The 51296-nt window shown below is 34.3% G+C and overlaps 4 protein-coding genes and 1 pseudogene across 4 annotated transcripts; 4 read left to right on the top strand and 1 right to left on the bottom strand.

Moving 5' to 3' along the window:
* The first annotated feature begins 10504 nt into the window (after positions 1-10504).
* LOC128206301 (tenascin-like) lies at positions 10505-14829 on the top strand. The gene is made up of 5 exons (XM_052908670.1): positions 10505-10685; positions 11203-12357; positions 13487-13561; positions 13904-13989; positions 14330-14829. Exons 1-5 carry the CDS (start codon positions 10613-10615, stop codon positions 14432-14434), a joined length of 1494 nt encoding a protein of 497 aa, XP_052764630.1. The 5' UTR covers positions 10505-10612; the 3' UTR covers positions 14435-14829.
* A 6253-nt stretch (positions 14830-21082) lies between these two features.
* On the top strand, positions 21083-23026 carry LOC128205998 (scavenger receptor class F member 1-like). Its single transcript, XM_052908117.1, has 3 exons — positions 21083-21401; positions 22315-22459; positions 22739-23026. Exons 1-3 carry the CDS (start codon positions 21083-21085, stop codon positions 22857-22859), a joined length of 585 nt encoding a protein of 194 aa, XP_052764077.1. The 3' UTR covers positions 22860-23026.
* Positions 23027-28444: 5418 nt separating this feature from the next.
* LOC128206298 (receptor-type tyrosine-protein phosphatase kappa-like) lies at positions 28445-43277 on the top strand (annotated as a pseudogene).
* LOC128205997 (uncharacterized) lies at positions 43059-46347 on the top strand. The gene is made up of 3 exons (XM_052908116.1): positions 43059-43150; positions 44765-44996; positions 45433-46347. The coding sequence occupies exons 1-3, from the start codon at positions 43059-43061 to the stop codon at positions 46345-46347; spliced, it is 1239 nt and encodes a 412-aa protein (XP_052764076.1).
* A 2739-nt stretch (positions 46348-49086) lies between these two features.
* Positions 49087-50055, bottom strand: LOC128205996 (uncharacterized). The gene is made up of 2 exons (XM_052908115.1): positions 50042-50055; positions 49087-49768 (listed from the first exon to the last, which is right to left on the bottom strand). The coding sequence occupies exons 1-2, from the start codon at positions 50053-50055 to the stop codon at positions 49087-49089; spliced, it is 696 nt and encodes a 231-aa protein (XP_052764075.1).
* Positions 50056-51296: the final 1241 nt, after the last annotated feature.

Genomic DNA, 51296 nt, shown 5'->3' with positions numbered 1-51296 from the left:
ATGCGATCTTTGCAGTGGCGCATTAGAGGCCTGTGGTTTCCTTCATTTCAGCGACAAGTTAAACTTCCTTTGGTTCCTTGTAATTGTATATAAAGGGCCATAGGTTTGATAACAGTGGCACGTCTGAGTACTTTGATTCAACTACAGTGTAGATTTAGAGGCATTTGGCATAACAGTGATTTGCTAGTAGCCTTTTTTCTGTTCCTATGATGCGTTAGTGGCCTATGCGTCCATTATTGTAGTGCGTTATTGGTATTTTGGTAACCATTCAGTGGCTAATTAAATCGAGTCCTTGAGAAACTAGAGGATCAAGTTTTCGCTTTGGATTAGAATAATGTATTTATTAATCAGTACGATTTTACATTAGTGTTTTAAATTATATTAATCGTACACCTCGGTTAAATATCAATATGCTTTAGCCTTTGCATGGCGAATCGAATATAGTCCCAATCCAGACGTATCCTACGGTAAAATGTTGAGTTAACATAAAGAAATGTATTATTTAAACAACTGTTTGCTTAAAGGCCCTACCATTACATTGACACTTCAACTTAAAAACTTCCTGTCCCGAACAAAAGAGCTTTAAATAAATAATTGATCATCTCGATACGGCTTGTCTATTTCAACAACCTCTATGCCTTTGCTTGTTAGCTTGTCAGTTTGTGCAATTGACTGTAACATTGTTATTTGATTCCCACGGTCTGTGGCATTCGGAGATAACACGTTTATGAAAAGTAAGACGAAAATTACTATCTTGTTTAAAGTTACACCATCACAGATTTACCGTTTAGTCATTTTTATCTCTTTTTTTGTCTTTGAATGAGCCAATTTTTGTGTAAATATCAGAAAATCAGTGATATAAGACTGCTGACAAAAGTTCAGATTAACGTTCGAAATGTAATGATTTAAGGCTTAAACCGTTACCAACGCTTTTAGAAAAATGCATTAAACATCATTTTTATCATAATATCAAAACCTGCGATCTGACTGTTGTCAGCAGTCTGAAAACACTTGTTTCGATCCATTTTCGCAACTATTCGCTCGTTACAAAACAAAAATTAAAAAAGTTGTCAAAACGTAAGATCTGTGAGAGTGCATTTTCTATACTGCGCTGAAGTGAAGGTGTTTATTCAGACGATTGTTTAGTAGATGTATCAGATTGTGATATCTACTTACTTTAACTGAAAACACTGCAAATATTTACAATTAGCTTTTCTTATAGGCAATCGCACAAATAACTCTTAAATCTAGAAAACGATTGTTACCAACATGTGTGCACGTATAAACATGTACTAGTGTATGCATACTGTAAATTTTGTGTCTACTTACGTTTTTTTACCATTTTCGTTCGAATCACATGTATTGTCTGTTTTCTCTTTAAATGTATTTTGTAATAATTAATGAATATTATTTGAAAAAAGATTTTATTATATATCTCAACGACCGTTTGATATAGAGGATATTTGTTGAATTTAGTGTAAGATCGTATTTTATTTCACTCGTGGTCACAGAAAAATAATATTTTCACTCGTGGTCACAGAAAAATGATGTTTTCTGTGACCACTCGTGAAATAAAATACGATCTTACACTGAATTCAACAAATTTTCTTTTTATTTCATGCATTTATCGTGTTGTCTCAATATATTTCCCCGCTGGAGTAAATTTTGTTTGACGACAGTCCCTTTCTGTGATCTCTTTGCGAAGGGAAGTAACTGCGGCCTAATCGCTATGCCAAGGTTACATCCTTTTCGCGCGAGCAGTCCGTCCACTTAAAAAAAAGTTTATGGAAATGGTTGTTGGAATTGAAATTATTTTTAGATAAAACCCTACTTCCATCAACGAAACCTGTCATTTTTAACATTTATTGAGGCACAAAACAAGTATTTGATCAAAAGTATTTCGGAAATAAAAAAAAAAATATCGCGTAGAAATACAATTAAAGGAAACTTGAGCATGTAGCATTTTTGCTACATTCAAGAACAATTTCAACAGATTTAATAAACAATGATGGACTTGTGTGTATTCGTAAAAGCAACGGAAGGCTGTGTTTAGTGTTTTTCGTGGTGAATATATTCACTGTCGCTCGCAGACTCTGGATCATACTGTATTTTTTCGGGGTGAATTCATGCTCAGTGCAGCCGAAGGATGTTTTGTTGTTGGGACAGAGCGTTAGTTTCATATCTAAGTTGAATGTCACGTGCCCGTTTTGTGTTTACGAAAACCCCAGAGGAAATGTCGAGAATGTGCACGAAGATAATTTTGAGAAGGATGGAGCGCAGACTTGGAACAAGATGTCGGAAAACACCATGGCCTAGTAAGGCTAGTTGTTTTTCAATCTGCTTTAATTGTTCAGGTTTATATGGCCGATGGCTATTTGATAAGGTTGGACTCCTTCATCGTTCAGCTTTAAGACAAGCATTTTCTAAGCATTATTTTTAAAAAGAAAAATGAATTGTTGAACTGATGAAGGAAATTAGTCAAATTCAAAATGCTTGTGCATACATGTACGCGCTTAGAGTTTGTAGGAATAAATTATCTATCAAATCTTTTACTAGCACATGTGTAGCAAAATATTCAACCGATACGTACCAAGCGGTTTAATTGCAACAGTATGTTCCATGAAATAGTTCATACATGAATTGGTAAGTTTTTTTTTAATAGTTATAACCAATCGCAAAAATGTTTGTTTATTAAAATTATTGCATAATATGATTTTGACAATTCTAGAAGATTCGGCCATTGTGTCGATTACTGCACTACAGACGACAACAAACATGTACTCAACTTGTTACATACATGTACAATTCCAAGTCAAGGGAAGCAAATCTTATAAAAGAGGGAATAAAATAGTCCCGAGTTGTTTGTACAGAGTGGAATGATCAAATGTTATCATTTCACTCGAGCCAGAGTGAAATTATTAAGTTATCATTCACCAATAGTTTTCATTCTTTCACCGATATGCATGAAATAAAATATTTTATATAAATATACGCACACATGTATATACAGAGAATAATAGGTTAGGGCATCGGTTGGGCAAAGATCAAATTGTCAAGGTGCTTATTAAGTTCAGAAAGATGATTCTTATTGCTGCTTGCCACTGTACATGTTGATGACCTAACGCTGATCGAATATAGGTAAAATTACTTTTATTATTAATTTGTCCTGAACGGGTTGCCTACCAACACGGGTAACGCTATAATGGATCATTTTAAATAAACACACAGAAAGAGGGGAACTGAAATCACTCTCAATTACATGAGCATTAAGTCAGACAATGAGCAAGATAACACAAATGCTGTGGTAGCCTTCTTCGTACGCATTAAAACAGAACCAGCAATAAACACAAATTAAGATGTATAATTGTGTGTCCCCTTAAAAAAAACATGTAACAGGGTGTGCGTGGCCTAGTGGTATAGGTCTTCGCCTGGCCTTCTGTACGTCTGGATTTGATTGCCACAAGGGAAACCTGTCCTTGGCCTCTAAAAGATGACACATTATGGTTTTCCGAACGGTCTTGAGCGTGATTAATATCAACTTTTAACACTCTTTACAATAGGTCTATAAATACATTTGTATAAATTAATAAAAAAACTCATGGCCTTTAACTACTTTTCACGATTGCTATAATTATATCTTAATGTATTTTAGTACGATAATCGGTCGAACAGGGACATAAATTGCGTTAAAAAGTGTAACAAAGGAAGGCAATTCGAACAAGGCCTTTGAGATTCCAGGATGCATCATCAATATGTGACAGAACAGGCCAAACATTTTCCGGACTGCAGTTGGTTGACTTTTAAACCAATGATTCACATAGAACGTACTGTTAATGAAAAGGTAATAGATAACAGCAAAAATAAATGTCGGATGGTAAAGGAACTATCGATACAAACGGTGTTCTTACTTTAAATCGTGCATTAGAAAGTGTGTTATATATTTTTAGTCCCTCAGTTATGCGCGTCTTGAATATATACCTATTGTTCTAAAGCTGGAAATCCAATGCCCCCCCAGCAGTCTTAATGGCTTTACAATTCTAGATTGATATATAGCAATTATTGTCTACGTTTGCATGTCTAAGGTAAATTTCACAAAGTTAATGATTGATTTTTGGTTGCGTTTATATAGAAACAATGAACACCGAAACGAACCATAAGGATATCAGTGTTTTTATTAATTTGATTTCAGGAAAAGTGCTAGTTCTACACCTTGCTCTGGTTCACAGCCTGACCTTTTACTATGAGCAGATACCAGGAAAACAGTTCCAGAAATACATGATCGAGACCAGCAATGGCGTTCTTATCAGGCATTTTAAGTCTATAAGTAGTGTTATTATAATGTTATTAATTAGTGATTTCATATTGGCCTAGTTATTTGTCCGAGATTAGCTGTATTTGCCTGAGCCCGAAAGGGCGAAAGCAAATACAGCTGACCGAGGACAAATAACTGGGCCAATATGAAATCACCTAATTAATAAGTATTTTATTAATAAACTATTACCGTTGTGGTTAAAAACATTCTTGTAACTTACCTTTAGTTCACATTGAAGCCGTATTTATCCCTTATTCATTTATGGTGTCTGCTTCTCTAGACTTGACTATGCTGATTTTGACATGCATCTTTATAGTGACATTGCGCATACTTATGAATAAAGCACTGTACATTGTAAGAAAGCATGTCTTTTCGTCTTAATTTTGTAAATCGTTTGCCAAAGTGTCAAATGTTTCACCTTCGTCGTCCATTTTGTCGGCGTAAAAAATCATAATAGTCGTAAAATCCACCCACGGGTTAAATACAATTGTTATATCAAACCGTACAAAGTGGTGCAATCATGCAATAGGTTCAAGTATTCCAAATAAAGTTATACGAAGCACAAAACTTTCAAAACAGTCGGAAAACGGAGAACAAAATGGCTACCTTTAAAAATAATTTCCAGCATATTTTTCATATTAGGCGAGTTTCAACAGCCAATGGAAATGGCCCATTTCTCAAATCCTATATTTGGCGAGTTTTGTAGCCAATCAAAATGGAGGAAACTCATATTAGGCGAGTTTTGTTGATATTGGGCGAGTTTGGTAGATATTGAGCGAATTCTGGCATATATTGTCTTCAATTGTCTGGTATTGATACCGCAATTGTCTCTGTATCTCGTGAAATACGTATTAGTTTATTAATAAAATGAAACTAACATGAGATAACATGTTGACTTGGTTTTTAAAGTGTACTATCCCATAAACAAACGCCCAAACGAAAGTAGTGTGCACAGCATATTCATCAATTAGGCTTATATGACAGGTAAATTCAAAATGTATTTGCGTCTTGTTTCTGTGTGCCTTAAACTAAATGTAAAATAAACAAGTAATGTTCAATGCTATCTCATTAACAATCAATATCTGCCCTATTTCTGTTCCCTCCTTTCTAAGACTTGTTTCGTTCTTTAGCGACGATTTCATCATCAGTGTGAACATAGGGAGTACCCGTTAAGGAGCGATACGTTCTGTGCTTTGTGTAACCTAAGTGTTTTGATATTTGTAGGCATTGTTCGACTTCTGCCATGATTGTCTTTTGGAGTAGGTCCGTTCGTTCAGAACATACTCTAATTTCGGCGGAGATATAAAAAGTGCCTCTGAAAACAACACTCAACCATCTTGACTTCTTACCCTGTCGTCACTATGATGTATGTTTTTGTTTATTTTATATTGCCTACCATTATGTTAAATATTAGGAACTTCAAGTTTAGCGGTTCCCGCGATAACATATTACCTAAAGTTCAATCAGTCAACACTTATTAGGGCGTTCTTCAGAATATAAAATTCAAAGTTATCTATGACTACCACTCTCAGTCCCCATTTATTCCTTATCTAAAATGATCAACTCGGTACAAACGGGGACAACTGACTTGAAATGTACTCAAAATACTTATGTGAAAATACTTTTTGCATGTCTAGTTATATCTACACGTATATTAGTTACATTTATAATGTACCGGGGTACTTATGAAAATCAAACAAATTGCTTCGTTTGTGCATAATATAAACGTTTCGTATTTGGATTTTGATAACCTGTAGTTATGCTTCTACCAGTACGACTTTATCTGTCCCCAGATATGTTATATTTATCCTGTCATTTGCATACAAATCGGTCCAATAACGAGGTGCCGTGTAAATTTTAGGGTTGTACAGCACGTGACCGCGAGAACGGACTATTTTCTATTCTGAAATGTCGGAGGAAATGCACAAATACTGTTTCAGTATCTTATCAATAGTCTGCCAACAACCGACCTCAACAATCACTCGCCCTTCAAGTTCCATTAATCTGCATAATAATGACACTGGCCAAAAAATAGGCCTGAAAATCTACATGTGCACTTACCCTACCCGCAAATGCTGAAAACTGTGAAAAAACTCACATGTGGCGTTTGTTTGTAATCTTGTGATCTTTGACTTGCGGAATAATTGTTATGATTAGATAATGTTTGGTCACTGATCCACGTTTATGCACTTTCAAAAGATTTTGATGTTTTGAATTGATATTGACATATTAAAATGCAATTACTTTGACTTTCAACGTATCAAATAAAATTGAATAGTTTTGGGGCGCATTTATACATGGATACCGAGTTTGCCGACGTCAACAGGGAAACACAGTTGTCCACCTTTTTTAAAAGGTGTTTTACTTGATAATTTTAAGGTTGGGTATTTTTTTAATAAACACAGTAACGGCTCACCCGATAAATTCCCCCGCCTTACCAGATAAACTTAATCTATGGCACTAGCCTATTCTCTTTTGACACACGTTCCTGCAATCATCTGATTCAGGCTAATTCTAGTTCCACAAATGGGAACAACAATAAGTAATGCCAGATCTGAAAGTCGATAAACTACCGCTTTGTTTCGCTTTTATCTACAAGTGACATATGATATTGTGGTAAACATGCGTTATTTAAGTGTTGTACTAAACAAAAAGCTACATAACTGTTGTGTAAAATATCTTAATACATCAAAATGCGGACTCTTGCTATATGGATCCTATGAAAACTAATCGAAGTTATAAAATGAGCAGGTTCAACCGAACAACATAATATCCCCTTAATACTGTAAGTATACCACAGACGAAATGGATAAGTTATAACTCATGGGCTCCAAACATAAAAACTTTAACAAATGAAGAATAAAATGATAACATTAGCTATAATTATAACAAATACAGTCCAATATATTGCAAAATTAATCTTAAATGTGATAGTCATATGATCGGTTGTTTGTACTATTGCAGGTCTAATATCTGTGGTATATATATGTGATACAAAGTCGTGTTTAATAACCCAAAAGTCCATTCTGCTTTTCTCAATGTCATTTTACGCCTATGTGTAAACTGTTTTTATCAACATTAAATTGTTGCCAAACATGACACATATCATGAGTTTTAATACGTTTTAAGCAATTCCGCTATATTACTTTTGAAACTTGCTGATACGGTCGATCATGGTTAACGTGTCATTATAATCATCTCCTATGATCGTGCTCCTGAACTGTTTCCATGTACAATAATTGATATTTTGAAATAAAAGTGTTTTCTTTCTTTTTTATTAGTTTGAGCATATCAATTCACTAAAGTGTACGTTTATAAAGATGGTCTCTATTTCGTAAAATATATCTGCCCTGTGTATCGCATACTTTGGCTTAAATATTGAATTGAAGCGCATTACCTACCAATGTTGAACAACCCTTACTATTCGATTCACCATAACTATTTATTAATAACCATTCACTCATTTTTGAGTATGTGTTCAATATTGTTAATAAAATGCTTTCCTTGTAAAAAAGAAATATCTGCTTTTTGATTGTTCAGCCATTGGAATACTAGAGCGCGCTTACCACTGTCTCTTAAACCTTGGGCGTTAAGCAATATCATATGAATAATGTTGTGTTATTGTATAACGCTAATTAAAATAGATTAAATAAATTTAGTCCGAAAACTAAATTGATAATAAATAGCATGAACCCGAGGAGCCAATATTATCAAGGTGATAATAAATACTGACATATCATCTTTATACAATAATGTATGTGGAAAAAGATACGACGTTATATGACTTAGTTATAAGTTGATACAAAAGGTGAGAAGTCGATATTCTAACGAATTTCTTATACATAATATGGCTGAATATTGTTAATCCTTAAAGAACATCCTTACATATAGAAAGCGAAATATGAGAAATGCTAAAGGAACCATACATGTATCACTTTCATATACACATGTGTTAACGGGCTTCAAGTGACGTGTATAGAAATGCTATATTTAGATAAATTAGTTACCCCAATGTCCGTCTCATTTCTAAAGAAATCAGTATTACCGACGCAATACTCCGGATCCGCATCAAAGAAATGACAGTCTTCATGTTTGTGTCCTGATTTGTTGCACTCTGAAAAGCATATTCATTGGGACATTCAAATCATTGGTGTCCCGTTGACAAGCATGTACTACATTTTATATCTTTCTCGGTACCAGACTTTGTTTGTCCTTGGTAAATGCGTGACGTAGACGTCAGATTGTCATAGTTCAAGGTAGAGGCTCTTTAAAACATGATGACTTTATGATCGCATGCTAATATTCCGTTTAACAATGTGCTTGTTTGTTGTAAATTCTCAGTTTTTTAGCGAACAGTTTCATAATTTCAACATATTTCAAAATCAGGCTTCTTGTTGCAACCACATCCTCTAGTGAGATGTGTTTTACACGGACCTTTGTTGTTTTTTCATTGCCAAACCAGTCTCGCTTTGGGCAATTTTCAACATTATTCATCATTTACAGACAGACTGACATTTAATTTTCGACTAGTACATTTAACAATGTCTAGAACACATACAATATAAACAGTACCTTCAAATGTTCACGGCTTATTCAATTAAACGGGCGTTTATTCAAAATGCTTCAAGTACGACTATGTTGACAAACGTTAGAACAAGTGCGAAGTGGGATCCATACACAAGCATAAACTCCAAGTGACCGCTTGTTTCGCTGACCGTTTCGATGTAGTAACCCCAACAGTTATTAATGAAATTGTTGTCATCCATTTGCGTTCAGTCTTGTGTGTTTAAGCGTTTTGTGTGTTTTAGCGTTTTGTCTTTCTCTTTTAGTAGAGTTCAGGCCTTACCTTTTGCCGTCAAACATGGTATTCTTGCTATTTTTTTAGACTACTTGGTGAGTCTCTGTACGTAATATTGTATTAAAAAATACATTAACAGTTATTCAGCTTTTTAAAACTAGATTGACTAGCGAAATGTCACATGCATTATACCCATTGATTTATTTTGTATTTAGGCTGCAACATATATTTCTTCCACATATCGTAATATGATACATAAGGAATGTTATGTTAATCGGTTGATCCGTGGAACGAGAAATAATACAACGCCACGAATCAACCGACTAACATAATTTTCCTTTTAATATATTTTATCTTCAAACTATTTCTGAATAACAATAGCAAACTTTGTTAACGTTTTTATTTCATCAAACCCACAAACACGTAAGCAACTAGACAAAATGGTACCAAGTATACATGTACAATAATAAATATGAATTGCTCATGAATATAAATAATTCATGCGACTCTGAGTGACGTCACTTATGAATTTACTAAAACGAAAGTTAACGTTCGCCATTTTAACTGGATTCATGGAACGAATAATTAAGGGCATTCAATCACTGTCACTATCGTTGTCACGATTCCGTTTACGGTTGTTTTTCTGTGGCGATCTGTCGTAGTGGTTAAAAATGATGTTATAGTTGAGTAGCTGAGCATTTTAAAGGATTTGTCTCGATAAAGTGTTCGTGGAAATTACTTCGGACACGTGATTTTCGATATTTGATTGCATTGGTGCGGCGATGTCATCCGATAGAGCCGATACTGAATATTTTAACAGACATTTTTTAAATAGGAATTTATTACTTATTAGTAACATATCTTTACTTTATTAAGAATTGCCGTCATATACAACTGAACAATAACACCCTTTCAACGATTTATTTATGTTAAGTAAACCAGGTCAATCTTAAAAAAGAATCGGAATGGCGGAAATTACCGAACATGAACGATCTAAAAAAGTAGTCCCGGTCTAGTGTGTAATACGGAAACAGAAAGCTGCAGTGTGTTATACGAGATGAAGAAATAGAATGATGTTAAGTAAAATGTTTTAAGTATGATTTGATACTTGTTTTTTTATCAAAACTGCAGTCCTTCCAGGCCCAGATATTACATTGACACTTTAAAATCAGAACAATCCCGAAAACTACTTAAGACGAATAAATCAGAACAGATTCATTAGTTTATAATATCAACATAAAGGAAAACTTATTTTAACGATAGCTCTTCAGTATGTGCAGTTGTCTGTATCTTTACATGATGTATGGCTATGGAAGAGTAACCGTTCAAGTTGAATACTTCCGTGTTTATTAAAGCGCTGTTTGTGTATTCTCTTTCAATCAGTTGATGAAATATATTGGAATATTGTGTTTACTGTAACTTATAATATTTAAACTGGACATATTTACAATTTTAACATCCTTATATTTTGTTTTACAGTTAACTTTTAAATTCATAAAACGATGGTTAACGACGCGTGTGCTCGTATCAAAATTTGTATCTTGTACATGTTGATTAATGTGTGTAAACCTGCCAGTAAGTTGATTTTCTCTTCTTTTTTCAAACAACCTGCCTGAGTAACAGGTATTATATGTTGTTCATCTGAAATACGGACCTTAAATAAAATAAAATAAAATCGTATTGTGTGCCTTTGCTCTTTTAAGCTTATGTTGGCTAACATCTAAAATTGTTTTCATGTACATGCCGTAATTAAATTTAAACGCATGAAGTATGCTAGATTTCGACAACCATAATATACACATCCAATTAGTTGTTTGCATAATCCTCAATAGCAGCTTGTTTACATTATGCGTAGTATTAAACGATTGATATGAATAAACTTAACATGTACTGTAAAATAAGGCTGTTCACTGCCTTTCATGGCATAAGGAATTTATTAGAGTTACCTGTTAATTTACGTTTTCAAAAGTGAAACTAAACCAAACCAAACATATTGAACACAGACTTCCTTTCTTATAAAAAGGTGCTCCAATTTATCATTGAAAGGAGTTGGCACAATAATTTATTGCATGCTTGTCATTACATTTTACAGTTGGTCAAACTTGTCCAACCTTTTGCTCTTCTTGCGACCAAACCCAAGGACCAAATCGGTGCACATCCTGTAAGACAGGATACTACTTATCGAATGAAGTCTGCAAATCTTGTACGTACATAGGTACAAACTGTGTTACGTGCAGCAATGACACACATTGTGACGAATGCATGCCAGGGTTTTGGGACAAAAAATGCGCAACAATTTGTTCGGGCGGTTGTAACACAGCAACGTGTAGTGTGTTGGATGGGTCTTGTTCCTGTGAACAAGGTTTCTATGGATCGACATGTCAAGTACCGTGCTCTCAAAACTGTCTCACAAGCACTTGTGGATCTAACGGTGAATGTGGTTGCAAAGCGGGGTTTTACGGTAGCTCATGCAATGGAATATGTTTTGAAACCTGTGAAGATTGTACCAATGCTACGACATGCTCCCTTTGTACGCCTGGAAGGTATGGAACCCTTTGTGGTTACTCATGTCAGTGTAGCAGAAGATGCGACATAGTGACTGGTGTATGTATGAATGAAATATGTCCAAACAATTGCTTAGTATGCGTTGACAGTGAAAACTGCAATGAGTGTGTTAATGGTTGGTATGGTAAAAAATGTAACTATACGTGTTCCAACAACTGTTATGGGAGATGTGAGCAATATTCCGGAAATTGCATTGCGTGCTATCGAGGCTTCTTTGGACCACAATGTGTCGATGAATGCCAATATTGTCGTGACAGTAACTGCAACCAAGCGGGGGAGTGTGCTTCATGTTATGAGGGAAAATTTGGAATATTTTGTAATAAAACATGTTCAAATTACTGTGTTGATAATACTTGCGAGCAGATGGACGGATTTTGTCAACATGACGTCCAATGTCCTAAGAATTGTGTTACCTGTATAGACAATGTTACATGCACTGAATGTAAGAACTCTTATTACGGCTTGTTATGTACGTTTGAATGTAGCAGTACGTGCAAAGGTGAAAATTGTGAATTAGAATCTGGTCGTTGTGAAAACTGCGAATCAACATATTATGGCAACTTTTGTGAAAAAACTTGCTCTGAAAGCTGTGTACATTCCGTAACAGTATCAGTATGCGACTCAAAAGGAAAGTGCAACAACGGATGTATTGATGGGTTCATTGGCGATACGTGTACTACAGGTATGTTTCTTTCAAAATAACGGAAATTCATATTTAATTATTGAATTGATATCAAATGTCAATTTAAAGTGTGTAGATCGTGGATAAAAAGAGCGGTGGTCTTATTCTTTTCTTTTACGGAAATAAGATCACTTTAACACACAAGAAAGCGTAATAGTAACAAACAGAATTCCAATTACCGGTATGTATTTATTTAACTTTATGATTTCCATTGGTTTGTAGAGTTTTTAACTTTAAACAGTTACGTATCATTTTTATTTCACTTACCCTTTTTGAAACTGTCTCCAATTTTGCTGTTTAAATCAACGCAATCGCAAACAAATCTTTGATAAATGGTCAAGAACGTCATGTTCTTAGTGAATTGACGGTATAAAAATGACAAATTTGCCATAAATACTCATTTTCGTCAGTTAAATTAGGTTTAGTTTTGTATATAGTATATATGCACTGTCTTGTTTTTGGAGTTTTGTGCTGTTGTTCTATGTTTCTTGTTTGTGATTTTTTTAGTGTTGTCTTTGGCGTTTACCATGTGCCATTAAACGGGGTTTATGTTTAAACTTTTGGCTACAAAGCTTGTTTCTGTAGTTTTTCATATACATATTAGGTCTTAAATAAAGTGGATTTTTTAACATTTGGAAATACCTTGAACTGTTTTTCGTGAAATCCATGTGCAAATTAATATTTCGTTGAATACAGTATAAAACTAAAATTGGTATCCAACTAATTTATTTTCCAGTTGTACTATGTTTGAGCGCTTTCTCTTTGTTTCGTCTATATATTAGATCCCATTTGGGAACGTAAACAATAAGGAGATGATTAACCGTTCAAAAGTTTGGTGCGTACACATTAAAACGCTGTTATCTAAATCCGCATGCTAGTTATTGAACTTTGCATTTGACAACATCGTACCAAACATTCATACTCTATTTATATACTCTTGCGAAGCGCTTGTGTGTGCATGCAATAACAAAAAATGTGGTTGCAGTATCTTAAACATATACTTTTTGATACTTATAATGGTAATGGGCATATAGTAAAACGTGTTTCAATTTAAGCATCCATTGATCACTACAATATCTCCCTGCACATTTATAAAACGTTCAATACCTTTTTGATCCTACGGTTTCAGAAGCCGGTAAACAATCACCTGTTGGACCGGAAGAAGGAACTGGCCCTGGTTCGATGATCGTTGGAGCAGTTTTTGGTGCGCTTGGCGTATTTGTTATTGTAGCACTGGTGGTGGTGTTGTTAGTATTGAGGAAGAAAGGAATTATTTGGTAAACATGTACACACTCTAAGTTATTAACATTAGATGAAATATATAGTTATGTTGCATTTTTCTGTCTGCATGTGATTGTAGGCCAGATTTTTTACTAATTTGTGTACCCATTTTGCACTGTGTTTTTATACGAATACGATTATTTCCTTACGTTAGAATAGAAAAAGAAAATTCCATCAAATAATCTTAAATATAAAGCAAATATATCAATGCATTGAACAGCAGTGTTTGTTTTATATATTATGCGCAACGTTCTTATTCTTACAGGAAGACGCAGAAGGAAACATATGAAGACATTTCGCCAGAACAGAACCAGGATAAAGCGTACACAACGTTGGAAGAGACAAACACGGGTATACATTTGTTTTCATTCGTTTTTATGCATAGCAATGTAGGCTGGGATCAGCAGTAATTTAAAAAGTACAATATATACTTTCAGATGTTGCCGTATTTCAAGTTAAATGTTCAAACTTTTCAGTTTGTAATTTTTTTTGAAACAAGCAAACTCTGTTTTGCATGTAACAAAGTCGAAAATTAAAATTTGACTTTTCCATAAAAATGTTGGACAATTGTACGTTTTCGAACTCAAGTAATACATTGACTAGCAAGCATTTATCATGCATTCTAGACAAATATTAGCATTTAACTTAAATCCATCAAATTATTTACTCTAGTATCATATTTCATCTACAGCGTCGTATGAGATTCCCGATTCTGAACCAAGGGCAGGCACGCGTAACGAAGGCACAGACGATGGCGTCTACTACAATGACGAAAAGGCATACTACAAGAATGTAGGGGGACGTGTGCAAAGAACATGACTAACGCTTATCGATGACTAGTTCTACAATTTCGACGATGTTTACTACGACATTAATAGTAACGTTCAGAAGTTATGACCATGACCAGTTTTACAATTATTTTATATCGACGATGTATACAACAGAAACATTAGCAGAAAACATGACCATTGGCACATACATGGTGTGGATATTACATGCATTGTTTGGTTTTGAACAATATGCCTCTTAACTAAGACTGGGTTGTAAGATCATAAAGCCATGTATCATACTCATCTAACTTTGGCGTTATAATCCGTTGTATATCTTGAAATATATTGTCGTGAACGAAGGAACTTACGTTTTTATTTTGGGTACTTTGACTTGACAGGCAGGCGGAGCATTTGTATTATACCTGTGGCAGAGCTTTAATTATTTTAATGGAGTGTATGCACATGATTTGCATGTGCATCTCGATTTATTAACCTTCCACGGAATTAACGATGGACGGAGCATTTGAACGACATAGTGACTTTTCATGATTTATGACACTCCGAGTTGTATAAATACTAGCGTATTTCAGTTATTATCAGAGTTCTCAATTTGGAATATAACATTCATGTGGATTATTACGTGTTATGATTTAGTCTTAAAATTGCAAAATTATATAAAAAATAAAATTAAAGACATTGTTGTTGGATGTGTGATTTAATTATTCGTCATTAGCCAAACAAGAGCATTAAATCAAAAGTTATATTGTGGTGATAAAAAGTTGTTCAGTCTATTCATTGTATTAACTAGTTTCATCGATGAATTTAAATCAAAATCGCCACATACATCACGACTAGTCGATACGAAGAATTAGGAAAGTGCATTATGTTAAATGCATTTTTACTAAGACACATTTACTCTATGACATCGTTTCTAAAGTTGTTTTTACATATCTAGCAAGCAATGGCAAAATAATGGTCTCCGGAAGTATTCCACCATAAAGAAAACAGTCATCATAGATAAATACAAACTCAAAACAATAAGTAATGTGTATTTCGATGCTATGTTTGTAGTAGGATTGTAAATAAATAAACACAGGTTCTTTCGGCGTTGTGTACACGTGTACTTTGAATAAGCAATATTGCCCGGAGAACATTTTTTAGAGTGAATTAATAATAAAAAATACATCAATATTCAGTTTGAAAATACTTCATACACGTGCATTTCTGTTAATTGTGTTTTCTATTTATGTAACTATTTCCACAATGTTAGTACTAAAGATGATGCCTTAACTATGAATTAGCGTTATACAAGGGTTGTCCAAAAACTCGGTGACAAGCTTAGTATATGAACATGGCGATTAATTTGATATCGCAATTTCGAGACACTTTTTGAGCATATCAATAATGTACAGACAAATTCAGACAAAAAACGTTGCAAATAACAATTTGGTATCACAAACATCAAATGTATTGTCATATATGCGGCGCACGGTCGACGACATTTCTGACGTCAGTCCATTTATGCGCGTTTCTCAAAGTAAACCCCCCGGTGCTCCATGTATCTGTGATAGCGTTGCACACAAGATGGAAAAACATTACCAAACCAGTCAGCAGGCAAATGTCTATTAAATTTTAATATGGCAGTAATTTCGTTTCATGCGCACATTAAGTGAGAAAAATGTTTCATGGCAAACATAATGGCGGATTTAGAATGACGGCTGTTCAGCCGTTTGCAAAGTGCTCAGTGCCCAAGTATCAATAGCAGACAACGTCTCGTCCGGTCTGCAGTCCGACCAAATATCGTTCTCCCTTACGAAAATGACTGCGAAAAGGCTATTCAAAAACAAATGTTAGTGAACACTTAAAATACATAGCCATAATAACGGTCAAGCATTGAAATTGAACAATGTGTCGTGGTAGTTACAATGTCTTACGTAGGACGGAGTTGGTGTTCGTGTTGGTCAAATGAACTGTTTGTAAATATACTTCATGATGGGTATATTTCAGGAATGGTATTATTCTTGGTAATTTCTAAACTGATTTTTCCTTTCAATACGCATTTACCAAGTATCACTATATAAACACATAACAGGTGTACTATATGAAGTGTTAATCTTAGATAAAAATTGTTACGAAGAACAACTTTTTGTGTTGTTATAATTTATTTTTACATAAATATTTATAGAAAATATTTATGAAAACCGGACGAATTTGCGATGTTTGTTTTTTTTCAACGTGTCATTTCTAAAACTCAAGATTTTTTTTCTTGAAATTGTTATATCTGATGTCTAGACCCTTTAAGGATTATTAACATTGAGCATGTGTTCATACTGTATGAACGCAGTAGGGTATGCGAGCAAACTCCATGAAGCGCAAAAAGAAAACATATCCACTTCATGTGTTTGTATAAAACATAGCCGGTAACTGTAACACCGTAAACCACTGGCTACATGACTTCGCGCTAATCCAATCAGATTATATAAGATGGACTGCATTTTTATCGACAAGCTTTGACGAATGTGAATATATCTTAATTCACTTTAACCAAAAAAGTCGTATTTCGCTTGTGGGTTTTATAATTTATTCTTTCCATTGGGTATGTTTTTCGATAAACGAATCATTATCAACTTGATTGCATCACTTCCTGCATGAACGAATCGCAATCACAAACGAATCGTTCTACGCTTTTCATGAGATGACCAGATATGTAATGCACCCTGTGTGAGGATACACTAGTCCTATAGAGCGCAGAATTAAAAAGCCAACTTAATTGAAAACCTACCTTCTGAAAAAGTAATACTTTAACGTTTTTAGAAAAGAACTAAGTATTTGTGGAAAAGGATAATAGGTAAGTCTATTTAAATGATATCGTAAAACACATTATGTATTAAGTAACTTGAATATACTATTTACGATATTAAATAAAGTGCTCAGTGAGCACACTAAACTGCTTACTGGTTATTTTTTGTTACAATTATGTCTGTACATCATCATGCATTGAACTTTTTTTCTATTTTCGTAGTCAAGAAATAAAGAGACAATTGTGAGGATAACTACTCGTCAACAGGTTGATCCCCTTCAGTGAACTGCCCTTATTCCACCGAATCATTTATCAATATCATTATAGTTATATTTATGTAACATGTGTTTATATCTTTGATGCGTTCATTGTCTCGATGAGTGTCTCTTGTTCTATGTGACTTCAGACAAGCTCAAGGTTAAATGGTTTATCGCGGAGATCCCCCTTCTTATGACAAAAATATTACACCTATTTCATTTTGGTACACACTATGTTTTAAAGGGCGATTGCAACATTGTAATAATAATGATTGACATCTGCAATGTCCAGTTCTTCATTCCATGTAGCTTGTTAGACACTTTGTTCTCAAATACTGCTTCTATTCATCACTTTAAATCGCATAAATAATAATGCGATAACTCTGATTTAAGATGCACTCACAGATAAGTAATACTACAATAAAAACAATTAATTTAATGCTCAGAAAAGGATGAATAAATATCGAGAACAATGGTTCTTTTGAAAAATACAGTTTTGAATTTAAAGGAAAGATGCAGAAAACACGATATTTCTACGTTATAAGATGAAAGGTTATCACTATTAATATTTTAGCATTCACAAGCGATTTAATATTTGTGCGTTTATAGCTAATAAATACACAGTTAAATTCTTGCTATAGTTATAAGTATTTTCAATAGATGCATTATTAAGTAAGAAGTTAAAGGTTTATCACTCAAAATGAATGTTGTTATAAATATATATGTATTGGTTTTAAATACGAGTGTCAATTTAAGTACTCGTTTATAATTTCGAACAAAATTGATACCCGGATTTGTAAATCAATTCAAAATCATTAAAACCAAAAAAAAAGAACAAAGGAAGCAAGTTAAACAACTGTAGTGGCATACGTTTGTTGACGAACCTGGATTCCATTAACAAAGGCCGAGATCACGCAGTGCGTAACGTCTTTGACATTTCGGCCTTATATGCGCTTTTCGTAATCGGAGTCTCTAGTTCCGCTTAGTCCGCAAGTCAGGAAGTGTTTTGTTTTCTTTCTTTGATCAATCATACATCTTTTTTTATTTCTGTTCAGTGTCATGCTACACCTAGAACAACATGCACTTTCGGATTGTACTTAATACGCTTCTTGTCCTTTTGAAATCTGAAACAAGAGTCCAGTTCGGGCCCCAAATGAATTAAACATTTGTGAAATAAGTGTGTATACATGCTACGTTTAACTGGTAACAGTTTATTGTAACTTCACGAAATGTTGATATTCAGAATGCTTGAACATTGTTCTTTTATTGCTGTAATTTTTTTAAACTTTTCCAACAGGAGGGGTCACCCCTATAGCTCCCACCAATATAACATTTGCAGGCAAAACCAATAGTTTTCCTTCAACTTTTCACGGCTGATTTACTTATACGGGCGTATAATTAAAAACGATTCAGGTACGACTTTATATTGATATATGTTGAGACAAGTCTAAAGTTAGACCCATACAACAGCCTAAACCCCAGATGTACTCCTGTTCCACGGACCGTTCTAAATCTTCTTTTTGTTTAGAATCATTGTTTTGACTCAGTAAGTAATGCTGTATTAGAAAGTACAAGAATGTTTTTTCAACTTAAAACAACACTCGACCGATTTTTCACAGATATAATGCCTATTGGTTCAGTTTGTATTTGTGCATATACTAATAGTTTCCACTGACCGTAATATGATACATAAACTTACAGATCGCTTCATTAACACTATAGTTTAGTCTACGCGAATAAAGTAGAAAGTCACAGCAATATGCCAAGCTCGAATGGCGTTTAGTAAAATAATTTTAAATTATGATTTAAAACTTATTCATCAAAACGGCAGTCCCCTTAGGCCCGGTAATTATCATGACACTTTTACTTCAAGCAGAACAATCCCGGAAACAACCTAAGACAAATTAAGCTGAACCATTCCGCTTATTATAGTATCCCCTTTAAAGAAAATACTTTATTTCAACGAGTTGTATCCCATTGCTTGTCTGCTATTTAGTATGTGCAGTTGCTTGTATCTTTACATGATTCATGGCTTTTAAGAGTTAATTACTTCCGTGTTTATTTAAGCGCTGTTTGTTTATTCAGTAGCTAGAACAATTGATGAAAGAGGTTGGATTATCATGTTTACTGTAACTTATAATATTTATACTTGACATATTTACAATTTTACCTTGCTTATATTTTGTTTAACTATCAATTTTAAAATTCATTAAGCGATGGTCAGCAACGCGTGTGCTCGTATTACAATTTGTATACTGTACATGTTGTTAAATACGTGTTCACCTGCAAGTAAGTTGTTTCCGTTTCTTGCATTCAAATTTGCCTTGTAAAATATATTATCTGTTATTCTTCTTTAATGCGAACCTTTAATACATTCTTAGTTCGTAGTTTTTGCGTAAGCGGTATCATAATTATGGCAAACATTTAATATTATGTTCTTATTCTTAAGGCATTCAAATGCAGTTTAAAAAAAAATATGTTAGATTTTCACCAGCAAAAGTTATTGTTTGCAATATTATCACTTTGAAAAATCAGCTTTTTTACGTTATGCGTCGTCCCAAATATATAGTTAGAATAAAAAAATATGTTTTGCAAAACAAGGATGTTGACTGCCTTTTATGGCGCTTGGTATTGTTTGGAGTAACCTGTTCTTTAACTAATAAAAATGTGAAACTCAACCAAATGTGTCAAAAGGTGTCTTAATATCAAATTAAGAAAAAAAAAAAATCGTTAAATAAATGTTCTTACTTCATTAGTTCTTAGATATTTTGATTGTATTTTACAGTTGGTCAAACTTGTCCAACCTTTTGCTCTTCTTGCGAACAAACCCAAGATTTCAAACCGTGTACATCATGTGAGACAGGATACTACTTATCGAATGATGACTGCAAATCTTGTTCGATCATAGGTACAAACTGTGCTACATGCAGCAATGGAACACATTGTAGCGAATGCATGACAGGGTTTTGGGACACCAAATGCGGAACAATTTGTTCAGATGGTTGTGACACGAACACATGTAGTCCGTTAGATGGGTCTTGTGCATGCAGACACGGTTTTTATGGATCGGCATGTCAAGTTCGGTGTTCTCATAATTGCCTAACAGACACTTGTGGATCTAACGGTGAATGTGATTGCAAAGCGGGATATTATGGAACCTCATGCCATGAAACATGTTTTGACGCATGTGAAGATTGCACTGATGTTACGTCATGCTCCGTTTGTCCGCCTGGAAAATATGGAACTCTTTGTGGTTGATCATGTCAGTGTAACAGTAGATGCGATATAGTTACTGGTGCATGTAAAGATGAAACCTGTCCACATACCTGTATACTATGTGTTGACAGCGATACATGTAGGGAGTGTGTTCATGGTTGGTTTGGTCCAAAATGTAACTATTTGTGTTCCAACAAATGTAATAAAGGATGTGACCAATATTCCGGAAATTGCAATGCGTGCTATCAAGGCTTCTTCGGACCACAATGTGTCAATCAATGCATAAACTGTTATGACAGTAATTGCAACCAAGCGGGTGAGTGTTTATCGTGTTATGATGGGAAATATGGATCATTTTGTAATACAACATGTCCTGAGGTGTTGGTAATATTTGTAACCAGATGGATGGATCGTGTCAACATCAGGTTCAATGTCCTACGAATTGTGTTACTTGTACGGACAGTGATACATGCACTGAATGCAAGAACTCTAATTACGGCTTTCTATGTACGTTTAAATGTAGCAGTACGTGTAAAGGTGGCAATTGTGAATTAGAATCTGGACGTTGTGAGAACTGCGAATCTAAACATTATGGAAACTTTTGTGAAAATATTTGCTCTAAGAGCTATGCACATTCCCAAACAGAATCACAATGCGACTCATCAGGAAAGTGCAACAACGGATGTATTGATGGTTTCATTGGCGAAACGTGTACTACAGGTATGTTTCTTTTAAAATAACAAATTCATATTCAATTATTGAATTGATATCAAATTTCAAACGAATGTGTAGGTGGTGTGTGGAATGGGGAAGGGGTCGCATTCGTTTTATTAACAGAAATAAGTTCACATCAACACAAGAATGCTTAAAAGTAACGTAGGTCAGTGTTCCACTGACCGGTTTGCAGTCATATAAGTTTAAGCTTTCGATCGGTTTTTAGGGTTTTTTACTTGACACAGTGCACTATCATTTTGATTTCACACTTTTTAATTGAAACTGTGTCCAATTTTGCTGTTAAAATCAAAGGTCATCGCGAACAAATCTATGAAAAATAATTAATAACGTCATTTTTCGTATAAATTTAGGGTATAAAATGGCGCATTTGTCAAAATACACCCATTTACGTCAAGTTGTTTGAGGTCTAAAATAATAAGATTCTGTTTTTCAGAGGGAAATATTTATTTATTTCAATTCATGAACACCGAACGATCATATGCAAAAGTGCAAATGGGTTCTCTTTGTTTCGTCTATTTATTTAATCCAATGTAAACATTTAGGAGGCTTAACTGTTTAATAAGTTATAAACTAAATCCGCATGCTAGTTATTGAACTTTGTATTTGACAACATGGTACCAACCATCCATCCTCTTCTCTTGTGCTCTATCGAAGCTGTATGCTTGCAATAGATACTTTTATGGCAGGAGTATCTTTAACATATATTTGCCGTTAATTTGATACTAAATGTCATTTTTGATGTTTTTCAATTATTTACTTAGAATTCATATTCAAACTTGAGTTTAAATGCGTTATTTTTACCTTGTGGTTAAAGGTTATCTAGTAACACCTACGCAGCCATTGTTCACTACGATATATGCATGTACTTTTATAAAAAAAATTGATCCACCTATTTCAGAAGCCGGTAAACAATCACCTGTTGGGCCGGAAGAAGAAACCGGCTCTGGTTCAATGATCGTTGGAGCAGTTGTTGGTGCTCTTGGCGTGTTTGTTGTTGTAGAACTGGTTGTGGTGTTAGTATTGAAGAAGAAAGAGATTATTTGGTAAATATGTACACACTATAAGTTATTGACGTAAATGAAATATATAATTATGTTGAACTTTGCAGTCTGCGTGTGATTGTAGACCGTATTTCCTTTATTTATTTGTATACCCATTTTGTACTTTGTTTTTATACGAACATATTTTAAAACATACGTTGAAATAGAAAGAGAAAATTCCATCAAATGATCTTACAAATAGCAAATATATCTATGCATTATTTTGATCGCCCGGATTTCACTGTTTTTAATATATTAAGCACACCGTTCTTATTATTACAGGAAGACGCAGAAGAAGACATATGAAGACATATCGCCAGAACAGAACCAGGATAAACCGTACACAACGTTAGACGAGACAAACACGAGTACACATTTGTTTTCATTCGTTTTATATCCATAGCATTGTAGGCTAGGATTAGCAATAATTTTAAAATACAATATACTTTCAGATGTTGCCGTATTTCAAGTTAAATGTTCAAAATGTTCAGATTGAAAATTCTTTTAAACAAGCAAATTCCGCTTTGCATGTAACAAAGTGGCAAATTAAAATTTGTCTTTTCCATAAAATTGGTCTTTGAACTACAGTAATTCATTGACAAGCGTCGTATGAGATTCCAGATTCTGAACCAAGGTCAAGCACGCGCAACAAAGGCAAAGACGATGGCGTCTACTATAATGACGAAAAGGCATACTACAAGAATGTAGGGGAGCATGTGCAGAGGACATGAATAACGCTTTGAAGTTTAAGCGATGAATTGGTCTACAATTTCGACGATGTATACGACGACAAAAATAGTAACGTTTAGAAGTTATGACTATGACCGGTTCTACAATTATTATACACGACGATGTATACAACAGTAACATTGGAGGACATGAGCAGGAAACATGACCATTGTTACATACATGCTGTAGATATTACATGCATTGCTTTTTTTTGAACCATGTGCCTCTAAACTAAGACAAGTTTATAAGACCATAAAGCTGTGTATCATACTCATTTAATGTTGGCGTTATAACCCTTGCAATAATCTTGCAATATATCATGACTTGTCGATGCGAAGAATTAGGAAGCCTCGTTATGTTAAATGCATTATTTCTAAGACTTAATCTATGACATCGTTTCTAAAATTGTTGATACATATCTAGCAAGCAATGGCAAAATAGTGTTCTCCGGAAGTATTTTATCTTAAAGAAAACAGTTTTCATAGATAAACACAAACTCAAAACGACACTTTACATGTATTTCGATGCTATGTTTGTATTGGGATTGTATATAATAAAACACAGGTTCTTTTGGCGTTGTGTAGACATGTGCTTTGAATAAGAAATATTGCCCGTAGAACATTCTTAAGAGTTAATTAATAATTAAAATACATCAATATTTAGTTTGAATATATTTTTGTACAAGTGCATTTCTGTTTATTGTGTTCTCACTTTATGTAATTATATCCACAATGTAAGTACTTAAGATGATGCCTTAACTATGAATTAGCGTTATACGAGGGTTGTCCTAAATCTATATGACAAGCTAAGTATATGAACAGGGGGAATAATTTGATATCGCGATTTCAACCCACTTTTTTAGCATATTAGAAATGTACATTTTGGTATCACGAACATCACATTTACTGTCATTTATGCGGCGCACTGTCGACAAAATTTCTGACGCCTATCCATTTATCGCCTTTCTCAAAGTAAACCCCCGGTGTTCCATGCATCTGTGATTGCGTTGCACCCAAGCTTGAAAAACATTACCAAACCATACAGCAGGCAAATGCCTATTAAAAGTTATTATTACAGACATAAGTACTTCGCTGGATTCGAACCTCAGACATTTTAACTGTTCTCTTAATTATGGGAAGTAAACTAAGTCCGGTGGAGCGAGTACGGTGGATGCTGTAATCGTTTGAAACCAAGAATATCGACCACCAGTTGTGTTATGTCCGCCGTGTGCTTAGGTTCGTTATCCTGATGACATTCGATGGACACAGGGTTCTAATAAAGAGCGGGACGCTTTGTACGCAGAGCATTCATTACATCGCGGCAAAGGACCTTAAACGCATATGATTAGTAGCATGTATTGATTTAACAATATTAATACAAGCTATGAATGTAAAATTAAAGAAATTAAATAAAATGCGGTTGCTATAATAGAATCTATTAATCTATAAAAAAAGAATGTATGAATAATAATAATAGAAATTATATGACATATAGGCCTAATAAATACTTTTTGTTGGGTAACCCGATTCTACCTAATGAATGCCGCAAACCGTAATTATTTTACAAACAAACAAAAAAGAGGTGTTTCAACGATAAAAACAAATTTTTAGAACATGTATTGTAATTCCTTTACGTTCCACTCTTTAATTATCCGATTGCGGTAATGTACCTCTTGCAAAGCACAGATGTGGCATAACACAACTGCAGAGCACAAACGTGACAAAATACCACAACAGCACAAATGTGGCATAGCACTAAAGAGAGCACAAATGTGACATAATACCACTGCAGAGTCAAAATGTAGCATAACATTACTACAAACCACAGCTGTGGAATACAACCAATGCAGGGCTCAATTAAGACTTTACACTACTTGCATACAGAAATGTGCCATTACACCATTTAACCACTGCAGAGTACAATTGTGGCATAATACTGCCTTTATAGCACAATATGCCATATAATCACAGCAGAGCATAATTTTTTGCACTACACTTGCAAAGCACATAACACTTATTTGCATTATAAAATATATATCCTTATAAAATCAACGGCATTGCAAGTATTGGATGTTTTCAGGCGAATATTAGATGAAGCTTTTTAGTGATATATAATAAGTATATAGTATTACATATAAGTATGCACACTTTGAAATCGATAATCTGATTGTATATTCTATGACTAACAACCGATGCTTTGCACGTTGATCAATGAACGATCGTGTAGCATGGTGGAAAACCATGTTTGGTAACGTACCGCACAAGCCAATTTATGTTTACTGCTTGGTTGTCCGGCTGGTCCAGTTTGATGTCGCCTCTGATGACTTACCCGTCTCTGTATGGTTTCCCTGTTGAAATCCTATCTGTTCATGACAGCAGATCAGTATACCGTCGCTATTTTTAAACTTGCTAGGATTTACGTGATTGACAACCTCAGTAAATTTCGATTTGGAAAATGTGCAAAGCGATGTGGTATATTAGAAAGTAAGATGCAATGCGTTGTAAACAACGGTGTCAATTTCATGCTAGTTTTTGACATTGTTATTCTTGCAATTGTACCATCTGGTGTCTGGGCCCTTTAAGGATTATTATCATTTAGCATGTGTTCATACTGTATGAACGTAGTAGGGTACGTGAGCAAACTCCATGAAGCGGAATAGCACAAAGAAAAGATATCGACTATATACTTACGTTTATATAAAGAATAGCCGGTTACTGTTACGTTGTAAACCACTGGTTACATGACGGCGCGCTAATCAAAGCAAATTATATTTTAATCGAAAGGCTCGGACGAATGTGAATATATCTTAAATCATTTTACATATATGTATGTTACCAAAGAAGTCGTAACCTGCCAGTGGATTTTATAAAAAAAAATCCATTGGTTATGTTTTATGATAAACGAATTGTTATCAACATGCATGCATCACTATCAGCCTGAACGAATCGCTATCGTTTAACTGAACGAATCGTTCTACGCATTGCATGAGATAACCAGATATGTAATGCACGCTGTGTGAGGATACACAAGTCCTTTGAAGCGCAGAAATTTTAAAAAAGCCAACGTAATTGAAAACCGACATTCTGAGACAGTTAAAGCAATACTTTTACCGTTTTCAGAAAAGATCTAAGTATTTGTGAAAAGGGGTAATACATAAGACTATTTAAAGAATATCGTAAAACACATTGTGAATTTAGTCAATTACATATACTATTTATATCAAATACAATGCTCAGTGAACACACTAAACTGCTTAACTCTGTCATTTTTTATAATTATGTCTGTACATCATTATGCATTGAACTTTTTTTCTATATTCTTAATCAAGAAATAAAAAGACAATTGTGAGGATAATTACTCGTGAACTGGTTGATCCCCTTCAGTGAACTGCCCTGATTTCACCGAATCATTTATAAATAGCATTATAGTTATATTTATGTAGTATGTGTTTGTGTCTTTGATGCGTTCAATGTCACGTTGAGAGTCTCTTGATACGTGTTACTTAAGACAAGTTCAAGGTTTAATGATTAAACTCAGAGATCACCCCTTCTTATGACAAAAATATTACACCTATTTCATTTTGGTACACACTATCTTTTAAAGGTCGATTGCAACATTGTAATGATAATGGTTAACATTTGTAACGTCTAGTTTTTTGTTCCATTTAGCTTGTTAGACAACGCTTCTCAAATATTGCTTCTATTCATCACTTTACATCGCATAAATATCAATGCGATAATTTAAGATGCACTCACAGAGTAGTACTACAATAAATACAATTAATTCAATTTTCCGAAAGTGATGAATAAATATCGAAAACAATGGTTATTTTGAAAAGATCAGTTTTGAATTTAAAGGAAAGATGCAGAAAACATATTTCTACGTTATAAGACGAAAGTTAATCTCTATTAATCTTTTAGCATTATAGCTAATAAATACACAGTTAAAATCTCGTAATTGATACCCGGATTTGTAAATCAATTCAAAATCTTTATAACCAAACAAAGAACAAAGGACGCAAGTTAAACAACTGTAGTGGCGTTTGTTGACGCTCCTGGATTCCATTAACTAAGGCCGAGATCACGCAGACGTAGCGTCTTTGACATGTCGGCCTTATATGCGCTTTTCGTAATCAGAGTCTCTAGTTCCGTTTAGTCCGCAAGTCACGAAGTATTTTATTCTTTCTTTGATCAATCAGACATCTTCTTTACTTCAGTTCAGATTGTACTTACGCTTCTTTTCCTTTTAATCTTTCTTTTATGAAATCTAAAACACGAGTCTAGTTTGAGACCCAAATGAATCAGGTGTCTACCTAAGCATACGGCAGTACGCGGTACCGTACAGATCAAGTTTTGTTTCCCCGAAAAGGCACTTGCTTATAACTATCGAAATCTGGAATTCAAATCAACTTAGTGTATAGACATGCTACATTTAACCATTATTAATGCTTGAATATTGTTCTTTTTATTGCTGTAGTTTTCAAGCTTTTCCAACGGGAGGGATCACTCCTATAGCTCCCACCAATATAACATTTGCAGGCGAAAACACTTATTTTCCTACAAATTTTCACGACTGATTTACTTATACGGGCGTATATTTCAAAACGATTCAGGAAGACTTTATGTTGATATATGTTGGAACAAGTCTGAAGTCAGACCCATACACTAGACTAAACCTCATGTGTACATCTGTTTCACTGACCGTTCCAAATCTTTCTTTTGGTTTAGACTACTTGTTTTGACTCATTGGGTTATGTTTTATTAGAAAATACCAAAATATTTAATCAGCTTATTAAAACTAGATTTGACCGAATTTTCACATAAACAATGCTTATTGGTTCAGTTTGTGTTTGTGCATATACTTATAATATTTTCCTCAGATCGTAATATGATACATGAACTTACAGATCGCTTCAATAGCACTATAGTTAAGTTATAATTTAAAAAAAAAAAACTTTATATAAATGGCAGTCCCTTCCAGGCCCAGATGATACAATGACTCTTTTTCTTCAAGCAAAACAATCCCGAAAACTACCTAAGAATTAAGCTGAACCAATCCACTGGTTATAATATCACCTTTAAAGAAAATACTTTAACGAGTTGTATCCCATTGCTAGTCTGCTATTTATTATGTGCAGTAGCCTGAAGCTGTACATGATTTATACCTTCGGTATAGTTAAAATTGAAGTTTAATACTTCCGTGTTTATTAAAGCGCTATTTAGTAATGAGTAGCTAAATTAGTTGATGAAATAATTTGGATTAGCATGTTTACTATAACTTAGACTATTTGTACTGGACATATTACAATTTTTACTATGCTTATATTTTATTTAATATTTGATTTTAAACTTCATTAAACGATGGTTGACGATACTTGTGCTCGCATCACTATTTGTATTTTGTACGTGTTGTTAAATATATGTACATCTGCAAGTAAGTTGTCTCCGTTTCTTTCATTCAAAATATTTGCCTTGAAAAATGTTATTAGTTATTCTTCGTTTATGCAAACCTGAAATACATTAATATTTCTTAGCTATATCATAATTATGGCGAACATTCAAACGAAAATAATGAGCTTATTTACGTTGTGAGTCGTCCCAAATGTATAATTCGAATAATCAAATGTGTATTGTAAAACAAGGATGTATACTGCGTTATATGTATTTTTAGAGTTACCTGTTCTTTTATTGATAAAAATGTGAAACGAAACTCAACCAAGTGTATTAAGAATGTGTCTCAATTTATTATTTAAAAGTACTTAATCTGTAATTAAAATGTTCTTATTTCATAAGTCTTAGATATTTCCATTGTATTTTACAGACGGTCAAACTTGTCCAATATATTGCTCTTCTTGCGAACAAACCAAAGGTCGAAAACGGTGTACATCCTGTGAAACAGGATACTATTTATCGAATGATGTCTGCAATTCTTGTACGTACATAGGTACAAACTGTGTTAAATGCAACAATGGCACACATTGTGACGAATGCATGCCAGGGCTCTGGGAAACAAAATGTGGAACAATTTGTTCAGTGGGTTGTAACACAACAACGTGTAATCTGTTGGATGGGTCTTGTACCTGCAAACCTGGTTTTCATGGACCGACATGTCAAGTCCCGTGCTCTAAAAACTGTCTCACAAACACTTGTGGACCTAACGGTGAATGTGGTTGCAAAGCAGGATATTACGGAAGCTCATGCAATGGAATATGTTTTGAAACCTGTGAAGAATGCACCGATGCTACGACATGCTCGCTTTGTCCGCCTGGAAAGTATGGAACCCTTTGTGGTTACTCATGTCAGTGTAGCAGTAGATGCGACATAGTGACTGGTGCATGTATGAATGTATCATGTCCAAACAATTGCATAGTATGCGTTGACAGTGAAAACTGCAATGATTGTGTTAATGGTTGGTATGGTAAAAAATGTAACTATACGTGTTCCAACAACTGTAAAGGGGGATGTGAGCAATATTCCGGAAATTGCAATTCGTGCTATCGAGGCTTGTTTGGACCACAATGTGTCGATGAATGCCAATACTGTCAGGACAGTAACTGCAAGCAAGCGGGGGAGTGTGCTTCTTGCTACGTGGGGAACTTTGGATTATTTTGTAATAGAACATGTTCGGAGGACTGTGTTGGTTATATTTGTAACCAGGTTGATGGAACGTGTCAACATCATGTCCGATGTCCTAATCATTGTGTTAACTGTACCGACAATGTTACGTGCACTAAATGTGAGGTTTCTCGTTACGGCTTTCTTTGTTCGTCAATTTGTAGCAGTAATTGCAAAGATGGCCATTGTGCCATATCATCTGGTCGCTGTGAGGATTGCGAATCATCGAGTTATGGGGATTATTGCAACATCTCTTGCAGTCCTGGATGCTCAACGAATGGTTGTGAAAGGCAAACAGGTAATTGTAGTTCATGCAGTGAAGAAACGATGTTTGGACCGTACTGTAACGCAACATGCAGTAGCACGTGTAGAGATCAAATATGTGAACAGAAAAACGGTAATTGCAAAAACGGATGTATCCAAAATCATTATGGTTCAACATGTAAAAGTATATGCTCTGAAAAATGTGCAAACTCCACAAGAAATTCAATTTGCGACTTGACAGGAAAGTGTTTCAGCGGATGTATTGATGGTTTCAGTGGCGATAGGTGCTCTACAGGTATATTGTGTTATGTTGTATTATTGCTATGTTAGGTTATTTAGTTCTGTTACAGTACGTCACATACATATATCTATTTTTATTTATTTTATATATATTTATATATAATGCATATATTTTCAATGATTCTTCCATTAGTAGTCTAATGTTTCCATAGGATTTGGTTGACGTTTGAGGTGCCAAGAGACGCTTAAAAGTCTTTTGTTAAATTTAACTAATATAGAGACCGGTGAAAGCGATAAAGAAATCTCGGAGACACCCGGTTCTCTTGTAGCTGTTATTGGAGGAGCAGTAGGAGGTGTGGTGATGTTGGCAGTGGTCATAGTTATGGTTGTTGTCTTCCTGAAAAGGAGGTGAGATATTTGTAAGATGATTACAGACGTTTTTATCACAAAACGCTCACATTCATGGATTCACTGCGTTTTTTTAAACCGGTGTGATATCTAAACGCCGTCGGATCCGTAGTCCGTAGAGTTGTTACGCATACCTTTATTTTTAAATGAAACCGTATTCACAAAAATGACAGAGATTTATTTGTGTTGCTAATTTTTCACGTCGTCAGCAACAACTATTATTTATATATAAAGTTGTCTTTACGTTAACTAGTATACTTCTTTTGTATGCAGAAGAAATAGAAAGCCCTATGAAGAAGGACATGAAGAGATTGACCATGAATACCACACAATAGAGCCATCACATGGAGGTAAAATGTTGTTGTTTTTATTTACAGTTTGCCGCCGCTCTTAATCTTGAGGAATAATTGAAATAGTATGTAAAAACAATGGATATAGGAAATAACTTTTTAAAGTTTCAGTGGCACTAAATATAAGTGAATATACAATTATGATAGAGTCTCATTTAATGTATGATATATTCCCGAGGTCCACAGGATGTTTTATTAAAACGAAATGTTTGGTAAATACCAACGAAAACCTAACTTGGTCCACTGACTAACTATAATTATGCTAGTGAGGCAGATAATTAGGCGGAGCATAGACTCAATGTTGGTAAGTGAAAAATCGCAAATAGGCACTCGCTAATGTATTTGTAAAATTCAATTTTTGTCCATCATGAAATAAAGTTTGGCAAATCATAAGCTGGCACCCTTCAACAAATGTTGATATTTGCTCAAATATCGTTTTTGAAGACCACAATTTTCGAATAAGCGTCAATAGCTTTTTGGTTGCGTGATTAGTTGATTCACATTATCACGTCATGTTATCAAGGTTTGGTTAAGATGTCAAAATATCAACTTGATTTATAACATTCCTCGTGGACTAGTGGTTTAGGTGATGTTTTGTGAAATATTTTATTAGCTTAACCGCAGGGTTCGCATCACATTAGTACAACAATATTTTTATACAATTTGGACATCATAGAGTAAAACAATGATAAAATAAGTGTTTACATGTGCATAAGCGGAAAAAACTAATTAAACTAAAACCATCTTAGTTAAAATAATTAGTATATAAAGCCACATACATTTTCGGATATTCAGAAAGACACGCGACATGGAAATTTCGCTATGACGTTGTGCGCGCTAAATTTAGACTACACTTTGGTTTTGTTGATTTATGTAAATGCGATAAATGTATTTTTTATCCTTCTTGAGTTTTTAACTTATTTAGAGACGTCACTTGGATTTACATAGATAAGTAGATTTACATCAATAGAACATAAATGGACTTTAAACAAAATCAATAAAAAAAAAATTTCGCGTTTATCAGTGACGACCGATTAAACTAGACGTTGTTGAAACAATCTTATATCAAATGAACATTTTCATTTTCTTAACATTTTTGATAACTGAAAACAAAGTTTTTCAGATTTATGAAGGACTGCCCTAACCACACTTTTAATATGTCCCAATTTTAATGTTTTCTGCTACAAATTTCCAGTGAATGTAGGTTCCACAAAAGCAAGAACAGCACTTCCGATAACAACATTAAACGCTTGTTACAACCACCATGTATCGGATACAGTAATGCTCGATGGTGGCCTGCAAACAGCAACGGACGATGATGATGATCTAGAAATTGGTTAGTTCAAAGTAAATTTTACATAATAAGAATTTGTGGAAAAGTGAGGTTTTTGTGTGTCATTGAGAGGGTATAAGACTGATAATTCCAAATAGATATTTTCTGTTATTTAAAGTTATTTGTTCGACGCCTACCACATTAATTGTGTCATTGGATATAGCCAATAGTTGTGTTTAAGTTCAGTGTTATGTAAACTCCCCAAAACATATTGTCCAAATTACTTAACTTTTAGAACAAGTATGAATCGTGTCTAACTGTTAATCATAATTCAGTTATTTAATGCATACTTTAAATCTTAGAAAAGATGCATGTTTGACTCGGGCATTATTCAGGTTTTTGAAATGCATATTTTTGTGTTTAACCCATATCGTTCGGACAATAAAATTCGCCATCATTTATAATCATATATAAAAGATTTTCCGACAACTGCAAGAGCATCTGGTTTATTGGACGTAAAACGTACAATTTACTCTAAGATTTACAGAGAATTTACATTTTACTGACCGTTCCAAGGCAGTACCTTACAATTCTTGATAAACATAGTAACCTTGTTTTTATGAAGTATATGCTCTGTGTTGTTTGTGGATTTTTGTGCTGTTGTTCCATGTTTCTTGTTTGTGATTTTTTGTTGTTGTGTTCTATGTCTTTAGAGTTTACCCTGTGCCATTAAACGGGGTTTATGTTTAAACTTTTGGCTATTGAGCTTGTTTTTGTAGTTATTCACCGTCCAAAATGTAAGCTCTATGATATACCAATGAACAATCTACGACAAAAAAAAATATGTCTAGTTAAAATATTTTTATATTCTCGGCCGGAATCAAGAATGGACCGTTGATAAATTAAGTATATGCAATTCCCGTGTAATGACGCACTATAAAATGTCACATTTTACAATAAGAATTATTTTCCCGGAAAATGATAATAGTCTCCACCCGTGAGTTTATCACGGAACGTGATTGCGGTTATTGCATTATTGTCCGACGAAGACGAGAATGTGCACCATGACGTCATTTTCACGACATAAATATGGCCGACGGATACCTGGTAGGCAAATACACACACTGGCAAAGCTTTTTAAGTCTTTAAACGGAATTATCGGTGCAAGGCAGGGGAAATCAGTTTTGACGTTTATGAAACCCACCCACATTGTTTCAGAACCGTGAACCGCAGTACCGAAATTCTGTCAAAAACAAGTGAGACAAGGAAGATTTATTCTACCGAGAAATGTAAATTATTCCAGCAAAATGGCTAGGGTCATTTAAGTTCCAAATTCTTATAAAAATGCTCCTAGGAGTGATCGACCCTGGCTAAGTTTACATATTGAAATGATTGTAAAAATTAGTCGATATAAAAAAAATGAAAAAAAAAGGTTTTCTATATCAATTTCCAATCACTCGTCATTTTAATAGCTCATGCCATTACAATCAAATATGTTATGACTCATAGTTTTTACCTTTTAGATTTCGTGCCTATCAAATCCTATATTATTCCACAATAAAAAAATTAAAACCGGTTTAAGTCATTGACTAATGACAAAAAAATGTATTATACAGGATTAGATATGGTTGACCATGGCTTTCGATTGATAATTGCCCTAGTGACATATAATAAACCTAGGTCAATTATTATTTCTACTGGGGCTAATATCAACTGAAATCCATCGTCAACCATGTATTAGTCTATAAGTAGTATCACACAATATGTTAACCTAACAGATTTCGACGAAGAGAGTAGATACCAGAAAAGGAAGGAACTGGCCAATAAGGTTGAGGAGAACGTGTACTACATCGGAATACAGGACATAGAGAAACGGAAAGTTAAAGTGGAGGAACTTGCGGCGTTTGTGGCTGGAAAGACTCTGGATTGCTATGAGGAAGAATTTGATGTACTTATCATTCGCATATCACGAATATATTTAGTTTTTGTTCTTGTATATCAAGTACGTAACGCTAGTAAAACTAATTAAAAAATAATAATAATAAACAATAAATAATTTAAAAACAATTTAAAAATATCATTTTAACCGTAAAAACTATTTTAGCATATATGTTTGCCACTTTTCCCCCCAGAAATTCTCTGACGGCCTCACAAGGAGCTGTGACGCTGCCAAAGTACCTCGAAACAGGGCGAAAATCAGATACAAGGGATTATATGCATGTAACTCTACCGTTGACTTATGATTAGCATTACACTGATTCATGTGTGTAAAATAACCATTATTATGTATAACATATAAGTATTACGTTTATTATACAGTAGCTCATATAAAAATGCGTTTTGAATCTAGTGTTCAAAATGGGAAAAAAGGCTACAAAGTTGCTGATATAACGTTATCTGTACATATTAAAATATATATTTTTTTCCAGATGATGAAACAAGGGTGAAAGTGACTGGTTTTGATACGGATTACATCAATGCTAACTACATCGATGTATGTATAACAACCAAATACTCATTTTGAAGTCGAAGAGAACTTTAAATGAAATAAATCACAAACGTATCAAGTACACTTACAACAATTATAGTCCTATTCTATTTGCAGGGTTTCAGAGAGAGAAATGCGTATATTGCGTCGCTTGGTAAGAATATATGTCATATAAATATATTTAAGACATCTACATGTCCATGGAACTTTCATTGTTGCTTTCTATCTTTCGTCTGCCAGTTATTTGGTCGGACAAAGGCATTGCATATCAGATATCTGTGTGCATTTTCTAAGAGTGGGATATACTACATTATATCACTTATTCGTTAAAGAGACAGAAATCCTAACAACACAAATGCTATACATGTATGAATAAAGAGACACACCCTGAGGAAGACGATTGCCAAGGTTTCTATTGTTTCTGATCCTAGGTCCAATGTCGAAACAGATGGGAGACTTTGGCATGTTCTGGAATATGATTTGGCAACAGAAGGTCGAGAAGATCGTCATGGTTACCAACTTGATGGAGGAAGGGGTTTGAAGACATTTTTATTGCTATGATAAATATATATTGATTGCTCAAGCTAACCCCGCGTTTATATGTACACGTATATGAAACTGATGCTCTTATTTAAAACATTCAAGTACAAAAATATTTATAAATCATATCAATCTATTTAAAGCGTTTCATTCACAGATTGCTTCTTTATTCCATTATTTGTTTAGTTTTGTTGGCAAGATTAAAGTATCAAATATATGCAATGTTAATATCGGAAATCGACATACAAGAATGTGATCACTCAAGTTTAAATACTGCACTCTCTAAGGCAATTGGGACAACTAAAGACTACAGCGTGGTGAAGGTCACCTGTCAGAGCGAGGATGAGTATGCAGAGTTTACGAGAAGGTTGCTGCTACTAAATGATGTAAGCGTATAAGATTTCTTTTACGTATTGTGAAAACGAAATCTTAGTCCATTTTAATCATTATTTGCTTCTGAACTTAAATGCAATTTGAACACGTAAATGAAACAAGTTTTAATAAATTACTTCATTTATGTTGCATAATTCGTTTACAATGTATAAATTGCTTATTGTTTAAAGGAAACAGCTTGTTACTTAACAAATTGAATCTCAACAACTTTTATCATGAACATAAATCAGTAAGTCGGATATTCGTACTCAATTTAAACACTTAAAAGTCACAAATTTAACATAACTTGCGAAAAATAGGCAAAATACACGGAAGATTAAAAGGTACCTTAAACTACATGTAAGGCGTTCATAAATGCTGTCTTTACTTCACGCTTAACGAACACGACTAAAACCAATGTATGGAAGAATGTTCATTACCTTCTCTGTTCAAAAACTATAGCTTTACATGTGTTCGTTTAAAGTCCTTTCCTCAATTACATGAAACACTTCATATTGATATGAATATAAACATTGCAAAGAAAAATAACACAAATTTACTTGTTTTGAGCTTTCTTATGAATTTTGCTTCTTGGCCAAATTACAACAAATAAAGCAAACTAACGGATGTTCTCGCTCTGTTTTGATTTTGGTACTGCTTTCTTCCACCACGAACTTGGATTGTAGTGACTGTCCATAGCAATTCACTAAAGCACAGGGCATACAATTTTTAAAGGCAAGTGTGTATAAACAATAACCTCAATATATTCTGAAAGTTTCTTTAAACATCATAGATGCTAAATGAAACAAAACACACATTAACAATAATTAAAACATTATTACAGCGGGGCCAATGTCACCAGAAAGAGTGAGGAAGTGTTATTAAAAAGTGCCGTTGACTCGGCTGCCTCAAAATGCATAACTCGAATAAGAATGTTAGTTCAGTGTATGCATTTGTTTGTGAACCAATGAAAAAGGATTTTGGGTTGCGCCTTCACACTTCGAGATTTCAAATTCATTAGCGCGTGCAAGATTTAAGCCATTGTGTACTTTATGTCTTTGCTATATTAACCAACGTGCTTAGACGACCAATTTAAATTTTAAGACACATAATCGTAGTTATCAAATCAATCAATGCTTCGGATATGCCTACTAGTTTAAACCCTTGAACGTCTCAACCATTCATTATGTAGTTTGACAAGGCTTAAAGAAAATATAGGCAAAATACACGGAAGTTTAAGTAGTGGGCAAAACTAAACTTAAAGCAGCCGTAAATGCTAATGATTATTTCGACTTCACGCTACCGGAAAAAACACAAAAGATTTACGGAGAGAAAGACACTGAATTGAAGAATGCTTTTAACCTCCAGCGTTTAGTTAAGAGTGAAGCGATAAAATGTTTATTTTCTTTTTATTTACGCATTATATTACATTTTTAAATCGATGCACCCAATGATTCGGCTTATTGATATTAATATTAATATCAATATAACCATTACAAGAAAAGATAACCAGGTTTTACTCGTAATATGCTTCCTTATGAGTTGCTGTTTAAAAACTTACACAAGTAATACGAACTTATTCAATAATAATAATGTTATTTAAAGGTAGAAAGAAGTAAACTAGTAAAAGCACATCAACGTTTTCTTTGTAGAAGGATCAATGCTGTCAAGAACGAAGTTGATTTATATGTTTCTACCTAGAGTACACTTAAATGAAAAGATTGTTAAAATCCACTTTCTTAATAGAGTTAAAAAAGAGCCAGGTTATTTGGTCGGTCAGGGTGTATGTGATGTATAAGATTATAAAGAACTATATCAATTAAAACTTAGTAGCAATATACCTTCCCCTTGACTACGGCATCATGGCTGTATGGCATCAACACAAGAACACTAACAACGATCACTTGTTTGAGTTCTATACAAATCATAACTATATACCAATCTTGGCAATCTCATTAAAAACTGATTCATGGCGTTACGCTATCGTTTCACAACGAATTGCTATGGAAATCAAGGTAAAGCGAACGCACTCGAAATTATTAAACCAGAAAACAGAGGGAATTAGAGAGGACGCAAGGGAGGAGGGGAGCGGGGTGCGGGGCTCCGTAAATTATTATGATAATATGGATTAACAAAAAGCCGGTTATTTCAAAAAATGAAATACATGACCTTATTCAAAATGCAACACGCAAGTATGCTTTATTTATAATCGGGACAAAGACCGTCAGCTAGAAAACATAATAAAAACTATTTCAGGGCGAATCTGAGAGGCAGCTGCACCACCTCCACTTCACGGCCTGGCCTGACAAGGGAATCCCAGAGGACGTAACAGCTTTGATTGAGTTCCGACATGGAGTGCTCAATTCTCCTGCTCTTCTCGGAGGTCCAACACTGGTCCATTGCAGGTATAGATTATTTAATGGTTCATTTTTAAACCTTTGCCCTTTTATAAAAGTACTATTTGAGAGCGTCACAGAGCATTCCAAGTATAAAGTAATGTTCTAATTTTGTCCGTTAATGATGGGAAAAGAGCGAAACATTCGGACCATGTTGGCTCGAAGTCCCATGGACCGGCGAAACACCTCGAGCCTCCTAAAATTCGACCCAAGTGGGACTACAAACCATCGGTAAAAAGAAGTTCCTTTATATCCTGTTCGTGCCAACGAGAAATTCGAGCCAAGCTAGTTCGAGCTAATGGGGTTCGACTGTTATTGCGTGTGGTATCTTTTTTATTGTATATTCAAGAGCTATTGCCATGTTATGAACGTCAAAGATCAGAGTTCCACGGTGCTGATTATGTTGAGAAAGATGGTTCTCATAATTGATTGCCCCTGTATATGTTGATGTCCCAACGCTGGTTGCAAATAATCAAATAAGACCATTCTTATAATGAATATGTCCAGAAAATAATGTTTTTCAACACTGGTGATGCTATAATGGACCATTTCAAAGAAAACACTGAACTAGGGGAACTGAAATCGCTCTCAAGTGCACGAGCATTAGGTCAGACAATGAGCAAGATATCACAAATACTGTGAGTGTTTTCTTTGTACGCGTTGAAACAGAACCAGCAATAAACCCATCTGAAGCTCTATCGTATGTCCATTAAAAAGCTCATATAAAGGCTAGTGGTAAATGTGTCCTCCTTTCAATCGAGAGGCCAGTGGAACCTTTACTTGGCCTATAAAAATATGACACAGTATAGGTTTTCGAACGGACTCGAGAGTGATTTGTATCAACTTTCAGCACTCTTTACAATGGAATTGAAAATACATTTGTATAAATTAATAAATAGCGCATAGCCTTTTAACATTTGTTAGGTTCGATAAATGTCATATATGGCTGTTCCTTTTAGTGCGGGAATCGGTCGAACCGGGACATATATTCGTTAGATATTCTAACAAAGGAAGGCAATTCGAACAAGGCTGTTGAGATTCCCGGATGCATCATCAATATGAGACAGAACAGGCCAAACATGGTCCAGACTGCAGTAGGTTGATATTTAAATCCTTGAACCATAAAGATCGTAACTTGAGTGACAAAGTAATAGAGAAGTGCAGAAATATAGGAAGGTACAGGAAATATCGATAAAACTGTATTATTATTTACTTTATATCATGCCTTAGAAAGTGCGTTGTTTATTGTTTGTAACTCAGTTATGCACGTCTTTAAGACATGCTTCTTGTGCAATAGCTGGATATATACTGTCTCAGCTGAAAATATACTGTCTCTCTTTCAGTGGCTTATTAGTTGTAAAGTTTTCCTTGCAATTTTGTTTGTCTACGTTTGCATTTCATATTTGATCTACACACTGTTTATGCTTGATTTCTGATAGGTCATTCCATAGACGCAATGAACATGGAAATGAATCATGACTATATCAGTGTTTATTTCCTTATTTAAGGAACAGTACGAGTTTCTACACCTTGCCCTGGTTCACACCCTGACATTTAACTGTGAGCAGATACCAGAAAAAGAGTTTCAGGACTACATGATCGAGACAAGCAAGGGCGATCTTATCAGGCAGTTTAAGGTAACGAAATGTGATATTTGCTCAAAGTGTGTATGCTTATCAATCTTCAGTTCTCTCAATGAGTAGTTTTGTACCAAAAATTACAAAGCGATGTTCACTTCCTATTTAAAGTGTATTTATTATTTATCCAGATATAAACAGTAAAACGAAGGTAATTTTCCCACCGATCAGGCTCAAAATTCATAGTTATATTCAAAATGTATTAGAAGTATGTTTCTTTGAAACAGATGTAAATGCATATTTGCCCAGAATGCATATGTATATGCTCGAAACGCATACGAAATGGTAGTGTAAAGTATTTCTCCTTTGTAGAAAATAATGGACACTCCCCACGTTCACACTGACGATGAAATCGTTGCTTTAGAACGAAACAAGTCTGAGAAAGGAAGGAACAGAAGTGGAGCAGATATTCCAGGTACACGTTTGTAAAGAATATCGCCAGTATAACTGCTTCATTTTGAACTGACGTTCGGTAATTTTATAACGATTATCGCGTACCCATAATCCACTTTATGAAAAACCAATCATTTATCTACAAGTCATACGTATCGCAAAGTAAGCTTCAGCTCTGCTGACCTAATATCATAGCCAGTATAACTGCACGATGTTGCAATGACGTTGGGTAATGAAATAGTGCGCTATTATAATGTAAAATGTAAAATTATGTTAACAAAAAGTTTTAAAATAAATGGGTTATTACTTTCAGGCGATGAATACCGCCCTCGACTTTATCTGGGAATAAGACATGGAGATTCAGATTATGTCAACGCTGTCTTTGTTCATGTAAGGGTATATACATATTATTATTGAACATTTTCAAAGATCATAATTAAGTTCAAAAAGGCTCTGATTTAACATTTGCTCTAATAAACGGTAGTTTCTCTAAACATATACAGCCAGTTAAAGCTGCTAAATATTTACGTTATGAGAACCCTTGTTTGAACATCCTATTCTGATTGCTTAAATCAATGCATTCATACCGTTACCTTTAACTGCAGTAGTATGTTCGTATATCGTGTTCGCCCTCGCCGTACATTCAATTTGTTTTGCAGGCGTTTCAGGCGAAACGGAAGTACATTGTCGCCCAGTCTCCGATGCCAAACACTGTACAGGATTTCCTTACATTGGCCTACCAAGAAAATTGCTCATGCATTGTCAGCTTTGAGCAAAGTGACGGCAAAAAGGTACGATTAAGAAAATACATTTATTTCTGTCATAGACTGAAGTGAGTCAACTCAATGATATAACATGATATGCATATTTCTCTCTTGATGCTGTTTTATTCCAAACATTATCAATTAATTTATCTCCTACTGTAGAAGATATTATTTGTATACGTCCTAATCAAATTCTTATTAACGGAATTTCATTAAAAACGAACTGAACATTATTTTCACCAGGATATAGGTGAATATTATCCAGCTGACAATCAAGTACTCAAGAAAGGTCAACTGTCTATTTCATGTGAGAGGGATAAAGTCAAGAACGAGTACAGTATCCAGAAATGGCTAACTATTGAGTTCATGGGAAGCACATCGGTTAGTTGAATATCGATGTTATACATTTAATTGAATTTACATCATTTGAAAGAATATGAATTAAAAAAGACGGTAATTTCAACATTTACATGTATAGGGATGCTATCAAGAACAATGAGTTACTTTGAAACTTGCGTTGCTTTCATTGAACAGAATGTATTTTATTGATTTCTTTTAAGTTTTTAACCAGGGTTTTTTGATGAAAATATCGAAAGTATACGTTCAAATATGATTGTAGCTTTGGTTTACGTTACAGAGTGAAGGTGGGAAGAGTACATTGCGACACTTTGAGTTTACAGACTGGAACCAGACTGGAAATGTTCCATGCAGCCCTGCTAACTATGTTTCATTTTTGAGAGATATCAAAATGGCATCGTCCAACGGGCCTGTTCTTGTCCACTGCAGGTAATACAAATACAAGCTATGTAATCCATGCATGGTCTTTGGATTGTATTCTCGAACTAATTTTAGATATCTGGATGACAAAAAAGGACTTTATTAACGAAAACACTGCAACAATTATACTCTTATTTTTAAATTTAAATTATTTGTTTTTATTTATCTGTTATTGAAGGGATTTGTGCCCAAATATGTTTTGTTAACTTACATTCATTTTAATCAATCTCATATACTATATATTTTAGGGATGGAGGTAGTAAGAGCGGGCTGTTCTGTGTTATGGCATTCCTCATGGAGAAGATGGAAGTAGAGCACGAGGTCAGTGTGGTAAACGCAGTCAGGAAGGTCAAGGCCAGAAGACCAAACGCCGTACCCAATCAGGTTAGTTAACCATTTAATTGATTTTAATTTCGAATTAACATATATCTGCGCTTTATACAAGTGCGCATTATGCCCATTAACGAAAAAGTCAACATAGTTAAAACAAACATGTATGCATAATATTGTCTGGTCTTCTTTAAAATCCTCTTTCTTTCGCAAATAGGAAGCGTACTATAAGCTACATATTCGCTGGGAATAACGATATGATATATATCTTGATATTTTCTATTTGTAGGCACAGTTCGACTTCTGCCATGATTGTGTTCTGGAGTTCGTCCGTTCGTTCAAACCATACTCCAATTTCAGATGAGATATATAATGTGGATTGGAAAACAATACTTAATTATCTTGATTTGTTATATTGTCGTCAAATTTTCATATGTTTTGTTTGTTTTAAATTGAATACCATTGTGTACAGTTTGGGGCACTTCAAGTTAAGCGGTTCCCACAATATAAGTATTCCAAGTTCAAACAGCTAACCCAATAATCTGGGCTATATTTAAAATACATAATTACAACAGTTTTTTGAGTTCACCACTCCCAGCCAGCCCCGATTTACTCTTAAAGTAAAATATTTTATTAGCGCGGTACCAACAGGGACATCTAAATGGTATCTACTCAAAATACTTATGTGAACATACTTTTACCATATCTAGTTATATCTACTCGTATATTAGCTACTACTACGTACTTATGTAAATAAATCCAATTGCTTTGTTTGTACATCATATGAACGTTTCGTTTTTGGATTTTGTTAAACTGTAGTTATGACCCTAACAGTACGGCTTTATCTATTCACAGATATGTTATATTTATAAACACGTTTCTGCATTCATCTGCTTTATTCTAATTATATAAATCTAAGCGTGTTTCTTTTTTGTTTAAACTAAATAAAATGTGTAAGAACTTCTGCAACATGTGAATAGGTTCCTTCGTTAATTGGAATATGGACACATGTATCTATATTGCAGAGATGAGATTCTTTTCTGTATTGCTCATAACTACCCTGGACGTTCACAGTGTCGAATACGCCAAGGACTGGTTCCGCACAAATGACAGGCTCTGGTATTGTAATAAGTAATGTAAAACCGCCTTTTAACTGCCGCTTTGTTTTGCTATTTTCTATTGGTAACATTTGGTTTTGCGATGCATTTGCTTTGAGTGTTGTACTGAATAAAAAACCTTAATATTGGTTGTGTAAGATACTTGTTAATACAGCAACATTCGGACTGTTGTGGTATGGATTGTATGAAACTAATCGAATTGACACATTGGGTTAGTTCAAACCAACGTCATATTCTCTTTATATTGTAATTATACAACAAATGAAATAGAAAGGTTACCACTCGGTCATGGGCTCCAAACGTAAAAACTTTAAACAACTTCAGCAAATGAATAATATAATGATAAAATCATCTATGTTTTTTAACAAATATAGTCAAAAAGGGACACTATTGAGCACAATACATTTTATTGTTTGTTTAAACAGTGTTTGAGGTAAATGTTTAAATTAACATCCTGTGTAGTGTTCAATGAATAACATTAACATCGTCATATAAACTGACAAATAAGCAGCACCCCACGCACGATATGGGGCTGTAAGACATACACTTGCTTTTCTTGTGTAACTATTTTAATAACTCAAATTTTGGAAGCAACTCTTAAAACTTTATGATGATACCTTAAAATATTCATAAGAAATTTAGACAACAAAGAACATTATACTGGTTGAGTTTGTAAGTCCAAACAGTTTTGACAGTTTTTTAACAATATCTTTGCGAGTTTTGGTTTTAGTAACTTCAAACTTGGCATTAAAAATGTTTGGTTCAAACCTCAGCCTCTGCTGAAGTACACATTCACAAAATAGTTTGATTCATAAACGCAAAACGTTCATTTCAAGCACAGTAAATCACCATTCAATCGGTGAAATGGAGTATGTAAATCCCGATTGCTTTTAAATTATATTTTATCTAAAAATAGATTGCTGTTCCGTCATGGTTTGTTTTTATTTCTAATCAAACACACAATGGGAATGGGAATCAACTCGAACAGAATCTAATCTTAGAAAATTTGAGTTGTGTCCCTTGCTTCAAAAATCTAAGAACATTCCTTACCCATGATATTGATTACAGTGCGATTTAAAATCTGTGACGTCATTCCCCGCGTGCTGCATATTTACATTTCACCTGATTAGGAGTTTGACAGGGATGCATCACAGGCATCTGAATCATTGTTTGAAGACATATCTTTGTATCTTTTTTGTATATCAAAGACACATGTGTTGTTTATCCCATTGTATGTACCCAAAATGGTTTTAAACAACATTTAAGTGACAAACAATGATACAGATGCCTGTGGGATTTATAAGAAAAATACTAACCTAAACTTGACGAAAATTCGCATTCGTTGCTAAGGCAAGCGTTTGTAGCGATCTTGATCATCTAATTATTGATCGAGGTTAAAATAGGCGTGATTTAACAGGTGTTCGGTATTTATAGTCCTGTTCAATAACTGTTGTTATCTCCCTTGAAATATTACCTCCCCTGAACGCTTTTCCGTGGGGAGAACTTATCTTGACTTCCGGTGGAGAGCAAAGTAAACTTGTGCGAAAATGAGCGAATCTACACCAAAATCGACAGTTAAAAGGCGACATTATTGTTGCATTTGCAATAACTACAGGGGGGAAATTGTGAATAAACTTTGTGTAACGTTGCACAGATTCCCAACGGACGATAAACTCAGAAAACTCTGGATTAAACGTCTGAAAGCTGTCAGTCCAAACTTTGTGTCAAGTTTGAAAAACGATCGCCTTTGTTCTGTTCACTTCGCCAACGGCAAATACACAAAGAAAAACCCCTTTCCGTGTGTGTTTATCATAAACAACAAGGAAAAGATATTTAAATTATCAAAGGTAAGCCGAGTTTGTCGTTGTGAAACTAGTTTCATCTTGTTTATCATTCATTGTGAATCACTAGCTATTTATTTTAAATATATTGAACAACATCATGAACATGTTTGTCTAAACTTTATATGAATGTATTTCACTGTTTACCAACACTTTTGGAAATTGTCAAACAAAAGATTTGGTTCTGTTATGTTACATGTTTATAGTTTGCTAAAACAAGGGGGATTTTTTACCTGTTTTATTATCTGTATAATCAGTTAACGTACAATATATTGTTCTGGATCTGGATGGTACGTTGCAGGGCCTTTCAGCATATAAGCAACGTAGCATCATGAATATCATATCAAGGATTTTTGTTCGTTTCTGTGAAATATCGAAAATATTACTCACAAAATAGAACCATAAGAAATACTAAGAATCCTGTTTATTTATGTATTTTCAGGTGGAAAGTTCAGAACCGGCATACAAATGTAATGACGAAGACCAAGAGGCGGAGAATGAAGAGTATGATGGGCCAGACTGTACGTTAACTACAAGCAGTGTATCCGAGTATGCTTCAATCAAGTTCCATGACTATGCTGGCCAGATTGAATTTACTGTTCAGAAAACGCTAAATAAAGACACACAGGCTGACAAAGTAGGAGTGTCCTTTTCTACTCAGACGGAAGGGACTAGTTCAGTTTCAGTTACTAAGTGTAGTGTTTCAACACAAACAGACTTTGAAACTCCATTATGTAAATGTATGTCAAAAACAACTTCTGAAGTTGGAGTACAAGTTAACAAACCTGACCTGACTGTGGAAGACATTAAAAGTAATGAGATGTGTATGTTTTACACAGGTCTACCTATTGTGGAAACTTTTCATTTACTTTTTGATGAAAGGGATGATGTAGAGAGTCACACAAATAGATGCGAAAATGGAGAAAACAAGGGCCGGCCAAGAGCGCTACGACTTATTGATGATTTTTTTTTAGTTTTGATGCGTTTAAGATTTGGGCTTCTTCTTGAAGACTTAGCAAGGAGATTCCATGTGTCGAAATCAACATATTCAAACATAACAAACCAGTGGATTTCATACATGAGTGTGAAACTGTCAACATTAGTTGCTTGGCCATCCAGAAAGACATTAAAAGTTACAATGCCACAGAAGTTCAAACGGAAATACCCGAACTGCCGCATAATCATTGACTGCACTGAGTTCTACACAGAAACACCACAATCACTTGCTAACAAATCAATGATGTACTCACACTACAAGTCACATATGACTTGGAAGGCACTTTTAGGAATAAGTCCATCTGGAATTATAACTTTCGTTTCGGACATATGGAGTGGAACATTAGCGATAAACAGTTGACAATTAAGTCAGGACTCCTTGATTTGTGTGAAGCTGGTGATGGGATAATGGCTGATAAGGGTTTTCTAATATCGGATTTGACAACACCACGCTGCATGCATCTGATTATTCCACCCTTGAAATTACAAAAGTTTAACCGCCGACAAGTTGAAGAAACAAGGAGAATCGCAAACTTGCGAATTGACGTAGAACGTGCTATGGAAAGAGTGAAAAACTTCAGGATTTTGCAAGGTGTAATGCCTATAACATTGTCTAAGCAAGCATCAAAAATCCTGAAAAGGACAACGTACGTTAATGGGCATCTACGGCCTCTATATTTCAAAAATATTAAGTTATTAACTGCTGTTACTGACAGTTTTTAATAAATAGAGTAACATGTAAACTGCATTTTATTACGAATAGTTTTCCGCTATGCCAACAGATGACGTCAGAAACGGCACGCAAAGCACGTGGTTTCGCGCCAAAAGCGTTGATTCTGCCGATTTTTGCGTTTTTAATGTAAAAATAAACACAGAGCGCATGCAAGTGTCACTGAGATCTTTTCACATAGGATTCAGTATTATCTTATTTACTTCTATGCACAGTTTGGTCGTGACACTTATCTGCGCTCTACCCTTAAACACCAAAAAAAGCTTCTTAATTTGTACGTAATTTAAAAATAATACTTTTGTTTTTTTCCTAGTAATGTTAATTTAGACCTTAAATGTGACCAAAAAGTGTCTAGTCTGTCATATGTGTTCGTGTGTTTTGGTTTAATACATCGTCTGAAACTTGAGATCACTCATAAATATTTTTACTAAAAATAATCGATTCAATATTTCCAAAAATCGGTTGAGTACCGCCATGATTTAATCAAATATCCGTTTCTAAGCAAACGCTCCGAGACTTGATTGTTCGTGTCGAGTATATTTCAACGTTTGAAATAGTATTGAAAGGTGTAAGTGATTTTTTTAATCAAAGCTTCAAGATCCGGATCAACCCAACAGCCAACCGCAGTTTATAAGGTGATGTATTTTTATCTTCATTTGATATCTGACTCTGAGTGAAACGAAGTGAACTAGAAATGAAAAGAACAATAACAAGAATAAAGCTGATATGTTATACTACCAGACTTGCTAAATGATGTCTTTAATATTCTGCTCGAGAAAGAGTCGTCTGTGAAATGGCGCCAAATTACAACTAAGGGCACTAATTCCCTTCATGTGAGAAAAACAAGGGGAGGTAATAAAATTAATACAAAAGTATTTATTTTTAAATTGAATTTGAGAAATTGATTTGTTTTTTGTGCAATAAACATTTTCAATAACATTTTTAGTTATATTTAATTATTTAAAGTTATTTGTTTTTCTATAAGAACACGTATTTTAATAGTTGCTCTGTCAAATTTGTTGCCACCATTAGTACATGATGATGAAGATTGAATATGATCATTGTTAAAAGACAGTACTGTGGAATATACTTTTATTAACATTGCTTCAGGCTTCTTTCTAGATATGTTCTTAAACGTGTTTAATAAAATTTACATTTCATGACATGAAAGATCATATACATACTATTTAAAGCTGCGCTCTCACAGATTTACCATTTTTACAACTTTCTTGCCAATTGATGTTGCCTAGTTAAGAGCACAATTGCATGTTGTTTGCTTTGGTTTAATCACCAATATAATTGTAACTTTACCTCTGAAAATAAACTGTTACACACTTAATGTACTTTTTTATTATTTTTTGTTCAGTCGCCTTTGAGCTGGAATTGGCATTGCAGAGTTTAGTGCTCTGGCTTGATTAAACTGACTGAATCTAACCTCCACCGACTTACACTCATTATTCATTAAGACAAAACAACCACTCTCGTTAAAGACTTTATCATAGCATTTGTCATTCCAGTTAAATGAAGTTATGTAATACCAGTTAACAAGCAAAGAACTGATTCAACACTCTAAAAACCATAGCCGGCAAGTGACATCTGTACATTTAGATTTACCTGGTTACCCACTTGACTCTTGAGTCTGAACACAAACACTGTTTTTCAATAAAAGAAGAAAAAAAAACTAATTATTTTCATTCCAAGCATTTTATTCAATTCAAGCATTGTTGTCAATGAAAAAGAGTAGTTCATGAGATACATTTAATAAGATCATAAAAACATAGGTATAAATCAAAGAATTAATCAACGACACAAAAATGTTCATGTGATATATAGTATCGGTGGCCGTGTGGACTAGCTGGTTGTTTTCATTTTTTTCTATACTTGAGAAGTGTGGGTCTGAATCCAAACCCCACAAAATCAAAATACTTTTTATGCTATAAACTGCATTTTTGTGCAATTTATATATCATAGAGTAAACTAATGATCAATAAGTGCTTTCAGTTGCTTTACTGGGAAAACTGTTTTTGTTCAAAACATAAGCGAGTCATTTTAAGTCTGAGTTTTAGACTCGCACTAAAAAAACTGAATCTTTAAAGCAAACTATTAAATGTAACAACAACATGTGAGCACCAATTCTGTTTTAACAAACTCTTTTTTTTTTGTCTATTTACACATAATGAACAAGAACTGTTTGATTTTTCTATTTACACTTTAAACACATTAAGATTCTTTACATTAGTTCTTTACCCCGTTTGACACGCTCTGTGAACAATTCTGGTATAACAGCCTTTACATAAAAACAGTTCAGTTTACCTAACATGTCAACCCAAAAATCATTATCAAAAGGTATTCCCTCCACACTATGACCCTTCAAAGTCCACACAAAAAATCACACCATTTTTTTCTGTTAAGGCCATTTGACCTTGAACTTGGAAATAGTAGCTGAGTTTTTTTTTTCAAGGTTACTTCGCCATTCACTATTGAACAACAAAATATTTTGTCTATACAGGCCTCTTCTGGTGAACAGTTTCTAAATTTATATGGGCATTTTATCTCTAAGACCCCCTTGGTGTGAGCACATTTCTTACAACAGTCTACTATTCCATCTGGGCTTGATCCCAAGTGTGGTAGACTTGGCTTTACCACAAGGCCAGATGAAAAGAGTTTCAGCCCGGGGTGAGTTATTTGAATACGCCTTTGGTACAGACGCTTGGCAGCTGGTTCATGGCTTCTGCCCCATCTAGTAGCTGCAGTATCAAATTCGTCATTGTACCCCATAATGGATCGCAACAAGATATCAGGTTTTGTTTCAGGTTTTTTCTTACAAATAGTTCCAAAACTGGAACTTGTTAACGTACCAGCCCTTGCATTTTTCCAATGGTAACTTTTATGTTGTCCTTTTGTTGAGTTTTCAATAAGAAAACAGTCATCCTGATTACAGTTCAATGATTTAAAATATGTTTCGAAATTATTTTCACACATTGAACTTTTTAAGTCAACACTGTCTTTGTAAAAGAAATCCACAGAATGAAGTTTGTGAAGCACTGGTATACTGTAGAGGATTTATTAGACGATTCACATATGTCCCCACGTGTATCAAATGATAAACATGTTAATAACTTTGGTGTAAAGCTTATTGACTTTTGTAAAGTGAATACACTCAGAATAGCAAATGGTAGACTATTTAAGGATCAGAAAGTCGGAGATTTTACATTCGTTAATCATAATGGTTGCAGTGTTATAGACTATTTGCTGTATACGGATACTATAGTTAAATCTATAAATGACTTCGGGATTGAAACTCGTTCTGAATCCAGTCATTTACCTATTCGAGTACATCTTAAATGTTATACATGTAACTCAGATCATCATACAACCGTCAAATATAAAACAGAAATATGTATTCAATCAGAAGAATTGTAATGCGTTTGAAGAGAAACTGTCATATGTATTTACTGATGAACTTTATAATGAAATTGACTCTTTGCTTGAAAGCCAGTTAACTGATATAGATACGCTAGTGTCTACTGTAACTGATTTGATAAAGGAATGCAGTCAGACTTGTTTAAAGACATTTAAAAGTACACAACAGAAAAGTAGTAATTGGTTTAATAATACATGTAAAACATTAAAGTATAAGACGCAGTGGGCACTGAGAATGTTTCGTCGTGATAGAACAAATGTCAACTTATCAGCCTATTTAATAGCGAAAAACGAGTATAGGGAATATTGTAAAACTGAAAAGGACAATTTTAATAGTAATGTACTGATAAATCTTGAAAATAGCTGCTCTGATGGTCAGTCATTTTGGCAAAAATTTAAACGTCTTGTTAATAAACAATCCAGAAGAGAAAATATATCTATCGATCAATGGAAAGATCATTTTGAAGGTCTCTTTCAGAGTTTGACTCTCGAAGATAGTGAATTATCATATCCAGATGATGTATATACAGGTGAATTAACGGATGCACTTTTTAATGACTCTATCACGGACGATGAAATTATAGCCGTTATTAAAGATATGAAAAAGGGTAAAAGTGGAGGTAGCGATGAATTAGTACCAGAATGTTTTATATATAGCCTGAATTACTTACTGCCTGTTTTGCGAAAATTATTCAATCGAATATTTTCTACTGGAACATACCCAAGTTAATGGCGTGAGACAATTAGTATTCCATTATACAAAAAAGGTGATCCTGATGTAACTGACAATTATCGAGGCATCTCATTGTTGAATGTTATGGGCAAAATATACACTGGCATTATAAATAGCCGCCTTACATTTTTCATTAATATATTTAATAGGCTAAGTGAAAATCAATCAGGTTTCAGAGAAGGATACCGGACTGTCGACAATGCATTTATATTGCATTCTCTTGTTAATAAACAATTATCTACACGTGGTAAAAAGTTATACGTGGCCTATGTGGACTTCCAAAAAGCATTTGATGTAGTAAACAGAGTCAAGTTATTTAATGTCATGTCGACCAACGGTATACATGGAAAACTTTATTCCTCATTTCGAGCTATGTATTTGTCAGTGAAGGGGAGGGTTCGCGCAAATCATGGAACATTGTCTG

Source organism: Mya arenaria, chromosome 10 (genome assembly GCF_026914265.1).
Source record: "Mya arenaria isolate MELC-2E11 chromosome 10, ASM2691426v1".
Classification (NCBI taxonomy): domain Eukaryota; kingdom Metazoa; phylum Mollusca; class Bivalvia; order Myida; family Myidae; genus Mya; species Mya arenaria.
The sequence above is the reverse complement of the archived record's forward strand: the minus strand, read 5'-3'. Positions and strand labels throughout refer to the sequence as shown.

Excerpts from the sequence above, each read along its gene's own strand:
- LOC128205997 (XM_052908116.1), top strand. The coding sequence starts at position 43,059 with ATGAGATTCTTTTCTGTATTGCTCATAACTACCCTGGACGTTCACAGT. Across the intron at positions 43,151-44,764 it reads CGCACAAATGACAGGCTCTG|GGGGGAAATTGTGAATAAAC; the intron begins GTATTGTAATAA and ends CAATAACTACAG. Across the intron at positions 44,997-45,432 it reads AGATATTTAAATTATCAAAG|GTGGAAAGTTCAGAACCGGC; the intron begins GTAAGCCGAGTT and ends ATGTATTTTCAG.
- LOC128206301 (XM_052908670.1), top strand. The coding sequence starts at position 10,613 with ATGGTTAACGACGCGTGTGCTCGTATCAAAATTTGTATCTTGTACATG. Across the intron at positions 13,562-13,903 it reads GATCGTTGGAGCAGTTTTTG|GAAGACGCAGAAGGAAACAT; the intron begins GTGCGCTTGGCG and ends TTATTCTTACAG. Across the intron at positions 13,990-14,329 it reads GTTGGAAGAGACAAACACGG|CGTCGTATGAGATTCCCGAT; the intron begins GTATACATTTGT and ends TTTCATCTACAG.
- LOC128205998 (XM_052908117.1), top strand. The coding sequence starts at position 21,083 with ATGGATGGATCGTGTCAACATCAGGTTCAATGTCCTACGAATTGTGTT. Across the intron at positions 21,402-22,314 it reads TGGCGAAACGTGTACTACAG|AAGCCGGTAAACAATCACCT; the intron begins GTATGTTTCTTT and ends CACCTATTTCAG. Across the intron at positions 22,460-22,738 it reads AAGAAGAAAGAGATTATTTG|GAAGACGCAGAAGAAGACAT; the intron begins GTAAATATGTAC and ends TTATTATTACAG.